The sequence below is a fragment of the Suillus fuscotomentosus genome, assembly GCF_016647785.1.
Source record: "Suillus fuscotomentosus strain FC203 chromosome Unknown F5891scaffold_141, whole genome shotgun sequence".
Classification (NCBI taxonomy): Eukaryota; Fungi; Basidiomycota; class Agaricomycetes; order Boletales; family Suillaceae; genus Suillus; species Suillus fuscotomentosus.
In genome coordinates this window covers 1-64,806 of record NW_024539653.1, presented here as the reverse complement: position 1 = coordinate 64,806, position 64,806 = coordinate 1, and the positions used below count along the sequence as shown (strand labels likewise).

Genomic DNA, 64,806 nt, shown 5'->3' with positions numbered 1-64,806 from the left:
GCATATATGCGCCTTTCCTCGTGGTGATTCACCTGAAAATCGTTCAATTACTGACTCCGCTTCCCAGTCCGTGGAATACATACGTTATCTCCAACAGCTCGTCAGCGTCCAAGCTTCACGCGGCCGAGATCTCGAAGAGCGCAACCGCACCCTCGAGCGCGAATTGGCAGCAATCCGCGGAACCCCCATCCCCTCCTCCCGCTCTGCCTCAAACTCGAACTCTGCAGAATCATCCAGACTTTCCCTCGTGTCGTCACAAACGTCCCTGCCACCACCCTCATGGGAAGCTGAGAGGAAGTGGGAGATGGACGTTGAGGATCGGGGCGAGGATGAGGAGCGTGGTCGGGGACGCGTGCGTGCGAGGAAAGAGGACGTTGGTTCAAAAACCCGAGAGGATGATGTGGTTAGCGGGGAAGAGCGCAATATGGAGATATGACTGTCTCAGCTGGCAACATCGCAGACGCTTCGCAGATCTACACCCATCCGCTCTGGCACATCCACTTCATCATGCTCATGCTCACGTCCCTTCATGCCTGCACGATCTTCTTTCATGTGTTTTTCTCGCGTTTTATCTCTCTTTTATCACCTGCCTCCCATGCACACTGTATCATTCATAGCCATGCTTTGGTTTCCTGTGTTATTTCTCCTTATTGGGTCTTTTCGTCGTTCTTGACTACATAACGCCTCCACCTCTTGAACTTTGCCCTATGCGAGCGCAGGGGTCTCATGAAATTTCTACCCCAAACAGTGCCTTTTAGCTTTACCCACCCGCCGCCGCCGCAATCGGGCAGCATGGTCCGATGACGCTGTTTTTGTATCTGCATTGCAACACCATTGAAGCCGATGCCTTTGCGTCTACCCACTGCCTCCCTCCAATATCCATCATCTATTGGAAGTTCTCTTCATTTCAGTTCCTCCGTCCACCAATCCACCCACAATTTTATTCCTTCGCCCGCCATTCCACTCATCCGCCCGCCATTTCGATTCAATTGGTGAACGCTTTCCTTCCTCCTTCCAGGTGCTCATATCATATCATAGCACTTACCATTTACCCATACATCCTCCACCGAAAATGTACCAATATATTTCTCTTCGAAACCAAGGCCAAGTCGGAGTCAGTATCTATCTATCGTCGTATCTACTGGCATTATCTGCGTCGTATCAATATCGATAAAAAGGGATTTGTGGAGCTTGAGATCGTGGTGAGGCATACTCTGCGGTGTGAGGCCTAGAGCGCTGTCGAGTATGCGCGCCAGTGACCGATCAGAATGTAAAGACCAAAGTGGGGAATGCGATAGAATATATCAAGAGCACTCGCTCGACAGCCGAGCACCGATACTCGGAAAGATACATGCCAATCAATGACGAACAAGCCCTTATATACGTTCATCTGAGACCCAGCCAGTGTGGGCGTGACTTGAACACGTTTATACGTCCTCACCCACCTGACATGGGGGTGATGGTCACCTGGCGCAGTGCTAACGCAATCTGGCGAGCACGAGGAGTCCGAGGATCGCTTGAACATGCGAGCACAGGTTACAGGTTATAGTCTTGGCAGTGCGCAGGCTAGGCTCGATTGGTCGTTGTTTGTTCTTATCCTGGAATCTAGACGCATCGACTGATCATGATGTTGGTTGCATCTCATGCTCATCTTGAACAAAGATCGGTGCACTCGACACTCAAGGTCTAAAATACAAGTGGTATTATCAGTTGGGTACCAGACGTATCGATATCGTCAGCAATACAGCTTGTATTGCTAGGCCATCAACAAATACCATCGGATCGTGAATCGTGATCAATCAACAGTACGCACGATTCATCTCAGCGACTCCGATCTCACCAGCGATCATTATGAAGCAAAAAGCAACAGCCAGTGGCTTGAGAGAACTATAATGTGGCTCACTTGAAGGACGCACCTGGGTACTTCGATATCCCCTTGGAGTAGTAGACCAATAAAAGAAAGACAATACTGCCCGAGTCGTTCCTTCCATGTGGACGCCTGATATAGCGTGCGCTCAATCGATGGAACGCCTCTTCTCCGACGCTCATCAAGTCCGTCCTCGGGCTATGACAGCGCGAGGCAAGGCTGTGAGCGGAGCAGAAGAGTGAAGCGGTATATGTAGCTCCGCCGAATCTGGCACCCAGGGGCGAGAAAGTGCCATGGCCGCTGGCAGGTCTTCCCACTCCATCAGATTACCGAAACTGTTGGCGCTTGCATTCAGGAGCTCCGGCTAGTTACCAGCGGCACAAGAATTCACCATCGATAATGAGGGAGTTTTCCCGTCAGAAGTTGATAGAACGGCTCCAGAAGACGAAGACACCTCGGAAGTTCGGAACTTCTCCAGCTACTCTATGAATAGCGTGGTTGAAACTTTTGGACCGTCTCAGAGCCGCGGTCTGGGTGGTGTTTGACAAGAATAGTGCTCAGCCAAAACGCTAAGTCTAGCGTCGTAAGTCGCCGGGCGAACGATAGTTGAGGCGTTGCTTCGTGGCACTGCTCCGATTGGTGTGGTGTCCGTGCTGTTTTGAGGTCGAAAGGAAGTTTAAGTTATTCTCAGCCAGGCTAATGTTAACCACGAGAGTCCTAAGTCCAACTGCGGATAAGACAAGATCGAAGGTAAGATTGATGCTTATTGATCTAGGGGTTGATTCAACATCGTGTTATATAAGTAGACCATGGGCATCTATGTCCGCACACGTTCTCAATACATCTATCACATATCGCAAGATAGTCAGTGCTTATAAGTACATACCGGCCCCGACCAAAGTCCTCACTCGTGAAACAAATAGTTCGCCTTGTTCCGCGCCAGGTTATGGGTTATCTTTCCCGGTGTATTATCAAGCGCATTACCACTAACACCAAACTTCCAACAAGACATATGATCTTATCGCCACAAGACACTCAGCAGGAGAAAGGCGAGAACGATAACGACTACTCACCCCACTGAAGAGCGACGGTATCAGCCATCTATATTGAGATGAAAGTAAAGCGCCTGCTAATGGGCCACCTGAAAACATTGATATAATGGGAAATAAAGACGGCAAAAAATTACTCACTGAGTAATGCACCAAATGCTAAAATTCACAGTCTGTCAGCAATTACGAAACAGAGCTGACGGATACACACCGGTGAAAGTAAAACATATGCCCATCCGCGCCCTGTATAGGAGGGTCGACATGATTGGCCAGACAATAATGTGTGTAATAATACAACTAACCCTAGCTCCGACAAGTCGGGCGTCAAAATAGCCACCAGTGGGACCAACAGCGAGATGTCTTGGATCGTTAGCGCCAGAAATTACACTAGCGGCAATGTGAAACATACAAGTTCCAGCAACGTAGCCATATGCAATGCCTATCGCAACCGCACCGAATATGTTATTCAGAGCTATCATAGACAAGATGATGACGCTGCATGCAGTAACAGATGCGATTGTCAAGTTCAACAATCCCGTGTACCCTGCAATTATTCCTGCTGTGCAACGTCCAACGGCACTGGCAGCGTTCAAGATCGCAATCTAAATCGGGTTAAGAGTCCACAGAGAATAAGGAATTATTGAACATACCAAGTAGAACGAGAATTGTATGTCGATCCCATGTTTGATAGAGTCCAGTTGTAAGTAGTATGTAGGGAAGAAAAAACCTATCTGAGACAGCGTGGTACTAGGCGTAATCAGCTCCAAAGACTTTATGCGGATGCCAAAGGGAACTTACCCAGCGGTCATGAGGATGAAGGGGACTTCGCGAGAGCATTTTCGGGCCACTTTACTAAAACTGGTAGTCGGGGTCGACAGTGCCCTCGTACGCATGGACAAGCAGGCGATCAATAACAGGGCACTAACCAAACCTGCACTGGCACGGACACCTCCCGCAAATCCAACAGTACCATTCAAAAGGCAATTCAACATGATCGAATGATTAATGCCACCCAGCGGTGAACCGGCCGCGACAAGAGCCATCACCAACGTGCGTCTTTTCGAGAAGTGCTGAGAGATGACCGCCATGGAGGGACCAAACGTTAGACCCACCCCCAGCCCGCTAAGGACACCCTGAAGTACAAAGATCTAGTTACAAATATAGGTAGCCCACCGATGAGATCGGCAGGGTTGCTCACCATGTAGAATTGACCAGGCTTAGCGAAGGATAACGCAAACAGGGACAGAGATTGGAGCAACGAGCCCACGATCACCAAATGGTAGCTATCAGCAATCAGCGTGATAAACAACTGACTATGAATGTATGGAACTCACAAGCACCCTCTGTCGTATAGTCGACCAGAGATCAAGGTGACACTGGCGGTTAGGAAGAAGCCCAATGCGCCAATCCATCTAACGCTGACTGAGATAATAAACATCAGAGTAAAAGTACATTCACTTACGATATTGTAGACGGTGGTTGGTCGGTTAGATAAATTCGTGTGTAAAAATCTTCCAAGTTTGTTTGTCCACCACGTACACAGCTGATTCCACTGCTGTGTACTTACCTTGGTAGACTCCAAAAGAGTTTAAGTATCTGTTTGAGAGCTATCAGCTGATGCCTCGATCGGACAGATTTAGGACCGACCCGTAGCCACAAAATTGTATCAAAAAACTAGGAAACATAGCGAATGTCAGACGCACAACTTGTGAATACCATTCGAGAACATCTTACGATCCAAAAGCAGTTGCCCATGCTTGACGCCCGCCATCCGGAGGGCCAGAATCTGAATACAGTGTTGGGCAATCAGGAGACTGTCTGCGTCCCAGCTCTTCCAGAACGTCTGACTTCTCGTCCGTCATGACATCATTGCGGAATTCGTCCTGCACCATAGTCGCTATCGAAGAAAATGGTGGATAAGTAATGTGTTATGCACAGGAGATGCAGGTATTCAGATTTATAAGGACAATGTTGATTATGACCCTGCAAGAGTGCTGTGCAACCTCCTTCTAAAGGGGTTACTTGGTAAGAGATACGACAGGTCGTGGCCAAGTCATTGACGGCGGTCTAAATGTAGGCATAGAGCCATCCACAGTCTTGCAGGGTCCATCATTGTGATCATAGACACCTGACGGCATTATAACAGCTGTCTTGTCTGGAATATTTGAAGTAAGATTACCAATTGTCCGGCTTGTGTGGCCGACAGCGGACCCGAAGGAAATAAAATCCAATATTTGCCCTGAGTGACCTAATGATCAGTTGTACTAGGAATGAATGCGACAACATACCGAAGAAAAATAATGAAGAGAACAATAGAGAATATATGCCGAAACCAGGAAATATACTCATTGAATACCGCAAGGAGGGATACACAAACATGCAGTAAGAAACTATATAGAAATCGAATCGAAACTACGCCCTTGATAAGATTTCCCTGGAGTGAGGTCACCATCATCGCTTGAGCCACAGTATGCTAGCATTGGCATATTTCCTGCTCTTGAATCATTTGTGAGCAATTCGTACTCATAAGGGAATGAACTCACCTGAGGGGAAGCGCAAGGTAATGCTACAACTTGCTCGAATGTTATTACTCAACTCAGAGATGAGGAGTCGGGAGAAGGGTAGATACGAAGATATCCAATCACCCGGCCGGTAGGGTGAAGGTCGGCGTTACTAGAGATAGTAAGTATTCATTGATCAAGAAATTCTGCATTCTCACAATGCGAAGTAACACGAATCTTATTCTGCCTACGTGCGACCGCTGTTTTCAAACTTACAGACTAATGCTTTAACCTGCAGCTATAAAATGCATCAGCATACAACTGACAAACAAATAACACTGGTCTTGAACACCTTGCGCTTTCGACGGCAAGGTTCACCTTATGAACAAGATCCGACTTACGACGGTGATGGTCCGGATGAATCTCTTGACAACTATTATCCTAGCATTTACAGTTTGACGGTCCTCTTTGTGAATGAAGTATGTCCAGTTCCGAGACCACTGACGCCCCATGCGTTTGGCAAATGTGTGGGATAGACATGAAAATGGCAGTTCTGTTCACGCGTTGCAAAATTGCGGTAACGCACCCCCCAAATATTCTCGTAGATTGTCTATGGTAGTATAAACAAGCACCCAATGTCTCGTAGAGTCAATGTGGGTTGTGGGTGGTGCAAAATATAATGTCCCTTATACAAAGCCTTGGATCCGTTCGCCGGAGGTCGAGTACACTGCGGGCTAGTCGTAGAACTTCGAGACCGCCGGATCGTGGATTACCTTTGCCCAAGTTGGCTTAACCTCATCTTACTGTGACGGGTACTGCCAAATAGTGTATCTGGCGCGTGGGCTTGTCAGTTGTTGTAGGCATGAGGTGAGTGGAAATGGCGGTGAATCGTGATTGGTCGCTAAGTTGCAACTGCGTCACGCGTGGTCTACAACAAAAAATTATAAGTAGCATAGAATCTGGAATAAGAACTTACCTGCTGGGAATGGATAGTAGACTCATCTGCGTTTGCCACGCGATGAATCTGATGATGGCTCACTTATGCATGGGTGACGTCGAAGTGCAATTGCAATTGTTGCTATAGGATATACAACAATAAATATAGCGGACTATGAAAAATCGCACTCGGCATGACGGCAAATAGCTTATACAGTGGCAAATACGTATACAACCCATGTATCAAAAATGCGCGTAGGTGTACACTATAACATCCTGGTGCCACCGACAGCACAAGGGCGAGTATGTTGAACAAACAAACACATATATCGACCCGAAAGAAAAGTGCTCATAGAACACGTAGTTCACCTCATTTCAGCGCGTTGTGGGTGGCAAGTGTCTCTTCCGTTTTTCGTCTGCGGTATATCATCAAGCGCATCACCACAAACATGGAGCTTCCGACAAAACAGATGAGCTTATCACGGTAGATGAAAATTTTAGCATGGTGCAGGAGCAATGCAAAACTACTCACCCCACTGAAGAGCGATGCTATCCACCACCTGTATTGAGAGGAAAGCAAAGCGCCTGATATTGGGCCGCCTGAAAATATTAGCTCAATGGCAAATAAAGACCGGAAAGCAACTACTCACCGAGTAATCCACCAAAGGCTAACCATTCGCGCATTGTTAGCAGTTCCGAGGCACAGCTGGGTGCTACATACCAGTGAAAGCAAAACATATCCCGAATCGCGCTCTGCATATGAGGATCAACACCACCAGACTGTACACGTAGAAGACGCTAACCCTAGCTCGGACAAGTCGTGCGTAAACACAGTCACCAACGGTACCATCAACGCAACATCTTGGAAAGTCAGTGACAGGAGTTACACAAGCTGTGGCGCAGCACATACAAACTCCAGAAAAGTAACCATATCCAAGCCCTAATACAACCACACCTGCTACGTCGCTCAGCGCTATCATGCAAATGATCAGGGCACTGCATGCGAGAGTGGATACCATCGTGAAGTTTAATGCCCCTGTGTACGCTGCAATTATTCCTGCTGTGCAGCGGCCCACGACACAAGCAGCATTCATGATCACAAGCTAAAACGTGTTAGAAGTCAGCTACGAAGAAGACAATATCAGACATACAGAATAGAACGAGAAATGGACGTCGATCCCATGTTTGATAGAGTCAAGTTGCAAATAAAATATAGGGAAGTAATACCCGATCTGAAATATTGTTGACCTAAACACTCAGCGGTGAATACTAAACTCGCGCAAGTGCCAAAAGCGACCTACCCGGCGGTTATGAGGATGAAGAAAACATCTCGAGAGCATTTTCGCACAGCTGCATTATAGCTTGTGGTCGGTTTTGGCATGGAGAGTGCTCTCGTGCGCATGGATAGGCAAGATATCAACAATAGGGCACTAACAAAACCTGCACTGGCACGGACACCTCGCTCAAAGCCAACAGTACCGTTTAAAAGATGGTTCAGCATGATCGGATGAACAACGGCACCCATTGGTGAACCGGACGCGACAAGAGACATCACCAACGTGCGTCTCTTGGAGAAGTGCTGAGAGATAACCGCCATGCAGGGACCATATGTTAGACCCATCCCAATCCCCGAAAGGATACCTTGGACAATGAAAATCTAGTCGCCACATATAAACAGCCCGTTCACAGAATCACCATAGCTGCTCACAAGGTAGAACTGACCAGGCTTTGCGAGAGATAACGCGAACAAGGATATTGACTGGAGGGCCGAGCCCACAATCATCAATTGATAGCTATCAGAAGTTAGTGCCAAAAAAAAACTACCAACGTGTGGCAACTTACAACCATCCTCTGTCGTACAGCGGTCCTGAGATCAAGGTGACACTATCTGCCAGGAACGAGGTCAATGCACCAATCCATCTGACAGTGACTGAGACAACAGACAACAGAGTGTAAGTGCATTCACTTACGATATTGCGGACGGTGGTTGATTGGCCAGGTAAATCCGCGTGTAAAAATCTTAGTTCTTTTGTCAACCATGTGTATGATCAATCATGCCACCGCTGCACACCTTGATACACTCCAAATGATGATACATATCTGTCAAAGTGCTGTGAAATATCGTCTCGAAGGAATGGTGCCAGAACGAACCCAAAACCACAAAACTGTATCAAAAAACTGAGTGTCGTGAATGTGATATACGCAACTCACGAGCATCATTTGAGACAACTTACCACCCGAAAACAGTTGCCCACGCCCAAAACCCGCCATCTGGAGGGTCAGACTCTGGAGGAAGTGGCGAGGAATTAGATGGATGCACATGTTCCAGCTCTTCCAGAGCATTCGACTTCTCGTGTGCCACGAGCGTATCACAAATTCTGGGCTGAGCCATAGACATCGAAGGAACTGGTGGGCAAGTAAAACATTATGACGACAACCGCTGAGTTTGGGGATTATAAGCCAAGCTCGTCTTGCTGTCAACGAAATCTCGAGCCGGAATGAAAGAACCAGACGGAACCAATGTTTAGCTGTCTGCGTGTTTCAGGTGTGCTAAGGGCCCTAGCCCTCAGGTAAATACTGATTCGTGGCTAACACTCTCCATGAGTCTTGGCTCTCTTTACCAGGGATACTGACAGATATATGAAAAAATCGACGTGTCCGAGTCCGATGCTCTGTATGCGCCAAATAACTTATGTGGTCATCGTGGCGCTGGTGCAACCTAAATTGATTGGCCAGGGAGGCAGAAGGACCATTGAACTTCTGAGGCCGTCTTCGTTGTTTAGGGTGTGCTGGCGCAGCCAGTCTGTCCAGAGCGATCTACGAGTATAGGACACCGCCATTCACAGAGACCACAGCTGCGAAATTTCGACAAAATCTAGAAGAAGTAGAACATATTGGAAAACGAGGTTTACAAGATCGGTAAACCGATATCGATGAGTCGTGGTAAGGGTGTGGCGGGAAAAAGCTACGTAAGATATTGCTGCCGTCTTAAATTTGGGGTCGTCACCCACGACCGTCCGACGGGTCAGATTGGCTTGTTGCCGGTGCATGTAGTAACTATGACTGGAAGTTGGTTGAACTTGAACTTCTGGGCCAGTTCCCTTCATAAAGGATCCCCATATGTCCTGCATCAACGCAGATGAAAACGCTAAATCACGCCAACTGGAGTCACATCTGAATCAGAAACGTACTAGACGACGAGTTGATCGCACCGCAGCAATGGTTCGAATCGGAGCTCCGTTGTGGAGCTCTGGTCATGATATAGCTAAGTTCACTTCATTCAAAATCAGGCTTCGGATTTTACCGCCAATTGATTCAGCGTATTGGATAGCTCTACGTCGCAAGAAAGAGAATGAGGGAAGACCTGGGAAGACTGAACGGGAAATCATTAACCGTGTCGTGACTCGTCCGGGTCTACTTTGAGAAGGAATATTGCCATTGTCGGCGGTATCGACACCTCTCTCACTCTCGTGAACCGGAGTTCTGCTGCACTTAAGGCCCCCATGCCTCCAATTATTACTTCATTGCGTATCCCTCCTGCATTTTTACCTGTACCACCGGTGATCGCCTCACGCCTATATGCACATAACGAATCACTTCACAGCATGGCGGCACCCCGAGGATAACGACGCCGCGTTTTGATCCTATAGGTTCACAATTGGAGCATATGCATTCCTCGATTGACGTCCTCGCAAGCACGCCAATTACATATTATTTCAAGTCTGTAACTGACGGAACGATTTTTAGCGGCTATACACAATAAATTCATCCCCATAATCTGGGGTGCAACTAGCCACCTCTGGATGGAACGAACCGTGGTTCGGCTCCACCGGATGGCAGCAACATTAGTCTAGACTCGCCTAAAGTTAGTTATCCACGTATCATTTATCTACTCTTTCCAAATATAGGCGAAGGTAGAAGAATACTGGCAAGACGAGCAATCTTGGACTAGCTCGGTAGCGATATCCCCCTAAAGCTTTCGTCTGCTCGTTAAAACCGCCGCCAACCTGTCTCCCTATAGTGCTTATAGGAATATATTCTCAGAGATGCGGCTGGATGTAGCTTGCAGTGAGTCACAAGCATGTGGTCTAGTCAGTGATGCCGCGCTTGGACGCTGACAGCGCTGACACCTTGACCCTGCCAGGATGCCCTGCAACCTCATACTAAAGGGACTGCTTGGCATTACATCGCTGACAGGTGTTAGCGAGTCATCTCGATGGATACCATATACTTATAAGAATCTTGGGCTGCAGGGTCTCATAGGGCTCACGCCCTTGTGATCGGAGGATGGATACCTAATGACATGATAAAAGTCGCCTCGTCAGGGAAATTTAGTCAACTATTTGGCTTGCGTGATTGACACCGGGGTTGACCTTGGCTGGATGACTTTCCGCAGGGAAAAAACGTTGAACGGATTCCTATTTTGCCACATTAGGGGGACGTGCCGCGATGACATTGTTCATTTCCGGTGAATTTTTGGTTTTACGCCCCCGAAAACAAGCTTTCCAGATAACATTCTTTCCGTTTTAGGCCACTACGCCAGCGATATTCAAAACCTTGCTCGACGTGCGTGGCGTCGTGCCACATGATGGCGGCTCACCTCTGTTCCACTGATTATTACGCATACGGAATGAATCGGATGATAAGCCGCACTAGAAGTAAACACCAACGACTTACCTAATGACGCGAAAAGTTGAGTAATATTCGGCGTTGGTGCTCACCGGTCATTTCCTTTGAGATAACCCATCTGACCCTGTCATAAGGTTTTTCGTCTGAGGATAAAGGACTGTTGGAGATAAGAAGTAAGCGATGCTTGATGATCGTTTACACTATGGAGATGAACTCAATCTAGTCCTGTTTCTTTATGTTGGCATGAAAGCGGAGCACGTCGGTTATCAATGAGTTCATCACCATGGAAGCATTTGCGAATCAGAGACTTGACGTTGTCCGCTGTTGTCCGTTCAACCTACAGCCGGGGGTTGGTGATAGATCAGTCCAATAATATTCGTGCTTCTGCACACGCGTTCAATACACTAACATTTCATACACACATCTCCAATAACAGCACAAGCGAACGCCGGCCTCGACAGAAATCCAAACGAAACAACTATTTCACGTATCCCCGCTAGCTATGGGCTCCCGTTTATTCCTCGGCGGTATATAATCAGACGCATTACCACGAAGATCAAACTTCCCATGAAGGAGATCAACTAGATGCACATTTCAGCACAGGGCTCGCACAAGTGCAGAAACAACGTGAACTACTGACCCCACTGAAGAGCGACGCTATCCACCACTTATATTGAGAACCGAGAAAATCGCCCGATATTGGGCCACCTGAAAACATTGGTTCAAAGGCAGGCGAAGACCGGAAAGTAACTACTCACCAAGTAATGCACCAAAGGCTGGCCATTCGCGCATTGTCAAAAGTTCCGAGACAGAGCTAGATGATACGTACAAGTGAAGGTAAAACATATGCCTATTCGCGCTCTGCATATGAGGGTCAACATCACTGGAATGAAAATGTAAGAGAAGCCAACCCTAGCTCAGACAAATCAGGCGTCAGTACAGTCATCAATGGGACTAACAGCGCGATGTCTTGAAAAGTCAGTGCCAAGAATTACACGAGCTGCAGAGTGACACATACAGACTCCAGAGAAGTAGCCAAATGCAAGTCCTAAGACGACCACACTAGCCATGTCACTCAGAGCTATCATGGATATTATGATGACACTGCATGCGACAGTGGATGTGATCGTGAAGTTTAACACTCCCGCATACGCCGCAATGATTCCTGCCGTGCAACGTCCGATAAATGAAGCAGCACTTAAGATCGAAAGCTAAAGCGAGTTGAGAATTGACAATAAAGAGAATGATGCTGGGCGTACGGAGTAGAATGAGAAATTGACGTCAATTCCATGTTTGGTAGAATCCAGTTGCAAGTAAAACAGAGGGAAGTAAAACCCGATCTGGAACAGTGTTCCCCTATGCATGATCAGCTGTGCATCCCTTTGGGGTATACCAGATACAACATACCCAGCCGCCATGAGGATGAAGAGAACATCGCGAGAGCATTTTCGCGCTACTACAGTATGACTAACAGTCGATACCGGCAGTTCTCTTGTACGCATGGATAAACAGGCGATCAATAACAGAGCACTGACAAAACCTGCACTGGCACGAACGCCTTTTGCAAAGCCAACAGTACCATTCAAAAGGTGATTGAGCATGATCGGATGAATAATTCCACCCAGTGGTGAACCAGACGTGACGAGAGACATCACCAATGTGCGTTTTCTGGAGGAGAAGTGTTGAGAGACGACCGCGACACTGGGAGCATACGTTAAGCCTATCCCAAACCCATAAATGACGCCTTGAACCATAAAAGCCTGGTCGCAATGTATAGGTAGACCATCGACAAGATTGGTGGGGCTACTCACGAAGTAAAACTGACCAGGCTTCGTGAAGGACAAGGTGAACAAGGACAGTGACTGGAGCAGCGATCCCACGATCATCAATCGATAACTATTCGTAATTTGTGCAGGAATTAACGACTGACTCTGATTAAAGATATAGCAACTCACAACCACCCTCGGTCGTACAGCGGACCTGAGATCGACGCGACAATGACTGCGAGGAACGAGGTCAATGCACCAATCCATCTGACACCGAGTGAGACCAAAAACTGCAGAGCAAACGCACATTCACTTACGATATTGCAGATGGTGAATAGTTGGTCATATAAACTCGTGTGTAATAATCTTCCGAGGTCGTTTATCAACTTTGGATAGAGTATCATGCGACTGGTGGGTACCTTGGTAAACTCCGAAAGACGATATGTATCTGTTGAAGTGCTGTTGAATGATGTGTCTCGAACGAATGGAGCTAGAACCAACCCAAAGCCACAAAATTGCATGAGGAAACTAGGCATCGTCGTGATTGTTAGACACAGCATGCGGGTATCATTTGAGACACGACTTACCACCCAAAAACAGTCCTCCAGGCCCGAAACCCGCCATTCGGAGGGCCTGATTCTTGTTCTAGCTCTTCTGGATCATCTTCTTTCTTGTCCTTCGTAAACATATCATGGATTGCGGACTTCTTTGACATGGAAGTGAATGGGGCCAAACTCTATGCACCAGCAAATGTGAGGCTTACAGATTAAGACCAGTATTTAATCCTAACCCTGCAAGGACGCCTCGTGATAAAGGGGCTACGAGGTAGGGGGCGCATTACACCACTGACGGGACGTCGGCAAAACCTTGACGGCGATCGAATGTGCCCATAGACGAACACGTAGGGTTTGTCAGGGCCTATCCCCGTGGTGGTAGACACACGGTGACATGATGTCAACTGTCTTATTAGGACAGCAAATTGTTCGGATTGTGTGGTTGACAGCGGAGGCGATTGAGCATCCACTTTGTCACATGGACAGTGGCTACGCATGCAAATGACTACTTAGAGCTACACTAAGAACAAACACGGAAAGAAAACTTACTTATTGCAGAGATTGTTTGAGGAAGGATTTACAGAATATCCGAAGAGAGACAGCGTGCAACATGAAAGAGGTGATGGAATATGGCGGGAGATGTCGACAAAAGTAAAGAAACCACCTTTGGCACTCGACGGAACCTCCTGCGGATATCCGAGTCTGTGGGGTCTGCGCAGACTTGACACTGGCTGATCATTTCTTTTTATCAGAGTCGAAGTACTGTTCGATATCACACGATGGAACTTTGAAGCCGCTCGATGCGCGTCGACATCTCTGCATCCACAGGGATTTGGCCCTGGAAATGTCATCGGGTGGTAGCATGCTCCCCTAGCAGATGTAAATCTGTTCACAAAAACTGCCACGGGATACAGAGGCAGGTATGGTGTACGTCCGTTCTTGAAAGGAAAAGGGACTCGGATGATGCTCAGATTATGATGACCTTCGAGACGGTTTGCTAGTCGAATTCTGGTATCCTTGACTGTAGGCCATTACTTCAAGGGCTACGAACGATAGAAGTAAACGGTACGGTCTGGTCACGGAGACCCCTCCCAATTGGTCACCTATCAGCTGTCGCAACCCGCAATGGCACCCTAACGCTGCAAGTTACAGTTGCTGCTTGGTCAGAGACGTAAACGACGGCTTCACGCAAGGATCCCAGACTCACTGACATGTCAACTCGGGTCACGGCACACACTTGATTGCCGGTCCGACGACCTTTTTTGGACTGGAAATTTGTCGACGAATCGAGCTTTTCCTGTCTTCGTCGACTCAACTTGCATTGCAAAGTGCTCGTCTGCCCGGAAGACCCATACCACAAGACCATCTCTTATACGCTAGTATCAGCTTAGTAAAACATATACAAGACAATATGTGACACGATTTCGAGACCGAGACCGATACAATTCGAAATTCTAGAGGTACTGTCAAGGTGTGGAATGAAAACGTCTGATTCTTCGAAGCTACAATATCTCCACCATCCTGACGTCCATCATGTCATCAACAGAAGCCATGTCTCTGACTTGTGCAATGATATTGTTATCCGAAGCGATTCTCTTATACTCCCCACCCCACTGCTGCGCTAGCAAAAGTGCGCCAAAAGGCTGTCCAAGGCGAACAATCAGCCTCAACTCTTGCGTAGTCGACTCGTTGTATCCAGGAAACCCAGGCTCGGGCCAATCTTCTATGGTCTGCGTCTCGTCTGAAAAGTTAATCAGCCCGAGATCATACCGATTCCACGGACGGACGAGCATGAATGTCTGCCGAGTACGCCTTGCAGGCCAGAATTCAACTAGTTTGTCTTTCGTCGTGACCAGCAGGTCTTGTAGGCCGTTTGCCTTGATGTCATAAGCGAAACATCTAGCCCCATCTTGACCAGGCCTCCGCCTGACTTCTGTGAGAGTAAATGCGATGCAAGGCAATTGCAGTCTGGCATTTGCGAAACGAGGAACGCTGAGATTCTCCAGAGTGGCATACAGTTTTGAAGCCGACTCCACAACCACAATGTCGTTTCGCAGCGCGAAGACTGACTCCTGTATGTCATGTTCAGATAGAGATGATAGCATGCATGGCAGAGCCTTGTATGAGGAAATATCGGCCGGGAGACAACTGTTGAAGTTGGACGATTGTCCCACCCAGTCCAGGGCCGTGATGTCGCCCGAATGGGCTATAATCTCCTGTAAGAGTCGTCCAAGCGCCTTTTGTCTTTTTTCTCCATAGATAACAGGAAGGTTGACATCAAAGATGCCAAACAAAGAGTAGGCGATGTCTTCCTCCCTCGTGGTGTCTCGGTTCGACGCCCATCGGAGTTTCTCTCGGGCATCTTTTGTCCCAGGATGGAAGTGGATGAGCGCCCGCGCATCTATGCCAGTTGAACGCTCCAACTCATCCATGATTCTGAAAGATTGCTTGTGATTGCGTGAGAGGATGCCGAGATATAGGCTCCAATCTGCTTGGTAGAAGAGAACAATTTTAGGAGCGAGAAACTCCTGAACAGTCCATCCTCGCGTGTTCCAAATGCTGTTTGCAAGGGCGCCTGACTTTGACGAAGGAGGAACATCTGATAGGTAGATGATAGTGAGCGCTGAGTGATGATACCAGACGAACATGGAGTTGACTGATTGCTGGAGCTCAACATTGTTGTCCTGGTCGATGCAGCATGTGTCGCTCCATGCCCAGCGATAGCCCGCCTCGCGAGCGACTTTGCAGAACTTCTGCAACTTCACCATGGTTCCGACCGGATCCAACTCATATATGACCTTGTCCTGAATGTCGTGCAGTAGTGGCTCCTTCCTTTCCCACCTATGGGATAACATGACCCAACTGAAGTACTTCGTGACCGCTTCTTCGACGGGCTCCGTTTTGAGGGGCGCATGCATGTCAGATGAATGTAAAAGTTTTTTGTACCCTGTACTTTCAATGAATATGTTGGTTTGCACATCTCGATTGCACAAACGTCCAGTAGAAGTGTCGATTAGCCGAAGGGGGGCGTTTTCCAGTTGGGCGTGAATGGCTCGTCGAATAGCATCCTCTACTTCAGATGGACTGACGTATTTTTGGCGGAGCTCTGCAAATATATATATCATCTTTATGTTGGCACCTGAGTTGTTTTGAGCTTACGTCGTATATGCGGGTCGGGTGCATCATCCAACATGGAAAGCATTATCTTGAAGGCCTTAAACGCATCATCATAGTGTCGTGCTCCACGAAGAGCCGCGTACTTCAGTTCGTACCCGAGATAAGACGAAGGGTTGAGCTCAATAACCTACAAACATCGTCACAAATGTTCAAACAAAGATAGATATCGTCCGCACCTTGTTCGCGTCTGAAAGGGCCTCCACATAGAGCTGTCGTCCAAGCTTCCTCTTACTGCGATGTGCAAAATAGGAATGGTGTAAGGAATCCAGCCCGAATGTTGCAGAAAGTATGTTCTCGATCGACCAGAGCCAAATATTCCCATCACAGTCTCCACTCGCAAGTAGTTCTCCACTAGGAGAAATTGTGACGCAGTCAACATATGTAGTGTGTTTGAAGGCCTGTCCTATCTGGAGGTGTGACTTTGTACTCCATAAGCGTACAGTCGTATCGTGCGAGGCAGTGGCAATGAATGAATCATCAGAAGAGATGGCCAGGGAGTAAATTATCCCAGTGTGACCAGTACAAGGTAGACCGATCTGGAAACCATTCGAGGAGTCCCAAAACTTGATTGTTTTGTCATCTGATGCGGAGACAAGTTGCTGGCCGTCAGGCGACCACACAACGCTGTTAACCCAATCCCCATGAGCGTCGATTTTGAACAGAAGCTCGGCGTTATCGGTGCACCAAACCCAAATGTTACCACGGGATCCGCCGCATGCTAATTTTAGCCCGTCCGGGCTGAAGGCGACACACAAAACGTGCGAACCCTGACCCTTGAGTGTTGAGAGGACAGCGCCAGTCTCTGCATCCCTTATAATAACTCTATCATCCCATGACCCACTTGCAAGTCTCTCTCCATCAGGGGAGAAACACACCGAGGACACACGGCGTGTATGCTCCACCAGCGGTTTGAATACCATTTGCTTGCTTTCGACATCCCAAATGATGATGGTATTATCTTCTCCACTGCTGGCGATTCGCCTATCGTCTGGCGATACAGTAACTGACATCACAATGTCCCTGTGTCCCTTGAATGGCCATCCTATAAATGCTCTTTTCTCCACGTCCCAGATTCGCAATGTTTTATCCATTGAAGCAGTGACGATCCGTCGGCCGTCTTTGAAGAACGCGAGTGCCTCCACTGAGCTCGTGTGCGCTCGCACCGTTTCTATTAGTTCAGGCTGGGTTGTCTGTGCCGGAGGCTGGCGCCTTCTCGCAGTAAGATACACTTTTTTTGCTACATCGCGCAATCCTAGCATATCGCTAAACACGGGGATGAACGGTCAGTAGCCGCATATGAAGTTGATGAAGAGCGTTACCGTAGTCATCGATCCTGTATGTCGTGAGTAGAGTTGCATTTCCACCCATTTATAACAGACACTCAGGCTGTCACGGTTCCGGTTACACACTTACCACGCTGCCACTGCGCATCGTCACGCTACTCTTCGACTGCCCATTATATACTAATTCCTTCATTCTGTTTACAGTAAATCCCTGATTATACTTGGTACCTAGATGCATTTTGAATACTAACCAATTCATGAAAAGTACATGTTGTCGCCATACAGTGCTGGAAGGGAAGGAAGAGTGAGAAGTGGCTTAGCGGACCTTCAACGCTGCAACCTTGAATCATAACAACAAGCTGCAGCACCTCCTTAAGGTACGGACAAATCCGCTGCACAAGCCAAAGCATATCAGGTCCATAGCAGATTCTCCTGGCTTGATGGAGCCCCAAGTCCAACAAGCCATTTGCGTGCCCTCCTCTCCCTTCCTTTTCACCTGTCACAGTTGCTCTTTCAAAAAATCCGTCGAGGTATCGATATCAGAGTAAACATAATCAATATAACGGTTCCATTACCCTGCCCGAAGGCAACTTAGCTGTTGGCGGTTTTACCTCTGGCGCTAATACAGCTTCCGTGAGGATCACACCTATTTTAGCGCACCTGAGAAAACACCAAACTACTTCAGTGATGCTTACTGTGCCAGAAATTCCTCGTCGACTGGACATCAAAATAAATTGTATATGCGCCATACAACACAACTTCTAGGTTGAAAGGGGATTGTGCACGGATAACAGCTCTACATCTTCGATTTGTTGAAGTCCAACTGCTCAGTCCAACAATCTTGAGAACCACTGTATTCCGTGTATCACGCTTTCTCTTCATCCCTGCTGCTCGAGTTCGACGGTCGATTGCAAACGATTTCCTTTGAGACTAGTTTACACAACTACCTTCAAATGGCTGCCAAGGTCTTCACGTTCTTTCGCACAGTTCTAGATCTCGGAAGTGGTTTTTTCGCTCATTGTCGTGTGTATACTGTATTGTCCCATGTGTGCTTATCTTCAGGAGTAAATAAGGAGAAAGATAGCGGTACGAATATCTGCTTTTGTAATGGAATGACATAAGTGTGCCAATAAAAAGAAACGACCGAAGGTCATAGCAAGTTTCCAATCATCTAGCACGAGTGAATAACGGCCACGATAGAATCCAATGGGAAAACTAGTTCACGTATCCCCGCCAGCCATGGACGGGCTCCCGTTTATTCCTCGGTGGTATATAATCAGGCGCATCACTACAAATATCAAACTTCCGACGAGGGAGACCAACTGGATGTAAATTTTAGCATAGGGCTCGCGCAAGTGCAGAAACAATGTGAACTACTGACCCCACTGAAGAGTGACGCTATCCACCACTTATATTGAGAACCGACCAAAGCACCTGATATTGGGCCGCCTGAAAAGATTGGTTCAATGGCAGGTAAAGACCGGAAGGCAACTTACTCACCAAGTAATCCACCAAAGGCTGACCATTCACGCTCTGTCAGGAGTTTCGAGACAGAGCTAGATGATACGTACAAGTGAAGGCAAAACATATGCCCATTCGCGCTCTGCATTTATGAGGGTCAGCATCACCAGAATGCAAATGTAAGAGAAGCCAACCCTAGCTCAGATAAATCAGGCGTCAATACAGCCACCAATGGGACTATCAGCGCGATGACTTGGAAAGTCAGCGCCAGGAATTACACAAGCTGCAGCGTGACAACATACAAACTCCAGAAAAGTAACCATATGCAAGTCCTAAGACGACCACACTGGCCATATCACTCAGAGCTATCATGGATATTATGATGGCACTGCATGCGACAGTGGATGCGATCGTGGAGTTCAACACCCCCGCATATGGCGCAACCATTCCTGTCATGCAGCGTCCGATAAAACAGGCTGCGTTCATTATCACAAGCTAAAGCGAGTCAAGGATTGATAACAAAGAGGATATTCCTGGGCGTACGGAGTAGAACGAGAAATTGATGTCAAGTCCATGTTTGGTAGAATCCAGTTGCAAGTAAAACAGAGGGAAGTAAAACCCAATCTGAAATAGTGTTGACCTAGGCGTGATCAGTTGTCAAGACTGTGAATTTTTTGGGGTATGCCAGACACATACCCAACAGTCATGAGGATGAAGAGAACCTCGCGAGAGCATTTTCGCGCCACTACATTATAACCGACAGTCGGTGCTGACAGTTCCCTTGTACGCACGGATAAACAAGCGATCAACAACAAAGCACTGACAAAACCCGCACTAGCGCGAACGCCTTTTGCAAAGCCAACAGTACCATTCAAAAGGTTATTGAGCATGATCGGATGAATCATGGAACCAAGTGGTGTACCAGATGTGACGAGAGACATCACTAATGTACGTTTTCTAGAAGAGAAGTGTTGAGAAACGACCGCAATGCTGGGAGCATACGTTAGGCCCATCCCAAACCCAGAAATGACGCCTTGAACCATAAAAGCCTGGTCGCAACGTATAGGTAGCCCATCACAAAATTGGTGGGGCTGCTCACCAAGTAGAATTGACCAGGCTTCGTGAAGGACAAAGCGAACAAGGACAGTGATTGGAGCAGCGACCCCACGATCATCAATCGATAGCTATCCGTGATTTGTGCAGGAATTAACGATTGACTATGTATAAAGATATAGCAACTCACAACCACCCTCGGTCATAAAGTGGACCTGAGATCAACGTGACATTGACTGTGAGGAACGAGGTCAATGCACCAATCCATCTGATACTAAGTGAGACTAAGAACCGCAGAGCAAACACATTCACTTACGATATTGCAGATGGTGGATAATTGGTCATATAAACTCGTGTGTAATAATCTTCCGAGGTCGTTCATCAACTTTGTATGTAAAGTATCATGCGACTGATGGGTACCTTGATAAACTCCAAAAGATGATATGTATCTGTTCAAATGCTGTTGACTGATACGTGTCTTGAAACGAACGGAATTCGAACCAACCCAAAGCCACAAAATTGCATGAGGAAACTAGGCATATCGTGATTGTTAGACGCAATATGCGGGAATCATTCGAAACACGGCTTACCACCCAAAGACAGTCCCCCAGGCCTGAAACCCACCATCCGGAGGGCTTGCTTCTGTTTGGGAATTAGATGCCGGCATATGTTCTAGCTCTTCCAGATCATCTTCTTTCTTGTTCGTCGAGAACGTATTATGGATTGCGGACTTCATCGAGATTGAAGTAAATGGGAGTAAAACGCTATGCACCAGCAAGTGTTGGGCTTACAGGTTAAGACCAATACTTGAACTTGACCCTGCAAAAGCGCCTCATGCTAAAGGGGCTACGTGTCCACAGGAGGTGTATTCCATCACCGATGCCGGGCTCATCAACAACACGTTGACAGCCTATGGCCTGAGAAGAGCCCGTATGGTCTCTCAGGGTCTATCCCGTGATGGTACAGTAGACATCTGATGACATGATAACAATTGTCTTATCAAGGATATACAGGACAATGGATTGTTCGGATTATGTGGTTGACAACGGAGACGATTGAATATCCGCCTGGTCACAGGGACACTGGCTAGTGGTTACGCATACAGATAACTACTTATGTCACATTAAGAATGAACACTGATAGACGACTTACTTGATACAGGCTGTTCAAATCCATTCATCAAATAATGGAGGTCATTACTCCAAGGTACGGACAAAAACTTGAGGTGGAAGTAAATTAGTACTTGATGTTTGGTCAGTAGTCGACATCTCCGAGTCTATCAGCGGCCAGTCGCAACCTGCAACACAGCTGCAAATTAGTTGCTATGTGATTAGAAACAACGGCTGCACGCAGACAGACTCACTAAAGTGTCAACTAGTGCGTCGATCTCTCATGAAAGAACACTGGCAGAAGCAGTACTGTGTAGTAGTAATTTAGTGAAGTTGCAAGTATTATGTAATAAAGCATGAATTAGACCTGTCACCTGGTGACCTGTGACGCCATATGTCGTGATCGTTAACTACCCAACTGCTCAGGCAATGCATAAGCCTGAAAATGACCAGCAGGACCATGTGTTCCACAATTTCGAGTTCTTTACTCACCAACGCTGATTTGGATACCCATGTTTGTAGTACCAGCCAGCCAACATGGCCAACATGGTGTCCACAGCCCTTCCAAGTTCGTGGTCGACGTATGGCTCGTGATTATGAAGTATCTTTCCGTCCTGGACATCGTGAGACTTGGAAGTGTAAGTCTGCGACAGATTACTACTCTTTCTTGAACCCCCCTAAAATTTATACCTCATTCACAGACATGCCAAACATTACACGAATTTGCTTCATTACGACATGTCTGGCGTGACGTCCTCTTTCAGCATCGTTTTCTTGACCAGTGTTACCCCCATCTGCGTTCATGTACTGCGGAAGACATTCGTCACCAGCTGAAAACCGCTGCCCGACTGGACCACCTATGGACACAGTCTAGCATCGTCCCTAAGCGTCTTTACACGTTTCCGCTGGATTTCCCTGGTGTATTTCAAGGTCTCAAATTTCTTCCGGGTGGGACATGGCTAGTGTTACTTTTCCATTGTCGAAATCTCAACCCTTCTCGACACTCCAACTTATGCTTAGTGAAACCAAGCACGGGAGCTGGATTCCCTGCTGTATCCACGACCTTTCAGAGCGAGATGTGCTGGCTCCCCTTCCTTGACCAAGACGGTCCGTATAGATCATCTCGTGGTGACAATCTCATATTACTACGAACCAAGTGTAATGACGGGTGCGGTGTATCCTTCGGGTCCTAATTCGCCGTATTCACGAATTCCAACTAGATCTAATGCCTTCGGAATTGTGCATTTAAATACAAAGATACCCTCAATCACGATACCTCTCATTTTTCGCACAAATGTGTTTGTGCGGAACTATGCAGCGTCAGGAGACTATATCGTTTATGGCTGGATTACTGCCGACAGGAGGCATTTCCTTCGTATCATGCAGCTAAACGATAATTATGACGGTTTTCGAAAGGATATGACTGTTGAAATTGACTGTCCTAAGGGACACGACGGCAAACTCCGCGTAAGTGCAAAGATGAAAATATTATAGTTGGAGAATACCGATGATTATGTACAGATACGGTACGACTTGCGCCTGTCCGGTCGGGTTCCGTGCATCTTGCTCATCAGCACGCGATTGATGGCTGCGTACAACATTCCCTCCAATGTACCCAACAACGTCGACGCAAACCTACCACCATTGCTTACGCCATTCTGGCAGCTTCGCCCTGCTGCTGTGACCTTTGGACGCTTCGTCAAATTGTTTCATGAAGGAGCTATAGTATCTTTGTACGAAGGCCAGATTCGATTCATACGACCTCACCTCGATGCCTCAGAACCCAACACCTACGCCATTGAGAAGTACAATGTAAGCTTTGCTCTGCACTGCCGCATCGAGAGAGTGACTCACTCACCATTGCAGTTTGATCCCCCACATCCACAGAACTTACAGCGGCCGTGCTTGTTCTCAGCCCAGCGGATATTCTGGCGTTCTTCCCTGAAAAACCAGAAAGGGACGACATCTCCTTGGCAAATGACCATCGAGACGAGCGGAGTCTCAGAAAATGTCCATCGTGAAGGCCGTGTACTTATTGACTTACAGGAAACTCAGACCTCCGCTCCATCTGCGAGCACTCGAATAGTGCAGGATTGGGATGAGCTTTCGGGAAGACTTTGTATCAGAAGCATACAAAGCCGCTTTGCGCAGGATCCGAGATGTCGAAAGACTACTTGGCGGGTCACATTGGTAGATTTTGTGTGAGAGTTATACGAACCTACTGTGCTATGGTATCGTGAGACCAAGGTGCGAGGACACATTGCACATTAGTTAGCTAGTTTTTTGTATCCACTTACGTTCATTAGAGCAGTGCTCTATGTTGAACGTTCAACCGTTCAGCTAGATTTGCATGCGTAAGCACAACGTTATAAATACTGGCAGCTGCGAGGTCACCAGGTAGCAGCAAAGAAATCTGCAATCAACCCCATGCACGTGCTCCACCTGAGCTCCGATTGCACCGACGTGCGATCGCTCTGTTATCTCCTTACTATGCTCCTGTTCTTGAAGCACCATGGTTTCGGCGTGCTGTTTTCACGGTGTTATCGGTACCCAGAACGCTACATCTCCGAGTCATGCTTTGGAACCGAGAAAGAGGTTTTGGAAGGTGGATGCGTTTGTGCCGGTCTCTGTTGATCCAAAAGATAGCGTTGGAAGCAGAGCAGGCTCCTTCAGACGCACCCGAGCAAACTCCAAACTACCTCGCGATGTTGGCTCATCCAAGCAAGCCTCCCCGTCGATGGGATCTGAAAGTTGGTGCTGTGTCGAAAACGGATCAGTATGAAACGCTCGATTCGCGTCGTCGCCATGTGCACACTTCACTACAACCTCTTCGATGCCCCACTTTGGCTCAGGTGTATACTCCACTTGAGCTTGTGTTCTGAAACGATTTCGCACGCTTGGCGCTGGAGTTTCACCGTTTCAGGCAGATGATCAAGCACTTAACGTTGAACGTTAAAAAGTTAAAGCCGAAATTGAGTGTACATATCGTGTAGTATAGTCTCAAAGTCTGGAATATCAAAGTCCTCGGAAACAGGCTGTGCGTGGCCATGGCTGGATGCTGTATGCGATGTCATCAGATTGTGTCAAGAATGCTTTGAGAAAATGTCGCGCAAAAGAAAGGCTGACTCGGACTCATGTAAGCAATATCTACCGATGATTTAAGGTTTAAGCCACTCAAATGAGGTTTCGGCCATTTCCGAGTTGAGCTCAAGTCCTCCATGGAACTGGCAGTAACAAGGCAGTAAGGTCATCTGCTTCTAGTCAGGATGCCAAGAACCGGCAGAATTATATACACTGTATATGTTGAGATTTGAAAGAAGAAGAATTTTGGAGTCATTCGCACGAAAGCATAATGCGAATACCGGTAGATAGCTAATTCCAGTAGTGATACAGTACATTGAGTATTTGTTTATTGTCCGTTGGGGCGATGCCCGATGGTAGACATTAAGTATTGGCTACATACACCTATCACTTCCAACTTCGGGAACCAAACCAGCACCATTTACGAGTCCACGAGCAGAGTACCCGATTTTCGTGCTACACACTGCTAGTGCTAGTCGACACGCTTACGAGCCCTGACTCCTCCTGGAAAGCAATTGAACTCATACAAGTTGCTAGTTCGGCGTTACACGTGAGCTTGGCGTGATAGTCTCGAACACTAAGGATGAGACGTGGTCCCAGCACGAACAATTGCACGAATATGGCGATTTGAAGTATAGCATAATAAATTTGAGCTCCCACGGAATATGAGTCCTATAGACAAAACAGTGGTCAGACGTAAGATGCCAGTTACAAATCGGCACACATACTATTATGTTAGGAGACAGACAGCCAAGGTTGAAACAAGAAACGGCAGCAAACCTAGCACACGTGGAACTTCAGCGAAATAAAATCAATCGCGTCAAGATTGGGAGCTCACGTTGCAAAGTAAAGCACATGACTTTCTATCAACACCGTGAAACAGTCCCCTTTGGGCCATCTTGGAAATTGACACCCCATGTCATGGAAATGTTTTACAGCAATCCAGGCCGCAAGACAGAGTACAATGCCCTCCCACACAATGCGGAGTATCCAAACCCCGGCCAACAGAAGTTCAAGTTGTTGGCTTCTCTGAACCTCGTAAACACACTGATGAGTGCCGGAGAGGACGAGGTCATCTGAAATCCGTCGTATCAGCTTGATGGTTCAAGGTCTTTCGTGATAATCGAAGCATACCCCAAGGCAAAGTGCGGATTGCTAATACAAACAGTACTCCACAGGCGGCTGTGATAGTTGGAAAGACTGCAATGAGAAAGACGAGGATTTTTTTTGATCCCTGATACATGGCATATAATCGAGCAACCATGATGACTTGCAAGATATTTTAGTCGAATCTTAGCGGAGTGCGCAGTAACTCACTGCCGAGTATGGTATTTATAACGAAATATGTCCCTGCTTGTACCAAGAAAAATAGGGTACCTAGAAAACATAGTTACTGAAGAGTCTCGGAGTTAAATAATTTGGTCAAACTTACAGCTATCTCAGATGTTATATAGAATCCCTAAAACAGGTATTTCACTCACCCCTAAGTAGAAGTGTAGTCAGTTGGACAGGCATGGCAGGCAGACGCTGGCACGAGATAATTACCACATCTGTCATCGTAATTCCTGGGAGGCTCGCTGCTTACTGTTGGTCAGAAGAAATGGCAACAGAGTAAGGAGACATACGCAGTAGGTTGTTGCTGATAGTAAGATGACTTGTTAGTACAGTGCTAACTGTTGACCTTGTGAACATACATAGAGTATAGTATTCCAACGTAGCGCACCTAGAATATTCTCAAATCAGTATATATAACTTGTCAAGTGCACCACAGCGCATAATATTGGCTACATACGATGACATATAGAAGGGTCATGAAAGACCAGCGTCGCGTCTGTCTCGAATTAGTTCGTTTGGCGTCAATATGCGATAAGAGTTCTACTCACCCAGATCAGTTCAACCTATAGATACATTGTCAGTACTGCTGTTCTGGTAATGACATCAACTCATCAACCTACCTCTTGTCGGAATGTCAGTGCTAAATGATACCGGGACATCAACAATCGCCTCGATAAATACTGTGTTGCTTACCCCAATCATAGAGTATTGCAGTCGAAGATGCCACTGCAAAACCAGTCATAAATAGAGTCAAGTGACAGCATCGGGCTTGCTCTTCACGAACCTAAAACATAGGTGGCAACCTGATGTGTATCGTTGTCCGGCCAACCACTGGGATCAATTGAGAGTAGGATCATATCCAAGAAATATGGGTCAAAGAGTAGCGATTTTGGTGGAGCATAACGGTGATGTTGGTGCTACATATACACCATCCAGCGCCTGTGCCGCCGAAATAGGCAGATGCATCCTTGACCGACTGCCAGTGTTTTACGTATAATCGTATGAAATTAAGTACAGAAACTTGAAGTCACAGTGGAAGCAACAAGGAAGTAGTACTGCAGGGGCAGTGCTACAAAGCAGTGCATCACGCTTACCTGACACCCTGAACTATATACTACAGCTATGCATGTAGGTCAGCTGCGAGGCTAGCTACCAGGATACTAGGAATCCAGACACCTTGAATTCGGATCACCGGGTTTTGTGGCACTATGATAGATGTTAAGGTCCGATACTTCTGAGAAACAAAACAAAAAGACTTCCCATTAGCCGACTTGAACGACTGACCTCGTCATTACTAGTGACGCGCTCTACCAACTGAGCTAAACGGGACGTGCAGATTACTAAGACCAGCACATGTTGAAGCTTGAACGTTGCGTGGGAACTACGGGTCGGATCAGAACTTTCAACAGACTGACTATCGTAGTCACTGCTACTACTACACGGTATTGATGCATAATGCCGTGCCTCGTGATGTTCTTCTGAGTCTTCGGCTTCCTACAGCCATATATACTTCGGCCCCAAGTATTTTCACATTCCACTATTCCCGCATAATACCCGGCGCAGTTTCATCACAGCATCTCCTTCGCTATTCAACGTTCAACTGGTATCATATTATCTATACCTGTAAAATCATTTTTGCAATTCACTGCTTTTTTGTCGTTTGCTGCATTGGCAACTCTCACGAGCTTATGTACCATAGGCAAGCTTGGCCGGTGTGTCTGATGGTTAGCACTCGTGATGCGCTACGATTCGTACTCAGGAGTATCATTGGCACATTGCTAAACCTTTTTCACCAGCAGAGTTAATGCATTATTGCGCCATAACCTCTCTCCTAGGCTTATGCTATAGAGAAGAGATACAGCGATGGTTGCACATCTGCCAGTAGCTCAGATGAGTCTCGACTAAGATTCTACAGCAACTTGCAGGTCGTTATTAAACTAAATGGATCCAGGTCAGTGTCAGTCCCATCAACTACTTTCAGGGTGTATTTATTTTTATACTTCTATAGGTTGATTCCGATGTGTCTATCCGCTGGCCCCTGGCCCGGGGCTTCTACCGGGTGATGGCTACGTTCTCGTTGCGAAGTTCTGTCATTCACGCTGTATCATCCACCCTGATAAACTATTTGGCCAAACCAATCAGTAGAGTCGCTGATCCGGTCCGTCGCTAGGTAAACTAGAGGTTGATCCTGGTGGAGCAGCCTGATTTGCTCTTGTGATCCTCAGTGGTGCGGTCAATATAGATTCAGGACATTTGCAGGCGATCCATAGCTTCCAGCTGTAATCATTTGCAGTATTCTCTCAACTGTGTGTCGCCAAGAATATATCCAAGCCTACATGTTAGTTTGTTTTCCCACCCTTAACGATGCTCACTCTCTGTGATCCAACGGCAATTAACGTTATCAACGACTTACCTACCGTGTCATACTCGTAATGACCTGAGAGGGATTACTGAGGAAGCTTGATTTACGTATGTCCATAACACTGATCTTATATGCTTTGAATCTGGTGGGTCAGGGTCTTTGCGAACTCTATTCCGACACTTGCTGTGCATCCTAGGTTGACAGAACTAATATTAGGTGTGTCAAATAGTACCGTTGTACTCGTATGAATCTAATGACCCCTACAGCAACGTTCGGTTACAAGGTTTCAAGAAAGACCTGTACTTGCATAAGGAACAATACGCCACAATTTTGTCCGTTCTATTTGGATACATTATCATGCGAGTGCCAGGGTGAGTTTCATCCTCGATTGAGAAACAGCTGAACGTAACTTTTCTTCAGGAACATGTTCCTGCACTGGCTGGAGAGGCCTTCTGTCATCATTCTGTGCTATATGTTTACGATATCAGTATTGTCAGGTTCATCGACACTGAGTACTGACCGTTCATGAAGATGACTACTAATCGTGCCCAAGAATCACTACGAAGTACACTTCCTTGTCTTGCATTACTCAGATCCAGTCTCTGATAGTTTGACCCAAGTGATACTGGCATTATCGTCGCCCGCTTGTTTCTCGGCTTTGCCGAAGCTCCCTTCTTCCCCCGAATTGTATTTCTTGTATCTAAACGGTACAGGCGAGACGAGGTCGCCTTGAGACTAGCTCTCGTTTCTTGCCGAAGTTTTCTCAACTTTGCATTCGGATCCATGTTTGCATCCGCTATACTCCACGGCATGCAGGACAAATTTAGGCAAGCTGCATGGAGGCAGGTGACGAGCATTTCTATAACTGAATGATTTGTAGATGATTATTTATATTGAAAGCGGTGTCACCATCTTGGTCGCCGTTTGCGCGATGTTCATGCTTCCTGATGTCCCGCACGACACCAGGTGGTTCACCCCAGAGAAAAGCGCAATTCTTATATCTCGCCTTGTAGAAGATGGCTATGGTAAGGCTGACAAGCTTGGGAAGCAGACGACCATGAAAGGACTGCGGGATCCGATGTCTGATTGGGAGACGTGGTTGCGGTCATGTTCCAGGTAGTAGGGCAGTGTTTCTTGGCCTACTTCCCGACGCTGTGCGCGACACTGGGATATGACACGACTGTAACGCATCTCGTGGAGATCAGGTACTCCGACAAGAAGCAGAGGCGTTACAAATGCTTTATTGTCTCCAATGCACTTGGCGCCCTTGCATCCATCATGTCAATCTTTACGATGGACAAGGCTGCACACTATATTTCACTGTGAGTGGTATCGCCGGTCGTGAGTCGTCACTCTTGTGCTCAGAAACATACAGGTTCCTGATGCGGCTCGAGTTACCGCTGGATACTTGGTGCTCTTAGGTTGGATCAGCAGTACTTTCTTCAGAGAACCTGCGAAGCGCGCCGTTGCTATTACTCTGATGAACGTACTGGGGCAGACAGCCAATATTGTTGGATCGTCAGTGACATTGTCATCGATCTCTTGCTCTCGCTAACTATTCACAACTGCACTTGTCTCACCCATTGTGATATCCGTATCATCCGAGTAGTGGCTCTGTTGACTCGGTTGCGACTGGTCCATCGAGGTAGTTTGAGCCCTTTTTCGGCGTCCAATATGTCTCGTGTCTGTATTCTCGCGCGCTCGTTTGGCAAGTGTCTGTATTGGGGCTGCGCGACGAGAACTGGGAGGCGGGGAGGAGCCAGAAGCTGCACTTTGATCGTCTTGCTGTTCTGGAGGGAAGAGATCCTGGATAGTGTTGTCTATGATATGATCCTAGTCAGTATATGAGGCAAAACTGAAACTATCAAATACCATATGTATGGTGCTTCAGCAGCACGTACTCTCGCCCCCTCCTCCTCTGTACCAGCCTGCTGAAGGTGTTGATACCATGTCAACTTTGATACTGAGTGTGGTCTTCCCCAACCCATACTTCTCGCATACACACACGAATTTATTCGAAATCGGTAGTATTTATAATAGATTGGCCTAAGATTTAACAAATAACAGAAGTACTACGCATGTCTATGATACGAGACGTTGCACGTTGCGAGCGATACGTACGATCGATACGAGTGCGAATGTTGCGATGCGCAGTGCGTAATGTGTCGTTTCTGCGAGTATCGATTTCAACCGAAAGAAGCATAATTAGCGATAGCGGTGTTCCCGGTCCCGCAGAAGCTATGGCCGTATGTGGTAATTTTTTAATATTTAAGCATTAGAAACTTTTCGTTAGTTCGTTCGAACAGGGTTCCCTAAAATTTCATTGACTATTGATCAAAAAAAAAAAGCTGTGCCAAGTATCTGTCCCATCACAGAACGAAACACTGCCAGTGCTTGTTTGTACTCGTCGTCGTCATATTGATGACTTCTCATGATTTCTTGCAAAATGACCAGATACATATCGTACAACAGGTTCTTCTGCTTTCCAGCCCTGCGGTTGACGAGAGCATACAAGCGACGCATTTGGCATACGCCTGGAGGCGCGTCTTTGATGTGGTCGCAAGCAAGACGCGCCCACTCGAAAGATCCATCGGCTTTCGCAGCTAGACTTGTAAGCTCTTTGTCGCGAAAATCTGGTAGCCCCTTCAGCTCCTCAGATACGGACGTGTGGATGTCGCGCTCTGCCACTGCTGCTGGAATCTCGTCCATCGACAACCGTAGAATATGCTCAGCACCGTAAAATGCATCTTCGATATCATAAAGCGGGCGAGAGGTAACGAGAATCTGAAAGCTAGATGGAAGTTCTGTGATTTGGGGAAGTGAAGCAAGTATTCGCCAAGAAGAATCGCGCACCATATCCTCCTGGTCCTCGGGGCCTGCCTCTGGTTGGGAACCTTCGAGACATGCCTCATGTCAAGCCCTGGCTCACATTCACTGTATGGGGCAAGAAGTATGGTAAAACCTTCCCGTTTTTTCAAAATCATGCATTTCAACGTCGCGCTGTGCCTGCGCGATTATGATCTTCATGAAATTAGAACTTCTGAGGAGGAAACTGGACTCCAGGAGAAACCAAACATACCTTGGATGCAGCAGATAGCACGCCCAGCGCCATCTTTGCGTACGGATGTACCTATACAACTTGATGAGTTCCCTTTCAAACGACCGGAATGGCCCATACGTCTGTAATCTTCTCAAGGACAGCATCAATAATCTTGAGGGGTTGGAGATACATCGTCTCAAAATCATCTGCGGCAGTAAGATCCGCTGGGGCATTGTCGACGGCGGATGCCATAGCAGTCGCATGTTTCCCGAATGATCGCATGCTTTGTGCACCATCACATGCACCCTGAAGTTCGGCGTCAACTAATTTGGGATCAGGTCTCACTTCCTCGCCGGAAGAAGCAGCCTGAACCTGTGGTACCGCCAAAATTAGAGAAGAAAATCAGAGTATTTGATGGAAATACCTGTGGAGCAGGCTCTCCGGACAGCCCTTTATTCACGGAGTCACTGGGAATCTCAGATGTGGTTGGATGCTTGTTGTCGTTGGAAGGATCGAGATGCAACGTGTCCTGAGGGCCACTAAGAAAACCAAAGGACTGGAATAGCGAGTCCGAGCACTTACCTCTACTTGCTGACTCGATGAAGCCCCTTCATTTCTGACGTCGTGGACCGCAGTGGGGGGTTTGCATGTTCGCTTGGAGCGTTTCTGTACAATCTTAGCCGTATGCAGAACAACAGTATTCACGTCTACGCACAGGAAGCTTTTTGGTTAACCCATTCTTCAATTTCTGCAGGAACTGAGCAGATCCTCTACGAGGTTGGTCCTGGACGAATAATGCGTAAGGACGACGATGAATTCAAGAGACCACGTACCGAGCTTTCAGTAACATTTACCTGATTGGATCTAAGAGTTCCTGAAGAAGGATCGATATCTGGCCTATGATATTCAGTCATGACGAGTGGTTGTAGATTTAGATGGTTATGAAAGAAACGGCGGGGTACACTGAGAAGTGGTGTGAGAAGGGAATGGGCGTCCCACTCTTTGGCGGAACTCCAAACAACGTTCGAAGCATGATGGCCAGCACGCTGACTTCAAGGGCTATGCATTCAGCCACACAATTTCCATCGGTTCCGGCGGAGCGAGCCCATAGCTGTAGCAGACACAGCTCAGGGACAGACGAAGTCAACTACAGTCGACTCCCTCCTAACGCATACCAGGTATAACCCATACTCCCTCATAGGACATACATTTTTGGATTTCCAAAGTTAGGTTTCAGGGCTTTTGCTCTCTTGAATACCCCATACTCCCTAATAGGCCATACATCTGGGGCTATCCCAAGAGGTATGCGGAGGGAGTCGACTGTATATATATTAGGTATACCTGTAGAAGACCCAGCTACCGAGGTTGTCAGTTACATAATAGGTGGTATATACGAGAATGATACTAACCTCAGCGACAGAGGACCTACGGCAAATAGGAATGGTGGTGAATTCATCCAACTTGATCTGGAAGTCGAATGTAGAACATATAGGAATATTTGGCGCGTCAGTGGCCGCGTCTGACTGCCGCGTCACATGCGCGTCATGCGGCGTCACAGCTATGTCACAACCACGGCAGGCGCGCGTCGAAACTTGAATATGTACTAGCTATGTTTTAACAGGGTTAAGTATAGCAGTCGTATGCACCACACACACCACCTACTAAGTTACGTCGAACCACCTTCACAGACACGTCTGTTACTTCCGGATGTCCATGAACGTCAGCGCGTCAGCTCTCACTAGCACTCGCCATTGCAAGATCGTGTTCGCCATGGACTACGCAAATTCTATGTTGACGTTGCAGCATCAGTTGTCCGACTCGGCGGACATAGAATCGCGGTGGTCAGGTGTGTGTATATATATACCCAAGTACTAGTACTTACTGTCATTGTCAGTTCTCCCAGCCCAGCATGGCAGCTGACTCCGAACTTCGAATGATTCATGCAGAAGGGGCTTCTCTGCAAGAGGACAAAGAGGACCCAGAGATATTGGAAGCATGTCGAGTCTCCAAGCATTGGGACCCTCCCTCAAGCCCGCACGAGTTTTCCGAAGGTGGTTCGGCAGGTTGGGCCACCGCTTTTGGAGCGTAAGAAGGCAAAATATTTGAGCTGGCTCCTACTCAGTCCACACAGGTTTCTGGTACAGTTTTGCGGATTCGGGTGAGTCTGTTGCAGGTGTTGGCAGGAAATGGCTCTGTGACTGACTTGATTTAATAGTTATATCACTTCGTTTGGTGTCTATCAAGGTATTGCTGCAAACGAAAGCGAGCATGGACCATTTGACATATTGCCCTCCAGACTTTTATACCCAGCATTACCTGACAAATGAGACTTCGTCTGCTATATCGTGAGTTTCTATTTACGTTTTCATGGCAGATATCCTCAAGACTTGTAGATGGATCGGGAGCGCTAGCGCTTCTTTACTCATGCTCGTGGGCCTCGTGTCAGGTTCACTGCACGACCGAGGGTATTTGTGAGTGTAGATCTATTGGAAGTTCTCGACGATACTCAGCAAGCTGCGCGAGTTACCATCTCATAATTGCCGGATCGTTTCTGGAGTGTTTATCTCTGTTCATGTTATCTTTGTCGAAACCGGATCAGTACTACCAGGTAATGTTCCCCAATTTTTAAATCTCGGTTTCTGACTCAGTCAGATATTTCTCTCTCAAGGATTAGGGTTGGGTATCGCGACGGGGCTCTTGTATATTCCTAGCGTGGCTGTTAGCTCGCATCACTTCCGACAGAGGCGCACACTGGTCATGACGTTCGTCGTTACAGGCTCATCGCTAGGTGCTATCATCCATCCGATCGTGCTCAATAACCTCCTCAACGGCCCTCTTGGTTTTTCCAACGGCGTCCGTATAAGCGCAGGGTTGATCAGCTTATTTCTCTTAACTGCGTGTTTGTGCATGCGAACTCGCCTTGATCCGCCGGCGATACCGGTGAACTATATCGTGGCGGCTAGAAAATGTATCCACGATGTACCGTTCATGCTCCTGATAATAGGGTGAGACCTGCAACGTACATTCTTGACTTTCTTCAAATAACCATCCTGCAGAGGCTTTCTTTTCCAGATCGGGTTCTACTACCCGTTATTCTTCTTTCAACTAGACTCTATCCAGCACGGTATCAGTGTTCATTTTTCGTTTTACTCTGTGAGTTCCAGCGATACACGAGTCATCCGCGGCGTCTGCTGACAGAGTCTCTAGTTAGTGATATTAAATGGATCCAATTGCTTAGGGCGATTCACGTCAGGGTTTATTGCGAGGTTCACGGGGGTTGTGAATTTAGCCACAGTGGCGGCAATTTTGTGCAGTGTGCTCATTTTTGGCATGATTGGGCTGAGTAGCTTGGCAAGCGTCGTTGTGCTTGGCGTGATTTATGGCTATCTTTCAGGGATGAGTAAGTAAAATTTTCAGCTATCATTAACATGGGTTCATCGCTGCATGTAGACGTTGCGATGTCGACTCCACTCATGGCTACTTTAACGCCCGACGTCTCTGAGCTTGGGCAAGTGATCATTTATGTTTGAACGTACGAGCCATCTGACCTGGATCATAGTGCACGGATGGGCATCTGTTTCTTCACTGCTGGTGAATATTATTATCATTACTATTGCTTCCATGTTATTCAAACTTGTCGCGATCACTGATAGGAATCGGAGGTTTGATTGGTGGGTGCAATGGTGTCGGTTCTAGCTTCAAATGATAATTCTTTGTCCAGGAACACCCATATCTGGCGCTCTGCCAACATCTAATTATACCTGGTGGATACCCGGTCTGTTCTCCGGGGTGAGTCGACCGTTATTATCATTTTATCCAGAGTTCGCGCTGAGTGCAATTAAATCGACTACATAACAGATCGTTTCACTGGCTGGTGCCATGACATTTATCATAGTGCGATATATGTTTCTCAGAAGGCGCGCGTCCTAGGTAGGTCTTCATCCGGCTTCCGGAGATGAAGACTTATCTCTCTTCTCGCACTTGGCCAACAACACTGGGACTGGCAGCAGGTCGTTTCGTCGCAGGATATTTCTCTCGGGACGATAAAGAGGCGTGTTGTGCAATTTCTTCCGATCGGATTCCGATACGCGAGAAGAGGGAGCCTGAAGTGACTTGCCGGATATGGTTTTTGGCTGTGATGGATGGTCTCTTCGATCTGGTATGAAGTTTCACACTCGCATCAACTTTCTTCAGTTGTAGATCCCGGATTGGTATGAAATATTCTAGAAGCTTTTCTTGCTTATTGACACTAGATATGCGCTGGAACACCACCATCACAATGGTATAACATAGCCTGACCAAAATGACATCGCATTTTCCAGTACTCGGATCCCTAAAGGAATGATGCGCAATCCCCTCAGCAAGTCTGATCCCTAGAGACGTTTACGATTCAGTACGTCACGTAGATCTTTTTAAGTGAAATGTTGGCATTCTATGGCACATAAAATTACAATACTGATGCATCATGCATGTACGTCGTTTACTATCAAAGGTCGTGTCCTACATTTCGCGTGCTTTCCTCCCACATTACTCTTCCCTAACCTTCGTGCATTGAAATCCGCGTGTCCGATCCGCCGGAGTTTAGTTCAGCCTTCTTTCACGCTTTAACAGTTCTTTCCCTGAATCAGAAGGGTTGGTGCTCTTCCCACAGAAGCCGATGGCATGCACCAACTGTCGATATCGCCGGGTCAATGTACTGCAGCTTTTACAGTACCTCCGAGCCTCGGAAACCCCGATGCTTTGCGTGCTGCACCGGCACTCGCAATCGACGGTAACCATTTGAAGTTGGTCGCTGAGAGCGTGCAAGATGCATGGACTTCCCACACAGATCCCAATGTCCATAGATATCGCATGCATGGCTATGACCGCCCGTATGAGTTTAGCTTAGGAGTGAACTGGCTGAAAAGATGTAAACGTTTACTTACTCACATGTCTGGATGGAAAGTCACTACAGCGAGTAAATCCCGTGCAGGACAGAAAGCGAACTTGAAGTCCGCCGAGAGTCCATCGCTGACTGAGCGAGTCTGGGCGTATAAATCAACAGAACTAGACACAAATGCCATTCAAGTTCGTGCAAAATAGATGTAGTCCGAGTCCCTCCTAGCCGAACTAAACATCCCACTGGACCACAATGCCGTCGAAATTCGAAATATTGTTGAAGGCAGCGTGTGCTTGCTGGGATTCAACATGTCGCCAGGCAGCGTTGCGCTGTCCAAGTCATTTGTGATGTGTTGGTACGGTCGTTTGGGAGAATGGGAAATTACTGAGGTCGATGATGCATTGCGACCCAAGTATCTCCGAAGGTGTCGACCATTACTTTCTGAATGAGCGCTCGTATGTCTGGTGTGAGGCACTTAGCAAAATGAGATGAATACGACGAGTCAAAAATACAAACAGAAGCAAAACACCGGACTTCGAAGTCTTAGCTGAATGTTGGACGTTGAGTCCTACTAGTACATTTCTCAACTTCACACCACCATGCCCAGTACACCAACACATAGTTCCCTTGACCTGATACTGATAATTAGTACTCCAGCTTGAAAGCAATTACAAATTTTGGATGTTCGCATCCGCAACACGGCCAATGGCACTGTAATTCCTCCCAGTGGCCCTCAGCCGCATGGGAGTACCGGCAGCCTGCTTCCGACTCGTTTCGATAATCATTGAAGTGAGAGGATCCTTGTTAAAACGATAGTCAGTATTCGAAGATCCTCGGACTTCCGCTCGTATGTAATACTAAATGCTAGTGTCTATATGGCTTGTCTGATCTGAATCTGTAAATACTGCAGAAAACCAACAAGAGGATTGAAGCGATCATATGCACAACATAACATACCACTAAGCCACGCCCGTCGCCCGCGGTATGGCTCCAACTCCAACTCCAACTCCAAAATACCAATACCTCGAACCACCTTCACGGACACATGTGTCTGTTCCTTCCAGATGTTAGCTCCCACTCATCACCGCAGGATCAGGGTTGCTTTCGCACATGGGCTATGCTTCACCTTGGCCGCCCTTGGAATCAGCTAACTGTTCTTCTTTTTTTCCAGAGTTGACCATCGGTTTGGTCCGAAAGAATGTCCGTTTGCAAATTCGTCCATATTGCCACATCAGTCGGCCGACTTGACGGACATAGAATCACGATCAGGTGTGTGCATATAAATACCCAAGTTTTGTACTTACTGTGATTGTCAGTTCTCCCAGCCCAGGATGGCAGCCGAATCTGAACATCGAACGGTTCATACTACAGAAGGGGTTGTCCCTCAAGAGAACAAGGAGTGCTCAGAGACATTGGAAGTATGTCATATTTCCAATAATTGGGACCTTCCCTCAAGCCTGCACGAGTTTTCCGAAGGTGGTTTAGCAGGTTGGGCAACTGCTTTTGGATCGTAAGAAGACTCATACTCTTGGACAGGGACCTGGTTCTAACTTGATCTACCTAGTTTTCTCGTGCAGTTTTGTGCGTTTGGGTGAGTCTCATGCAGGTGTTGGCGGGAAATTGCTCTGTGACTGACTCAACTTAATAGGTATATTACTTCGTTTGGTGTTTATCAAGGTATTGCTGCAGACGAACGTGAGCATGGACCATTCAACATATTGCCCTCCAGACTTTTATACTCAACATTACCTAACAAATGAGACGTCGTCTGCTATATCGTGAGTTTATATTTGCTTTTTCATGGCAGATATCCTCAAGACTTGTAGATGGATCGGGAGCACGACTGCGTTTTTACTCATGACCGTGAGCCTCGTGTCAGGTTCACTGCATGACCGAGGATACTTGTGAGTGTAGATATGTTGGAAGTTCTCGACGATACTCAGCGAGCTTCATTAGTTACCATCTCATAATTGCCGGATCGTTCCTGCACAGTTTATCTCTGTTCATGTTGTCTATGTCGAAACCCAATCACTACTACCAAGTAACGTCACCTGGCTTTATAGTCTTGTTTTTTCTTGACTCAGAAAGATCTTTCTTTCTCAAGGCTTAGGCTTGGGTATTGCGTCGGGGCTTGTGTATATTCCTACCATGGCTGTCATCTCCCATCACTTCCGACGGAGACGCACACTGGTTATGACGTTCGTCGCTACGGGTTCACCGCTGGGTGCTATCATCCATCCGATCATGCTCAATAACCTCCTCAACGGTCCTCTTGGTTTTGCTAATGGCGTCCGTGTAAGCGCAGGGTTTACCAGCTTATTTCTCTTGACTGCATGTCTATCCATGCGAACTCGCCTTGATCCGCCGGCGACACCAGTGAACTATATTGCGGTAGCTAGAAAATGCATTTATGATGTACCGTTCATGCTCCTGATAGCAGGGTGAGACCTGCTGCGTACCTTCTCTCGAATTCCTTCAACTAGCCATCCTGTAGGACCTTTCTTCTCCAAACGGGCTTCTACTATCCGTTATTCTTCTTCCAGCTCGACTCCATCAAGCACGGTATCAGCGTTAAATTTTCGTTTTACTCTGTGGGTTCCACTACGCAGGTCATGCATCTACTTACAAAATCTCTAGTTAGTGATTTTAAATGGGTCCAATTGCTTGGGACGATTCACGTCAGGGTTGATTGCGTCATTCACGGGGGTTCTGAATTTAACCATAGTGGCGTCAACCTCGTGCGGTGTGCTCATTTTGGGCATGATTGGGCTGAGTAACTTGGCCAGCGTCGTTGTGCTTGGCATGCTTTATGGTTATTTTTCAGGGCTGAGTAAGTCAAATTTTTCAGCTATCATCGGTATGGAAGTTGCAGATGAGTTTATCGTTACATGTAGACGTTGCGATGGCGCCTCCACTCGTAGCTACTCTAACGCCCGACCTCTCTGAGCTTGGGTAAGTGATCATTACGTTTGAACGTACAAACCATCTCACATGGATCATAGCGCACGGATGGGCATCTGTCTCTTTGCTGCTGGTGAATATTATCATTACTATTACTTCCATGTTAGTCAAACTTGTCGCGATCACTATAGGATTCGGAGGTTTGATCGGTGAGTCCAATGGTATCGGTTCTTTCTTCGGATTCTGATTCTTTATCCAGGAGCACCTATATCTGGCGCCCTGCTAACATCTAATTATACCTGGTGGATACCCGGTCTGTTCTCCGGGGTGAGTCGACCGTTATTATCATTTGCTCTAGAGTTCACGTTGAGTAAATTAAATCAATTACATGACAGACTGTTTCACTGGCTGCCGCCATAATGTTTATCGTCATGCGATATGTGTTTCTCAAAAGGCAGCGCGTCCTAGGTAAGTCTTGATCCGGTTCATGGCTACCAGATCGAAGACTTAATTCTCTTGTAGTCGGCCAACGACACTGGGTGTAATAGGTCCTTTTCACTAGATACGTTACAGTATGCATTCTTCAAATATATTCTGTGTCGCTGGATTGCCATCGGGATGATAAAAAACCAGGTCTTGCAACTTCTTTCCATCGGATTCCGATACGCGAGAAGAGGAGGAACCTGAAGTGATTTGCCGGACGTGGTTTTTTTGTAGCTCTGATCGACAGTCTCTTCAATCTAGTATAAGATTCCCCTATGCAGGACTTCAACAATGAGGCAAAAATATGTGCGCCCAGAGTAAGCTGCAGCGCAAATTAGATGGGGAATGGACATCCCGATTTCAATGTCATGTCTATTGAAGATAACAGCAGGCCGTTCCTTTGCAGAGTCTCAAGGTCACCATTGATGGCGAACGCAGACTCCAAGCGCAAGCGCAAAAGCAAAAGTAAAGCAGGTTCTCGATTTAACTTTGTAGCTATACTTGTTGATATGGCAAAAGTTCAAAAAGTGTGTCGTATATCGTTTCGAAGTAAGCCTTGCACGTCAAAGACGATCGATCAAAACATGAAAACAAAGAACGCTCACGACTCAAAGCACAAACGATCTAAATATATATATCTCACTCCAATTTCACAGCAACAGTCCAATCATCCACCGTGCGCACCGCAGGACCTTTAACGACCGATATCCCCACCTCCGAGGTAAATTCCCACTCAAGCTCCCTCGTACCATCCAAAACAACACTCGAAAGGCTTCCTATCAAGTGCGGGATAAACGCTGACGGCTAGCATTTTGTATTCGCGAATACTAGATAAGCAAGCCACTCTAGCATCGAAAAAAAAAAACACCTAGTTCATATCATGCCAAATACTAACATTATCAGTGCTCTCCATCCAACTCCACCGTGACTGATCATCGATAGTCCTCGTCTTGAAGTGCGAGATCCCAAAGTCCCAAGAAGCAGGGTGGAAAAAGTGAACCCATGAGCTGGAGCTGGTCGCCCTTGCCGCTCTTGGGTTGAACGAGGACTCCAAGTTCGGATGCGCGCTTAGATACTAGGTAGTCGTTTGAGCGTTGTAAGTGGGGGTCCACGATGGTTACCACCTGGGAGGTATATACATGAGCGCAAGACAACAAAGAATAAAATAAAGAACGAAATAAAACAAAACAGACCATCCGCTCAACATCCTCCGTACACTCAATATCCAAACAAACAGCATCCACCAGAAAACCCTCCTCGTCGAACCTATGCTGTACACTACGCACGTCGTCTGAACTGACATAGTTCTAGCGGCACTCGAACCACTTCTATCATAGACGCGGGCATATCAGGTATGGAATGATAGTCTTCGGGAAAGAAAAACCATGTGGAGTCATCGCTGATCACGGTGATGTCATCAGAACGCCAATATCAATGGCGTGCATGAACCTTGCATGAACCACTAGAGGAGAATTAGGACTTTACTTACGCCACAGGACATGAGGACCGGAAGTCCGGAGGTAACCGGATCAATCCGAGGGTGATTTCTGTTCGACCGTAAAGCCCTTTTCCATCGCTCGACGCTAACGCAGTGAGAGTCGGGGATCGTATGTAAGGGCGCCAGCCAACTCGGGTAATCTTTGTGCCCTCAGATGCCCCACAAACTTGTCTCAATAGTTTCCTATGTCTTATGCAGCATGCTGACTCTTGCTCTGGTTCTCTGGTGTCCCAACCGTCTCTGTGACCAGCCTAGTCCCGCTTTCTCAGTGCGTCACAGTAAGCGTTGACCACAACTTTCGAGTACAATGCTTTATGGCAGCATGTCTATGGCGGGTGTAATGGTGAGCACAATGAGATGGATATGTTGTTCACTTACCTTTCACACCTGCGTTAGGTTGTACGTGTCTAGAAGCCGTACTCCATATGTACCACCACGCACAAACCGTGCATCAACTCGCTCCCGTGGCCTGGCGACAGTCACTCCAGCCAGAAAACAGGTTATTTTCCCATCCACAACCAACGGCACTGTATCTCCTCCGCCTTGGCTCAAAACACGTTTCTCCTGGCCAAATGATGCGACTGCGGAGAAGATCTCGGAATCTGCGCTTTTGCATGTCTTCGTCGTATCATGATGTATACATGCTTGCTGCCTCCATCAGAGCTGCACAGGAGCACGGCCTCCGAGTCCTATACGATAATTGTTGAAGTGCAAGGATTTTCGAACAACGTCACTTTAAATATCTTTGGCACAAATTTTTCTCAGTGTTTCAAATGTGTCAATTGAGAGATTACACCATTGCACTGATTGTGTTGTGCCGAGATCATAGAATGCGTGCTCTATGCCCTATAATCGAGAGCATCGTCAGGGCAAAGACCTTGAGTAGATGATTTTTGGAATTGCTTGGAACAATGACGCGAGCGGGCGTTCTCCAGCATACCACACCACCTGACGTGAGTTGATTTTTATGTTCTATGGAATTCAAAATTAAATGTGTTATCAGACCCACATGACATCTCCGCGAGTCTTGAATACGTTGGAATTCTGCCAGACTGATATCTTCAAGCTTTAGAAGCTTCAAGACTCACCTGTTCTTGAGCTCAGCTTTTCACGTACCATACTATGCTTCCGCAGAGATAATCAATGTATGTAACACGTCACCCTCCTTCGCATAGGGAGTTCAAGCTGCCTACGAAAAACTGACAGCAACGCACAGATTTGTATTTCGAAATTTGGGCTTACGCAACAGTTACCAAACGAGCTCAAAGTTTGCGTGAGTTCTGCCATAGACCAAGCACAACTTGAACAGTTTTTCCAGACCGGTTCCGGGTTCTGCCAACAACCTTAGTCTTGCTGTATCCTTGTTTCAAGAGTCGACTAGGCCCGAAGAAATGTCTATTTGCAGATTCTAATCATATAAACCCCGTCAAAGTCGATATCTTGACGTTACCACCGCGTCAGTTGTCCGACTTGACGGTCATATGGTCATGTGCATACAAATACCCAAGATACTGTACTTATTGTTATTGTCAGTTCTCCCAGCCCTGGATGGCAGCCGAATCTGAATCTCGAACAGTTCATACAAAAGAGACAAGCCTCCAAGAGGAAAAAGGGTGCCCAGTGACATCGGACGTATGTCAAGTCACCAAAGATTGGCCCTCAAACCCTCATGAGTTTGTCGAAGGGGGTCTGACAGGTTGGGCCACTGCTTTTGGAGCGTAAGAAGACTCATACTCTTTTGGACGCGAGGCTTGGTTCTAACTTGACCTACTTAGCTTTCTTGTGCAGTTTTGCGGGGTGGGGTGAGTTCGGTGCTGGGAGGGAATAGCTCTGTAACTAACTCGAGTTGACAGGTATGCTGCTTCATTTGGTGTCTATCAAGGTATTGTTGCAGACTAAAGCGAACATGGGACATTTAACGCATTGCCCTCCAGACTTTTATACTCAACACTACCTAACAAATGAGACATCGTCTGCTATATCGTGAGTTTCTACTTGCATTTTCATAGCGGAAACCTTCAAGACTTGTAGATGGATCGGGAGCACGAGCGCTTTTTTACTCCTGACCGTTGGCCTCGTGTCAGGTTCGCTACATGACCGAGGATATTTGTGAGTATAGATTTGTTGGGGGTTCTCCATAACACTCAGCAAGCTTCGCTAGTTACCATCTCATGATTACCGGATCACTTCTGCAGAGTTTATCTCTGTTCTTGTTGTCTTTTTCAAAGCCTAATCAATACTACCAGGTAACTTCCTCAATTTCAAAATCTCATTTTTTGACGCAGTTCTAGATATTCTTCTCGCAAGGCTTAGGTTTGGGTATCGCATTTGGGCTCACATACATCCCTAGCATGGCTATTATTTCCCATCACTTCCGACGCAGGCGCACACTGGTTATGACATTTATAGCTATAGGCACATCGCTAGGTGCTATCATCCATCCGATCGTGCTAAATAACCTCCTCAACGGCCCTCTGAGTTTCGCCAATGGCGTCCGTGTAAGCGCAGGGTTGGTCAGCTTGTTTCTCTTAACTGCATGTCTATGCATGCGAACTCGCCTTGATCCGCCGGCGACACCGGTGAATTATATCGTGGCGTCTAGAAAATGTATTCATGATCTACCATTTGTACTCATGATGACAGCGTGAGACCTGCTACGCACATTCTCTCTGATTCCTCCAAATAACCATCCCGCAGGGGCTTTATTTTCCAGATCAGCTTCTACTACCCATTATTCTTCTTTCAACTGGACTCCATCAAGCACGGTATCAGCATCAATTTTTCGTTTTACTCTGTGGGTTTTTAGCACTACGCAAGTCATTCGCGTTCTGACAGAATTTCTAGTTAGTGATCTTAAATGGGTCCAGTTGCTTAGGGCGATTTACATCAGGGTTCATTGCGGCATTCACGGGAGTCCCGGACTTGATGATAATGTCGTCATTCTCATGTGGTGTGCTCATTTTTGGCATGATTGGGTTGAGTAGCTTGGCCAGCGTCGTTGTGCTCGGCGTGGTGTATGGCTATGTTTCTGGGGTGTGTAAGTAATTTTTCCCCATACGATGCCCAAGTTTCAAATAAGTTCATCATTTCACGCAGGCAATGCGATGGGGCCTCCACTTATGGCTCTTTTGACGCCTGACCTCTCTGAGCTTGGGTGAGTGACCATTTGAAATGGGAGGTACAAACTAATCCGGATTGTAGTGCACGCATGGGCATTTGTTTATTCGCTCTTGGTGGGTATCATAATTACTTCGATGGTGTTCTAACTTGTTGTGCGATCGCCTGTGCAGGAGTCGCAAGTTTGATAGGTGGGTTCAGTGGTGTCGTTTTTTGCTTCATATGCTAACCCGTTATCCAGGAACACCCATATGCGGCGCTCTGCTAACAGCCAGTTATATCTGGTGGATACCGGCTGTGTTCTCTGGGGTGAGTCGCTGCTATTTTCTCCAGAATTCACGTCAGCTCTCGACTACATAACAGATCGTTTCACTTGCTGGTAGCATGGTGTTCACTATCATGCGATACAAGTTTCTAAGAAAGCAGCGCGTGGATGTATTACCATTAGATACTCAGGCTGTTGAAGTTGAGCCATGAGTGAAGCTGTTATTACATCTGTGTTGCCTGCGTTATTGTTGTTCCAATCGTTAAATGATTCGATGAGTATACGGATACTGGCAAGTCGTGGTCCTAAAAACCGTAAGGCTAGTTCGTCCAAGCTTTCGCCTCGAGATTAAACAGTGCCGCTCTGCTGACAATAGGCCGCCATATACCCTCCGTAACAGAACTCATCAACCCATACATTACAAGTTTTAAGTGGGGTCCACGATGGTCACCACCTAGAAGGCATATACGTGAGTGCGAGATTCATAACAAAAAGAAATAACGAAACAACACAAGACAGGCCTTCCGCTCAACAGCCTCCACATCTCTCGTCATCTTCACCAGGAAACCTTCCTTGTCAAACCTATTCTACACACTACATGCGTCGTTTTGGACCTCCTCCATCGCTAACGCAGTGTGTCGGGGATGGTATGTAAGGGCGCCGAGGGCATGTAGGAAATATTTTGGCCGGTCTGTGTTAAGTCTGCGCAGACTCCGCCCCAAAGTCTGAGGGACATGTCTGGGTGTGTTTTGTCGGGCGTAGCTATTTTGACGCGATCCTGCCGCGCCTGCCGCGGCCGTGACGCGGCACTGACGAGCCTTGACGCGCCATTATATTCGACTTCCAGATCAAGTTGGACGAATTCACGACCATTCCTTTGTGATTTTATTTGCCATAGGGCCATGTACAACTAGGTATACATAAGCCAATGACTATTTTCTTTTCCTCCCTCTCTGGACCCTTCGAGCCTGTGGAGCACATCGACGTTTAACGGGCGGACATTCTTCGGCCGGCAGAGAAGGAACTACAGCTTCGGATAGCTCGTCTGCAGACTCCAAAGATGTAGCATCAGAGTTATCACTGAATAAAGGGCCGCGCTGTCAATCACATAAGTTAGAGATCTATCGAACGAAGCAGGTAATGTCTTCCTCACTTCAAGTTCACTCTCACTATAATCTCTTGCAGAAACCTATTCATCAGGAATTCCGAGATACACATTTTATCGCCTGTGATGTTGGCCAGCATCCAAACCCCACTGCTGATTGCCTGCAGGTCCTGCTTCTTCGGAATCCTCGAACATCCTTGCTTCTAGTGCGGTCAGACACTCGAGGTCGACGTCAGCCACGAAGCTATTGGTAGGATAGCTTATCATGAGATCAGCCCAAGCCATCTGCGCGATAATAAGGGTTTCTTCTCTAGGCCAGAGGAGACAAAACGAAAGAATGCTCAGTAAAATAAATCTATCACTGCCTATAGACAATTACAGTGTACGACGTCTAATTCTGTCAGGATGAAAAGGAACACTATTAGAATATCAATCATTATGACAGATTGAAAATAAAATATACCTAAGTTATACGGACAGCGTGACAAATGAGGTGGTGAGGTTTGACGCGGCATGTGGAGATGGTGAGGCCTAGGGAGGTCTGACGCGGCATGAATGAAGTTTGACGCGGCAGTGACGAGGTTTGACGCGGCGTGACGCGCATGTGACGCGGCATGTGCTATGGTTGACGCGGCACTGTAGTAGGCCTTGAAAGCTTGACGCGGCATAGAGTGTGGATGTTGGTATTAGTACAGAGACTGCGAGGATATTTGGGAGAACTTGTCGTGGTGTGAGTGATGCTTGACCCAGCCTAAACGAGGCTTCTGACATGCCATGGTTGGGGCTTGACGTGGTGGTGCAGGGTATAGAGAGTGGATCGAGCTTGGCAGGGTGAGGTCGAGGCTTGACGCAGTGAGACAACACTTGACCCTGCGTCTGAAAACCAACATAGATGAACGAATTGAAGGTAATGCAACAATATAGGACTGACACACAATATGCATACTAGGGTAGTATGAACGCAGAGGACAAGCACTGTAAATTTGGTGAGAGGTAAATATAGCACTATAGAGCCTGTAAGCAGGCAGACACTCATATGTTGATCATCAACAATGATTCAAAGTGTTTGGAATGCGATATGAAGTTGTGTGAACATGATCTGTACATAGGAATTTGTTACAGTGCCGCGTCACAGGCGTCACGACCGCGGCAGGCGCGGCAGGGCCGCGTCAATTTCACCTGGCCCTGTTTTGTCGGCAAGTTCCGGGTTGTCTGTTCTAAGGGCCCTTATAAGGTTCGTGGCACGTTTGATACTCTGCGTTTTATCATGCTGGGGTGTCTTGAAGCAGTCAAAGATCTTTGACCAGTCGACCCTTGATTGGCATGTTGCTCTATCATGGCGCTGTTGCTGAAGGCCTGATGAGTCATGTTGACCCTGATTGTAATTGTTATATATTCTGCCTACCAGGCGCAGCGCCGTGCTCGATACTAGTGCCTCCATACGACTCTCTCTTAAACATGGATTCACCAACCTTTGTTCATCTCTCAACCATGCTCCAGTTCCAGAACGTAAGTGACTGATATTTGTTGACATCTTCGTTTCACTCATATCTATAATCTTGGCACTGGCAGTATTCTTTCGGTGCCATCATTTCGGCCATAATAATATCTCATAGCTAACAGGGTTCGCGCTAGCATCACTAGTGGCTTCTTGGGTGCGCGCTCTTGCTGTTTGTCCAGTCGTCATTCATAAACATTTCGTCATAGGTCTACGATTGTTTCCTAATCTTGGACCAGGAGGTAATTTCATCTTTGCGAGATATGACAGTATGTTGATCGACAGGCTGATTGTTGTGTATAGGTATCTTTGATTCATCGGCCACGGTGGAGCAAAGGAAGTATTCTTTATATCGTGACGAGATACATGCCAGCCTTGATGCTCTCTGTACACTTATGCAGTGAGTCCAAATGGCATGCTCTGTCGTCAACTTGCAGCTAATCAGGATACTGAAGTGAACTATCTCCCGAATGAAAACTTTGTGGTGAGCATTAGTCGGAAAGAATGTCGCCTGCGATTCTGAGGAATCGCCGATATAGACTTGTAAACTTCTACAGTCAATGTGGTATTGTAAGTATTGTAACAACAAAATCTTCCAGTTCCGCTTCAAGTTCGTCCCTCAGGTACTGCTGCATTGTGCATGACTGGTGCAGAAGGTATTACGATGTTTATAGTGTATTCACGCAGAATACTCACAGGATCTCCAGGTATCTTCATCCTTCGTACCTATGCATTATGGGGACAAAAGAAATCCATTATGGGCCTTATGTTGTCAACTGCACTCGTGCGCATACAGTTGCATTCCCGCATTCTGCACTCTGACATACCTCACTTTAGTCCCTAATAATCTTGAACATGGTAATAGCGTTGAAGGTTTGGAAGGAGTCGAAACGTAAGTGTTTTGAAGAGTCACATGTAAATCGCTCAGTGTAGACAACAGCCTACCTATCAGACATAGGTGGCGGTTGTTACTCACTATCTCACAACACGAAGGCTGCATATAATTGGTCACTTATGGCAGCATTCGAGCTTGGTGAGATTACGAAGCCATGAATGTAGTCGAGTGCTGACTTTTTGCCTCAGAGATCATAGTACTCACCATGATTCGTGTATATTTGGCATACCGCGAAAGAAGGTGTCGGCTGCTCAATATCCTTCTACAACACAACATCTTTTACTTCGGAACTGGGCTAAGCAAGTAGTACCTTCATGACTGTCAAAATGGAATTAATTTTTCAATCCTAGCACTATCTGTGCTCAATCTTCTAGCCATTGAATGGCTACCGGTGTGTAGAAACCCGAATCCAACTCGATGTAGCCTGAGCTTCCTAATACTTTTTTTACGCAGTTCAACTCCTCAAATACGTTTGTAACATTTCAAATCGTCATGCATACGATCCTCGTGACTCGGATGCACCTACGGTTTTGCAAGACTGTTCGCGACTCCCCTGAGCTCGGAACCACATCACACTCTCAATTGACAGATATTGAACTTCAGACGCGTTCGCATTCGAATACATGATGATTCGATGCAATCTGTACATTTCATTTCCATTCTGACATTTTTTTCTGTTGTGTTGCAACGAATCCAAGCTGTTGTTGGGCCATCAGGAAAAAGTGACGGATGCAGGGTGGTATAGTGCTTGCTAGGCTAACAAGTAAGAGGTCCATAACATTGCTGGAGTTTACGAACGAGGTTTCTCAGTTGAAAATTATCAGACATCTCAGAATTGAGGCGCGACTCAAACAACCTAAGAGTTGACCACGATGTTAGAGAAGAAGCAGGAGAATTTCAAACCAAACAAGGGGCAACTCGTCCGACCCACTGACATACTTATATTATTTTGCCTCTTACTATGTACGACTATACAGCACCCTCGTCAGTGTCTGTTCCTTCCCAGCCTGCACGGGCTTCGGCTCCTTCACGCTGTTCACAGAATCAAGATTCCACTCGTCCGCTTTCGCCTTCATAATCCACCGCTCCCGCCTCGCTTCCTCCCGTCCAGAGGTCACTAAATCCGCCTTGGACGGGATCCGCCACAAAAAGTCTTCCCGATACGAAAAACAAGCGGTACGTCCGGACTCCGGACGCATATTTTCGTTTCTAGTGTGCTACATGCAAGCACCGCAAGGGTACTGGCAGTAGCCGAGGGAGGGACGTTCCTTCGTTGTGCTTGGCATGGCGTACGGCTTAGTATATCTCAGGGCTGAGTAAGTAATTTTTTTCAATATGGTGTCTAAGTTTCAGATGGGTTCATTATTTCATGCGGGCAATGCGATGCGACTCCACCTATGGCTCTTTTGACACCTGACCTCTCTGAGCTTGGGTGACCGTGAGTGACCGTTTGAAATGGAAGGTTTGAATTAATTTGGATTATAGCGCGCAGATGGGGATCTGTTTCTTTGCTCTTGATGGGTATTATGATTATTTCGACAGTGTTCTAACTTGTCACGGGATCGCTTGTGTAGGATTCGCAAGTTTGATAGGTGGGTTCAGTTGTGTCGTTTCTTTTTAAAATTCTAACTCTGTATCCAGGAACACCCATATGCGGCGCTCTGCTCACATCCAGTTATACCTGGTGGGTACCGACTCTGTTCTCTGGGGTGACTCGCTACTATATTCTCCAAAATTCACGTCGACTTTAACTGCCTAACAGATCGTTCCACTGACCGGTAGCATGATGTTCATCTTCATGCGATGACATTTAATTGACGTACGATTGCTGGACTTGGACAAATCGGAAGCTCCAGGAGAGAGCGCAATGTATCAACAATGATCGTAAACGACTGGCGAAAAGTCCTTCAAGAATTTAACATATTCATTCCTAAATACTCATCTTGTTTGCTTTTCTGCCTCGTGTCATACAACTAGTGACCAGAGTAGCATCTTGAATCCGACAGAAAGTCGCAAGTGCATGGTATTTGATATCACAGCGTTAACAAATTCACCTTGAACGATCAGGTACAGATGCGTCTTTGAGACATGATTCTGCGAGGCCTGATGAGATCCAGGGCGTGAAATGGTTCAGAATTCTGCATTATTGGTTCACTTTTAGATCATACACCACCTGGTGTGTCCAGAGCTACAGTGCGAATTAGATGAGGAACGGACAACCCAATTACTGGGTAGTCGTTTGAGCGTTTTAACTGGGGTCCACGAAGGTTACCATCTGAGAGGTATATACATGACTCATGAGCGCAAAATTAACCACAAAGGATAAAAGAAAGAACGAAATAAAACAAAACAGACCTTCCGCTCAACAGCCTCCACATCCCTCGTCATCTCCACTGGATCTATAAACGTCTTATCAACACTCGTGATCCGCTGTACACTCGATATTCAACCAGACAGCATCCACCGGAAAACCCTCCTCGTCGAACCTATTCTGTACACTGCGCACGTCGTCTGAACTTCCTAACGTAGTTCTAGCGGCACTCGAGCCGCTTTTATAATGACAGACGCGGGCATATTAGGAACGGATGTGGAATGATAATTTTCGGGAAAGAAAAACCATGTAGAGTCATCAGAACGCTCAAGATGTTGAAGGTATGCATGAACCCACTAGGACTTTACTTACATAAGAAATAGACGCAGGGACATGGGGACCGGGAGACCGGAGGTAATCGGATCATTCCGTGTGTGATTTTTGTTTCTCCTCCATCGCCAACGTTAAACGTAGTGAGTGTCGGGGATCGCACGTAAGGGCACCAGCCAACTCAGGTAATTTTTGTGTCCTCAGATGCCCCACAAACTTGTCTTTGCTCAATTCAATGGTTTCCTGACTCGTTGGATGGGTGGACCGAGCAGCTCATCAGTAAACTGAAGGAGTCCCAGCTTTGGAAACTAGGGGTCGGCGTTGCCGACGTGGACCTTGCTCACATTCCGTCTTTTTCTAGCTCTATCGTACTCGTTTAGTCTGGCTTCGTCCCAGGATTTCTTCTGACATCACTATATAGCTACTACTACATTGTTTCTTTCAGTGTACTGCACTATGGTACCTTGTTTTCTGTCAGACTGTCTGTCCTCGAGAAACGCTTTTTCGTTTCCTCCGCGAGTCGCTCAATCCTGTTATCTTCTATCCGAAGGTCTTCGTTTGGATGTTGAAGGAATAGATCATTGTCAAAGTCTCTGAGAAGACGTATGCATTCTCGGCCGTGACTTCTGGATAGTGCGACGTATGCATTGAAGGGAGATAGGCGAAAACATGTCGTTCTTCCAATGTCCACTAAAACATGATCAATCGTCTGTCCTTGTGCTTTAAAGTCGGTAAATGCGTAAGCTGGTGTTACAGGGAGTTGACGCCGCGTGGTTCTTGTAGAAGGACCTGTGCCCATGGAAAATTTAATTTCGCAAGGTAACACTGGTATGTGCTGAGGCAGAAGTCCGTGCAATGGCGGCAAATCGCAGAAGTCGAGGTGAATGATAACAAATGCAGGGGGATAACGCAAGAATGCTCTCTTTGCTTCCACAGCGTTGCTCCCAATCTTTGGCTCTCTGGGATCCAGAACGATATCAGTAATTCTCAGTCTATACTCACTGAAAATGAAAGCACATTGATTGTCTGAGGTACTTAGCAGTTCAAATACGCTAGGTTGCATGGTGTTTCGATAGATAGATAGTAAATACGATGTTTAGGGTCGCGGCGTGAAATTATAGGATTAATTTTTATTTATTCATCACATTATTACCAACATATTAACAAAAAAGGGAGTTGTCCGAAAACGACGAATATTGGAAGGGAAGCGCGCTAGCTTCGCCCTGTGGGCAGAGCTCTGGGCGCGAGGGAGTTGCACGGTCTAAGTTATTACTTTGTTATTCAGAAAACGACAAGTATTGGAAGGGAAATCGGAGGTAGGTGATAAGTTCGCATCATCGTATCACGTTGTATGGCGTCACTGTATTTACTATTATTTGGAAATCACATAAAATGATCCATGTGAACCTGACCTTGCTTCGCAAGGTAACAACGCTCCCAGGCTCAGGCTCAGACCAGACATGACAGGGTCTGTACCTTAAGTCGTCTCATTCACCTCCTCACCACAAAATCAGGACTCCGCTCCCCCGTCTTCGCATTCATAATCCAACGCTTCCTCCCGTCCAGAAGTCATCTTTTATTCTACTTGTAAGAAACATCATTTCTAGGTGCTCTGCATACGCTTGGACTTTTTCAATGTCAGGTGAGCATGCCGTTCGATTGTTGTGAACTTTCTGCTTATTAGCAATCGTAGACATTGCATGGAATAATAGGAAATCGACCCGCAGGATTTGAGATTTATGGTATCATTACGAGGGGCGGCGCCCGGGTGCTGAGGGCCCCGAGTACTTATGAAGTCCGTGGCACATCTGATACTCTGCGTTCTATCGTGCTGAGGTGCCTTGAAGCAGTCAAAGATATTTGACCGGTCGACCCTTGCTTGGCATGTTGCTTTATCATGGTGCTGTTGGCTGAAGGCCTGGTGAGTCACGCTTGACCCTGATCAGAATTGTTATATATTCTGCCTACCAGGCTCTATACTAGCGCCTCCATCCTACTCTCTCTTATACATGGACTCACAAACCTTCATTAATCTCTCAACCATCATCCAGTCCCAGAATGTAAGTGACTGATATTTGTTGACATCTTCGTTTCACTCATATCTATAATCTTGGCACTGGCAGTATTTTTTCGGTGCCATCGTTTCGACCATAACAATATCTCATAGCTAACAGGGTTCGCGCTAGCATCACTGGTGGCTTCTTGGGTGCGCGATCTTGCCGTTCGTCCAGCCGTCATTCATCAATATCTTGTCACAGGTCTACGATTGTTTCCTAATCTTGGACCAGGAGGTGATTTCATCTTTGCGAGATATGATAGCATGTCTATAGACAGGCTGATTGTTGTGTATAGGTATCTTTGATTCATCGGCCACGGTGGAGCAAAGGAAGTATTCTTTATATCGTGACGAGATACATGCCAGCCTTGATGCTCTCTGTACACTTATGCAGTGAGTCCAAATGGCATGCTCTGTCGTCAACTTGCAGCTAATCAGGATACTGAAGTGAACTATCTCCCGAATGAAAATATTGTGGTGAGCATTAGTTGGGAACAATGTCATCTGCCATCCTGAGGATTCACCGATATAGACTTGTAAAATTCTACAGTCAATGTGGTATTGTAAGTATTGCAACAACAGAATTTCCCAGTCCCGCTTTAAAGTTCGTCCCTCAGGTACTGCTGCATTGTGCATCACCGGTGCAGAAAGTATTATGATGTTTATAGTGTATTCACGCAGAATACTCACAGGATCTCCAGGTATCTTCATCCTTCGTACCTATGCATTATGGGGACAAAAGAAATCCATTCTGGGCCTTTTGTTGTTAACGGGACTGGTGCGCATACAGTTGCGTTCCCACATTCTGTACTCTGACATACCTCACTTCAGTGCCTGACGATATTGAACATGGTAATAATACTGAAGGTTTGGGGCCAGTCGGAACGTGAGTGTCTTGAAGAAGAACCACATGTAAATCGCTCAGTGTAGGTCGACGACAGTCCAACTATCAGACATAGGTGGCGGTTGTTACTCACTATCCCACGACACAAAGGCTGCATATAATTGGTCACTTATAGCAGCATTCGAGCTTGGTGAGATCACGAAGCCATAAATGTAGTCGAGTCCTCACTTTTTGCCAGAGGTCATGGTACTCACCATGATTCGTGTATATTGGGCATACCGCGAAAGAGGGTATCGGCTGCTCAATATCCTTCTACAACACAACATCTTTTACTTCGGAACTGGGCTAAGCAAGTAGTACCTTCATGACTGTCAAAACGGAATTAATCTTTCAATTCTAGCGCTATCTGTGCTCAATCTTTTAGCCTTTGAACTGCTATCGGTGTGTAGAAACCCGAATCCAACTCGACGTCGGCTGGGGATCCTGATACTTGTTTTACGCAGTTCAACTCCTCAAATATGTTTGCAACATTTCAAATCGTCATGCATACGATCCTCGTGACTCGGATGCACCTACGGTTTTGCAACACCATTTGCGACTCCCCTGAGCCCGGAACCACATCACACTCTCAATTGACAGATATTGAACTTCAGGCGCGTTCGCATTCGAATGCATGATGATTCGATGGAATCTGTACATCTCATTTTCATTCCGGCATTTTTTTCTGTTGTGTTGCGACGAATCCAAGGTGTTGTTGGGCCATCCGGAAAAGTGACAGATACAGGGTATATAGTACTCGCTAGGCTAACAAGTAAGAGGTGCTGAAGTTTACATTAGAACGAGGTTTCTCGAATTGGAGCGCGACTCGAACAATGACGACAAAAACTTGAATACTGAAAGAGTTGACCACGACGTTAGAGAAAAAGGAGAATCTCAGACCAAATAAGCAAGTAAGGACACTAGGAGCAACTCGTCCGACCCGCTGTGTCACCAACATAGCAATCTTTGCCTCTTACTATACTATGTACTATACAGCCCCTTCGCCACTCAGCCACAGATCCTCCATAGACCCATATATACTCGCTGCGCGCCTCTCCCCACCTCAGCATTGTTTTATTAACAGTCCTGAGTCTTCACTAAGCCGAGCCGCACAGGCCCGAGCATCGACCTCCTAGTCATATCCGATGTGCCGAAGTGGAAGGTATCTATGGTACCAGACTCAAGATCAGATGTTGGCCATGGTACCAGAGATCTCTTTCACTTCAACCATCCACGTACTAGCGTAGCACATCTGATCTGAATCTCTACAACACTCGAGCATATGTAGTTCAAAAAATTCAATAACAAAGATTAAAATAATCATATGTACAATGGTCACGCGCGTCCGCCTCCAACACCAGCACCAGCACCTCACCTCATACCGCCCTCGCAGGCTCAGGCTCAGACACAGTTACAGACACAGGGATCTGTTCCTTCCCAGCCTGCACGGGCGTCGGCTCCTTCACGCTCTTCGTAAGATCAGGATTCCACTCGCCCGCCTTCGCCTTCATAATCCACCGCTCCCGCCTCGCTTCCTCTCGTCCGCAGGTCACTAAATCCGCCTTGGACGGGATCCGCCACAAAAAGTCTTCCGTACCCGATACGAAAAACAAGCGATAGGTCCGGACGCATACTTTCGTTTCTAGTGCGCTACGCGCGAGCACCGCTGGGGTACTAGCAGTAGCCGAGGGAGGGATGTTCCTGCAAAACAAGTATTAGCATTCGTATGCGTGTGAGCGAGCGAAAAGTGAAGAGTAGCATATACGCACTTGCGAAGAAATGGACGTCCAACGCGGGACTGTGATATGCCCTCTGTGATAGGACTCTGTAAAGTATCAAACCCATCAACCCACGCGATAAGACTTTTATAAGGAACACGCACCGACACGAACGAATCCACATACGCCTGCCACCTCTCCGCCAACATCTCTGAATCATCAATCCTCGAATCATCTTTTCCGAGCAATTGAATCGTCATCGTTTTTGTGTCTGGAAGCTGTTCCAGTTCCAACCGCGCATGAATACTCGAAAGGACCTGAAAATAGAAAAGACGCACCCAATCTATACGGAAAATGTTCTCATCAGGTCCAAGCAGATTTTCCGCAAATCGTCGACTATTAAGCTGATCTTGGATCGTCGGCACTTGTAATGCCCGATCGCGCTTCAAAAGCTCAAAGAGCTCTTGACTCCTAGAATCAGCCAACACAATCTGGACCTACGCCCACATCATCAGATAATGATCTCAACTTAAATAGGAGGACGACGCACCTGCTTGATTAACGACCCAATAACTTTATCGATCGTAAATATTCGATATGCATCCTTCACCCCAAACATATACCGCATCTGCTCCTCGAACACATATTGTTCGATCTCATTGTCAAATAGCCTCTCGCACGACTCGAGCATCAGATCATAGAAATGATCTGCATGAGCAGCACGGTCGTCTAGCTGAGCGAGTTCGACGAGGGACGGCATCCCTAGCGGTGGAACGACCGACTTCGCTTTAGACGCTGATTTGGGCGTTTCGATAGCGATGCGCGCACTGAGCTTTTTGAAGAATAAGAGTCTGGAGTATAATACCTGTAGTCAAACGAACGCACGTTAGTGATGGAAAAGTGGAGAATCAATAGAAAAACCACGTACCTCTAAAAGTCGCAAAAGCACATAAAACACAGTATTCCCAAAGAACACATTCTTCCTCGATGCCTTGCGCAATGGCACGACAGGCTCCCGTTCCCCCTCCTCGACGGCATCTACCTGCATCGCATCAGGTATCGCAGGAGACGCAGGTCTTGAGGTAGGTCTCGAGGAAGACGGGGATGCTGCTTCCTGCGCACGCGTCTTCCTCCCCGTCAACTTCGCCTGCTCGCTTTTCAGTAACTTCTTCCTCAGATCTCCACCCGAACCGAGCCCACCCTTCCTCTTCTTCCCCCCATTCCCACCCGCAACACTCCCTGTCTCCCCATCATCCCCATCGTCCCCCATCTCAACTTCCCCCGCTTCTCCAAGCACAAACGCTCTATGAAACACCTCTTGATCCAAAACGAAAAACAGCGGAATGAACGTCCGCAGAAACCCTTCGATGCGTCTTCGCTCAGGAGCCCCGATCTGCCCTTGCGTCCTGTCCAAAAACGACAACGCCATCTTCACAGCATCCTGCAAGACACCCGTATCCGCAACCTCGTACGCCAGCTGATGCCGCACCCTTGCACGCGCAAACAACGGATCTACAAGCGCAGCCCGCTGGCTCACCTGCGCATCGCGCGCAGCTTCGATCTGAGCCACTAGCGCTTTTGCTGAAAGAGCTTTTTTGTCTGCGGCTTTACATGCGATCCCCGCGTGGTCCAAAGCACGAGAAGCGTTCCGGGCGTCTACTTCCCTCCATACTTTATTCCACTCCCTCTGTGCGCGTTTCCATTCCTCTTCTTTCTCTTTGAGGCGCATGAGGACGACGGGGATAGCGAGGGCTGGTGCATCTTGCATCGCTTGCAAAACGTCCAGTCCAGCTTCGCGTCCGTATATCTTCTTGATGACGCGTGCATGCACCGCTTTGCCCGAGCCTCCAAGGTTGGGCTTCAGCTTAAACGCAGATCGCTCTTCGAGCGGAAGTTGGGCAATTTTGGCAGCGAGAGGCTCGAGGATAGCGATGGTGCGCGTGGCTGCTTCGACGTGGAAATCGTACTCGTGGCGTTCTTCTTCGGAGCGGTGGAGAGCTTCTTCATAGATGTTTTTCTTGTGTGCTATGAAGCCTGCGTCTTCGGACGACCAGGTGGGGTGCGAGACCCATTCGTCGTTGAGGACTGCGCGGCACATCTCGTCACGCCCTGCGCAGGTGACGTTGGCTTCCTGTGTGGTGGTCAGTATGAGATGAGTAGAGGGGTAAGGACGTACACTAGCTGGCATTCGACGGTAGCTTCCTAGTTGAAGCCCTGCACTAACTCTGCCCGGGCGGATCGGGACGACCATAGAGCCTCCCTGACCTTGTGCCCTCGCCCAAGTCTGCTGCTGCTGACTCTCCTCCAGCACCCACCGCTCCCTCTCACGCCTATCATCCCAGCCAAGAATCTCCCTAAACTGGCGCATTAACTCGGCGTCTCCCAGGAAATTCCGTGCTTCACGGACGAGACGTGCAGTATCTATAAGCTCCTGGGTGAAGAGATTTACGAGCTTCAAAAACTCGTTGTAAGTGTCTCGATTCCCCAGCGCACGCTTGACGCGGTCGAAGAAGTGTGTGTCGTCTGGTGGGAGGAGAGAGGGTGGGAGGGGTGGCTGTTTGAGCTTGGATATGTCAGTGAGTTATTTGTATTTCGGGAGTCAGGGTGTCACCTTGGAGGGAGCTTTAGGTGCGGCGGAGACAGTGTCCCGTTCGTTGGCCTTACGCTTGCGTTTTTGAGGGACAGAGGGCTCGATGAGAGGTTGGGGGTCTGTGCGACGGCGGACAGGCTTGCCATCTAAGGGCGTATTTGATCGCGTTCGACGTCCTGTTGGGGCCGTGATATAGCTTTCTTCCGCTTCGTCAAAAAGAGCCTGGCTCTTCTCTGGCATGAAAATCCTGAAGTCGGCGCGCAAATCGGGATCGTCCTTGAAAAGACGGGCAATTTCAGCTGACACTTCGCGCTGTGAAACATGAATTAGGATTTGATTTGAATGCGAAAGGCAGAAAGCTCACCTCGTCGACGGCGTCGGTAGTGTTATGGTACTTGCCGAGAATCTCTAGAAACCGGCGGTAGGTAGCCTCGTCGCAGCGTTGCTTTATCTTTTGGACATACTGAACGGCTGGTTCTATAGATGAGCTATCGAGACTGCCGTACATGTTTGCGTCGGGTTCAGCCAATACGGCAGGTGGAGGAGCTATCGGAGCAGAAGGCCAAGAATCGTCACGAGTGGACTGGAGCATCGTGCCAGTAGGGGTTGTGACGGTAATGAAAGAAGACTGTTGTGGGTCAGAAGAGCACTCGATGCGATAACCGACAGGGAGGAAAGTGTTGAAGCCTTGGATAAGGTCGGGATGGCCATTAAAAAGGTGGGAGACGCGTTTTATGACGCCTGGTGTATCGATACTGTAGAAATATGAGGAATGAATTTAGGAAGAAGAGATAAAACGCACAGTCCACTCTTAAAGTCCTTCATGATGTCAAGGAAGTGGTTGTAAACATCTGGCTGGTCGTGGAACTGTACCTTGACAGCATCAAGGTAGCCCAAAGCATCTGTGACATTGAGGGGACGCTCTAGCAAAGGCTGAGAAGGGACTTGGAAAGAACCCATTGGTGGTAGACGTGAAGCAGGACGTGATGGAGGTGGCATTGCTGGAGATTGTGGCCGTGATACTGGTGGGATACTAATATCTCTAGTAATGATGGATTCTTGAGGTCTATTGACGTCAGGAAGGGGGTCCGAGTTAGATTTTTGTACTTCCTTGCCGTTGTCCGGGGCGATTATGGTCATTGGAACCTCTTCGCTTGTACAGGGTCCATCTGGGTTCGGGGTTGTTTCACGACCTTGCTCACCAGCGCCCGATTCACCGGTTTCGGTTAACTGGACATTCTCAGCGGCCTTGTCCTCTACGGTAGTCTCGTCTTTCATCTGCACGTCTGCAGTTGACATGTCCGTTGACAGCACCGGTACAACTAGAGTCGTGGGTACAGCGTCCATCAAGACAGGAATACAGTGTGACGAAACTTCGCAAAGTACACGATCAAGGTCCACCCGGGATTCGCCGAGAGAACGATAACTTAAACCAAATATCAAATCAAGGTGCATCTTACGCTATAAAATACGGCAGTCAAAGTACTGATCACCAGAGTACACCGCCCAAAAATCAACGCTTGAGAAATGCATGAGAACCACGACGACTACACCTCCTGCTTCAATCATGGATATAGGATCCATAAACAGGTGTCTTTCCGTGGGGCATATGGTGTAGCTGGTTATCACATCCGCTTAGCATGCGGGGGGTCTCCGGTTCGAGTCCGGATTTGTCCACATTTTTTTCCTACGTAACCCAAGTACTGCGTGAATTCGTCCCCATTACCTGCATCATCAAGATACCGATAGCTCGCACACTATTTGGCACATCATCTGGTATTCAGATCTTCATAATTGGATCTCGATCGAACGCGGAAATTCACGGCTCCCGAGCGCCTTCACTCACGATAATGATCTAGTGTCGCGTCTGTCAATACAGCCCAGCGAGAGGACTGGATTCCTTCGAATTAAATCAATCGATCAGTGCACTGTCGCTCAACTTGGCTCTCGCGCACCCATCCGCCCAAGCAATCGCATGAATGGTTGCCATCACAGAGAAAGGACCCACAGTCGGTGCAAGTGTCTAGTGCCAGTAGGGGTAACGATTTGAACTTTGTCAACACATATATCAAATCACTGAACTATGTACCACGATGAAACATCGTCCAGACCTATGTCATCTTGAAACATACTTCGGAACACCAATCAATACCATCACGAAAGTATGAAAGCAGATTCTCCTGCTCTTTGTATAGCACCAGACATCCGCTGACTTCACTGAGCATTACACACCATTGTCAGTCGATATATGCACACGCTCCTGGAAAACGATCGAGGTCATCCCAGTTGCTGCGTCGGAATCGGCCACGAGCCTAGCGTGATACTCTCGAATGCTAAGGATCAGACGTGGTCCCAGCACAAACATCTGCACGACCTCCAAGATCTCAAGCAAGCCATAAAAAGTCTGAGTTTCGACAGGATTTTGGCCCTATAGCAATGATGAATCGTGGTCACATGCAGAGCTAAGTGAAAGATTGACATACGCTTGAGAGTGTTGGAGAGTAATCAGCAATGAGCTGCAAACAAGAAATAACAACAAAGCTACCACGTCCGATCTTTTAGTGTGAAAAGGGAAAAACGATCACAATATGAGCTCACCTGGCAAAGTAAACTACGTGAGTTTTCATCAACACCGTGAAAAAGTCCTCCATAATCCCTCCTTGTCGCGGTCCATGGAAGTGCTTTACCGTAATCCACACTGCGAGACATAGTGCGAGGACCTCCCACACAGTTCCAAGTATCCAAGTGATTGGAGGCAGAAGCAGGGTATCTTCCGTATAGTCAAATGCACACTGATAGGTGCCGGACAGAATGAGTTCCTCTGGTATCCATCAATGACCCTCATGCACGTGTATTTTCATCCACAATTAAGCGTACCTCCTGAAACATACATCGTCAATAGTATGACAACCACTCCGTCGAAGATGTTGACCACCAGGAAGGTGAAAATAAGAAATATCAGGATTTTTCTGGATTGTTCATACATAGCATGTAACCGAGTGATGATGATGACTTGCAGCGCAGCAGCATGTTTCAGTAAAGTTAACATCACTGGGATCTCGCAATTGCCAAACTCACCCCACAGCATCGCAGATACCAAAATATTCGTCCAATTCCGTACGGCGAACGTAGTAAAGCCTGACAAACCCAGTCAGCGAGCCTCGAGTAGCATACACCAAACAGACTCACATCTATGGCAGTACAACGTGGCAGTCATTAGTGAACCAAGAAAATGTTAAGAAGTTACACCCACTCCTACATGGAACCACGGTCAATTGGAGAGGAATAGTAGGCATCTGTGCAGAAGACTCACTGTATCTGTCAACGAGATGGTCGTAACACTGCCTGTATGCCGTTGATCAGAAGAAGCAAAGACAGTGAATGCAATAACGAGACATCCCAAGCATGTTCAGGCTGATTATGAGACGGACAATTAGCACAGCGCCGATTATTCAACCTTCCGAACATACGCAGCATATACGATTCCAAGGTAGCGCACCTAGGATACTTACAAGTCAGCACCACATGGCAACCATGACAGGCGAGCCACATACACTAAGATACAGAACTGTCATTAGGGACCAGCGTTGCATCTGTAATCAAGTGTATTTTCATCGTGCTCCTCTGACATGAGAGTCTACTTACCCAGACCAGTTCAATCTATAAACCATTCTTAGAGAGATGGCTGCTCCGGTCATATCTTTGACATACCTCTTGTCCGAATGCAAGTGCTGAAAATACTTGTAAGATATCAGCAGCCCTTTAATATTATCATGCTCACCCCAATCATATGTTACTCCAACAACGGCGGCAACTGAGAGAACGCAGTCAAGGTTAGGTTGAGGCATTGGTAGCATCAAATCTGACTACTCTGTACGAACCTACAAAATAGCTTTGAATACGATTTGCATTAATGTTTGGCCACCAAGTGGGATCGTTTAAGACTATGGTCATATTGGTAGAGAATGGGTGCGGGTGCTTGGTGGACGTATGACGATAACCTTTGCGCTACTTATACCACCGTTCAGTGCTTGGATCATCAAAATGAGATCGGAGGATGACCGTTCCTGCTCTGATTGGCCGAAGTAGATATTTTCACATGAAGAAAGATGAACTCTATCCAGGCGCTCAGCGTAGGTCTTGGTTATGAAGCAGTTGTATGGGCGGAATACTTGAACACTGTAACTTTCGTATCAGAAATGCCAAAAATGGCGGGCGCAAAATCTTCAATCTGCAATGTAGATGCATCAATTTGCGCAGCTAGAGACATAGCAGCTGAGCTGCGCCGGTGACCTACATTAGTTTGCATAGCCAGATATACCCTGGTTGAGAATCCATGATTTGATGTATGGTGAAGATACAGTGCCATCCTCGGATTAAGACAGCGCTAAGATAGGACATAGAAAAAGAAAGCTCAGGCACACCGTTATGATCGCAAGAAGCCTGACTTGTTGTTCTTCAAACTGAACCGGCTAATGTTGTGAAACGTAGGCCTGATCGAGGAGCCTCAGCAGTGTCTATATCCCAGGGTTCCTAATTGTATGATGACTCACCCCGGTCACACAGCTGCCCAATGCACACCCCTCTACGCTGAATCAAATGAAACCCGGTGCATGATGTACGACTTGTCTGACAACGGCCTAGGTGTGATGTGACCTTGGGAAAAGCTTGCTATCTCAATGGCTCTCGATGGGCATCAGCAGTCTCCGTGTCGTAGGCCTGAATGTGATAGCACCTCCGAGGTCGTTCAACAAGGTGTGCTTTCGTTGGAATGTAAAACAAAGGAGGTTCAAATGAAGCAGACAGATGACTCATCTATACGACTTCTTCAAGCACACCTTTCAACGTCCCTGCTCCTCCGTGTCCTGAGTATGTGCAACCTTCTGCACACCTTCTAGTCCTCCACCTCGATCATCGGCTATTCGTATGATAAGGATGTCGTCAAACGGTAAGTACAGAACTGATACAAGGCGCATCATACTCGATTTGCATCAATTGTCACAGCCTGATTGAATATACATAGTTGATGTGGAGAGTACGACACATCCCTAGATTAAGTTGGCACGCCATCATACAAGTTAGAAAGGAAGTTAATGCCACAAATTACTAGTCAACTCACCTTGAGCTGCAAATGCACACCCCTCGACGTTCACTGTTTGATCCGATCAGTACTTTCTTCAATTCGCCCGAATCCTTGCTCCGGGGATTGGTCGCCGCATGCGCAGTTGCACACCCCACTGCGGAGTCCCATCCTTGGACAGCATCCTAGTAAGACCTCATCAATTGCACGATGGATTTAGCATAGCGCATATTTTCATCAAAATGGCACTAACAACTCACCTCATTGGTCTGATTCCTGTGATGCTACAGCCCAATATATTAATATCGATGGCGAGCCGCCCAGAAGATAATGAGCAGGACTTATAGTTTGTGCTAGTCGTGTGGGGCTGTCGATAGCAACGGAATTTGTAAACTGGTTTTTAGTCGGACCCAGCGGAGGGATGACCTTTTCTCGGCCATACATATTATCAGAGAGACCAAATAAAGGAAGAAGGTCGTCCCAAGACCTTGTTCATGATCTCAAAGATTAGAGCGCAGTACTCTACAGCACTATTACTGTACCCTGCACTGTGTAGACGCCTGTTATGCCCGTTTGAATCAAGCTTGATTCAAACGGTCAAAACAGGTGTGTCAACTTAAGCGTCTGCAGAAGTCCCACAATTCTCTTGCCTCCAACAGCCTCCAACTCGCGAGAAGGTCATTGAGCCCAAATTCAAATACATCTAAACGCAGCTTGCAGCTCTACAAATTCCAACTAAACAAAGTCAGAGTTAGTCAGTAGCGTATTCTAACCAGCTGGTTGCCAGCCGCGTTGTCATCAAACTGCCCCGTGCCACAAAATGACAGCCAGTAGTTCAGTCGTCGCAGAAAGGGATGAAACCGGACGTATATTCTACACCACCATTGGACATAGTACCGATATCCCAGCCAAGAAGGTACGCACGATAACAAGCCTCCCAGTCCTATCTCATCCCACAGCTTCTCAACAGACCGCACGTACCACCGATACTTCCCGAGATCGACTTCTCAATGAAAAACCCTTGCAAGCTCTAGGACGTAGCATCTCAGCGATATTCCTCCCAGCTGGATATCCAAACACTGTCACGCCTGGTAAGCACCTCAATATAGCATTCCATCCAAGCTCCCCCTCATCTAAACCCACGCAGATTACCTGCAGTCAGTAGCCTCTACTGCTGCGTGAGCGTCATGGTCTCAAACATGACCGTACCTTCGTCCCAGCTATCAAATGTACAATGACGTGCAGGAATTTTGCAGTTCTTTGTCAGGTTTACTGGCTTCCAGAGGCGCGCTCGAAGGTATACTCGCTCCTTAATGGAGATGCAAATTGAGCTCAGTTCGATGGTACAGGTTTTGGAGTGGGCAATGCATCAGCATCAGCAACTCAGGCGCTCCTTTTATCAGTCCTGAAAGATGTTTGTTCGCGGTTCACCAGTAAGTTTTCCCTATCTACTCCGCAACCACTGATGACGTCTCTCCAGCCATAATAGGCGCCTATTACTTTGGTACCTCGCTATACCCCGAAACCAAAACATTCCGCTTTCTCGCAGACGTCATCAATGACACCTCTATCGTTTTAGACACTATATCCCCATATTTCACCAGCATATCCCTATCCCCACATCTCCATATATCCCTTCAGGCTCGACTCTCCAAATCGCAGCGTTGTGTATGAGCGGAGCTATGAGATCTCTCTGCAGTCTCGTAGCAGGGGATCAAAAGCAGCACTCACAGACCACTTCGCTTCACCCGTGAATGGCAAAGGTGACGTAGGCGAATTGAACGCTAAAAAACGCGAGCAGATCAACTGTGGTTGCGTTGACAGGTGTCTTGGTAAATTAAACCCTTTGAGCTTGTGAGTAATGGTTATAGCTGACTCGGGCAATATCTACAGCTCGGAACGCTCATCGTTCCTTATACGACCCGCATCTCAATTTACACCGCCCTTTTCTTTCTCGTCTTTGGCCATCTTTTAGCCAATTACCTTGCGGTGCG

General features: G+C 47.2%; 19 protein-coding genes and 2 non-coding genes across 21 annotated transcripts in view; 10 read left to right on the top strand and 11 right to left on the bottom strand.

Moving 5' to 3' along the window:
- F5891DRAFT_121974 (uncharacterized protein) overlaps positions 1–178 on the top strand; it is a 1,943-nt gene extending 1,765 nt beyond the window's left edge. Inside the window, exon 3 of the mRNA XM_041369388.1 lies at positions 1–178. This exon is cut by the window's left edge and continues 251 nt beyond it. Coding sequence (XP_041217806.1) covers positions 1–27 — 27 coding nt within the window. The 3' untranslated portion in view covers positions 28–178.
- A 2,593-nt stretch (positions 179–2,771) lies between these two features.
- F5891DRAFT_1213573 (major facilitator superfamily domain-containing protein) lies at positions 2,772–5,197 on the bottom strand (the record flags this gene model as incomplete). Its single annotated transcript, XM_041369254.1, has 12 exons — positions 4,651–5,197; positions 4,484–4,512; positions 4,251–4,338; positions 4,115–4,199; positions 3,715–4,064; positions 3,567–3,663; positions 3,326–3,518; positions 3,219–3,276; positions 3,128–3,159; positions 3,058–3,075; positions 2,941–3,008; positions 2,772–2,864 (listed from the first exon to the last, which is right to left on the bottom strand). Exons 1-12 carry the CDS (start codon positions 4,806–4,808, stop codon positions 2,772–2,774), a joined length of 1,269 nt encoding a protein of 422 aa, XP_041217805.1. The 5' UTR covers positions 4,809–5,197.
- Positions 5,198–6,496: 1,299 nt separating this feature from the next.
- Positions 6,497–8,751, bottom strand: F5891DRAFT_1213565 (major facilitator superfamily domain-containing protein; the record flags this gene model as incomplete). Its single annotated transcript, XM_041369253.1, has 13 exons — positions 6,497–6,828; positions 6,886–6,953; positions 7,004–7,021; positions 7,075–7,106; positions 7,157–7,214; positions 7,264–7,456; positions 7,505–7,601; positions 7,655–8,010; positions 8,062–8,146; positions 8,196–8,273; positions 8,324–8,372; positions 8,425–8,531; positions 8,588–8,751. The coding sequence occupies 13 exons, from the start codon at positions 8,749–8,751 to the stop codon at positions 6,724–6,726; spliced, it is 1,410 nt and encodes a 469-aa protein (XP_041217804.1). The 3' UTR covers positions 6,497–6,723.
- A 2,353-nt stretch (positions 8,752–11,104) lies between these two features.
- On the bottom strand, positions 11,105–13,767 carry F5891DRAFT_121751 (MFS general substrate transporter). The gene is made up of 15 exons (XM_041369341.1): positions 13,512–13,767; positions 13,336–13,454; positions 13,250–13,276; positions 13,168–13,196; positions 13,066–13,114; positions 12,938–13,015; positions 12,794–12,878; positions 12,390–12,742; positions 12,242–12,338; positions 12,001–12,193; positions 11,894–11,951; positions 11,812–11,843; positions 11,741–11,758; positions 11,623–11,690; positions 11,105–11,563 (listed from the first exon to the last, which is right to left on the bottom strand). The coding sequence occupies exons 2-15, from the start codon at positions 13,434–13,436 to the stop codon at positions 11,483–11,485; spliced, it is 1,269 nt and encodes a 422-aa protein (XP_041217803.1). The 5' UTR covers positions 13,437–13,454; positions 13,512–13,767; the 3' UTR covers positions 11,105–11,482.
- A 2,683-nt stretch (positions 13,768–16,450) lies between these two features.
- On the bottom strand, positions 16,451–18,029 carry F5891DRAFT_121712 (WD40 repeat-like protein). The gene has a single exon (XM_041369330.1). It carries the CDS (start codon positions 17,736–17,738, stop codon positions 16,629–16,631), a length of 1,110 nt encoding a protein of 369 aa, XP_041217802.1. The 5' UTR covers positions 17,739–18,029; the 3' UTR covers positions 16,451–16,628.
- Positions 18,030–18,794: 765 nt separating this feature from the next.
- Positions 18,795–21,335, bottom strand: F5891DRAFT_121658 (MFS general substrate transporter). Its single transcript, XM_041369322.1, has 15 exons — positions 21,068–21,335; positions 20,867–21,006; positions 20,782–20,808; positions 20,697–20,725; positions 20,593–20,641; positions 20,467–20,544; positions 20,323–20,407; positions 19,920–20,272; positions 19,767–19,863; positions 19,526–19,718; positions 19,418–19,475; positions 19,334–19,365; positions 19,263–19,280; positions 19,144–19,211; positions 18,795–19,084 (listed from the first exon to the last, which is right to left on the bottom strand). Exons 2-15 carry the CDS (start codon positions 20,941–20,943, stop codon positions 18,983–18,985), a joined length of 1,266 nt encoding a protein of 421 aa, XP_041217801.1. The 5' UTR covers positions 20,944–21,006; positions 21,068–21,335; the 3' UTR covers positions 18,795–18,982.
- A 454-nt stretch (positions 21,336–21,789) lies between these two features.
- On the top strand, positions 21,790–23,774 carry F5891DRAFT_121619 (uncharacterized protein). Its single transcript, XM_041369314.1, has 5 exons — positions 21,790–22,023; positions 22,087–22,553; positions 22,606–22,852; positions 22,907–23,197; positions 23,252–23,774. The coding sequence occupies exons 1-5, from the start codon at positions 21,898–21,900 to the stop codon at positions 23,588–23,590; spliced, it is 1,470 nt and encodes a 489-aa protein (XP_041217800.1). The 5' UTR covers positions 21,790–21,897; the 3' UTR covers positions 23,591–23,774.
- Positions 23,775–27,057: 3,283 nt separating this feature from the next.
- On the bottom strand, positions 27,058–27,130 carry F5891DRAFT_t125. The gene has a single exon. It is a non-coding gene; the product is annotated as a tRNA-Thr (tRNA).
- Positions 27,131–29,714: 2,584 nt separating this feature from the next.
- F5891DRAFT_987024 (uncharacterized protein) lies at positions 29,715–30,151 on the bottom strand (the record flags this gene model as incomplete). Its single annotated transcript, XM_041377852.1, has 2 exons — positions 29,715–29,996; positions 30,065–30,151. 2 exons carry the CDS (start codon positions 30,149–30,151, stop codon positions 29,715–29,717), a joined length of 369 nt encoding a protein of 122 aa, XP_041217799.1.
- A 346-nt stretch (positions 30,152–30,497) lies between these two features.
- F5891DRAFT_1071606 (uncharacterized protein) lies at positions 30,498–31,387 on the bottom strand (the record flags this gene model as incomplete). Its single annotated transcript, XM_041363294.1, has 3 exons — positions 31,342–31,387; positions 31,243–31,293; positions 30,498–31,184 (listed from the first exon to the last, which is right to left on the bottom strand). The coding sequence occupies exon 3, from the start codon at positions 31,017–31,019 to the stop codon at positions 30,498–30,500; it is 522 nt and encodes a 173-aa protein (XP_041217798.1). The 5' UTR covers positions 31,020–31,184; positions 31,243–31,293; positions 31,342–31,387.
- F5891DRAFT_121485 (uncharacterized protein) lies at positions 30,999–32,276 on the bottom strand. The gene is made up of 7 exons (XM_041369290.1): positions 32,037–32,276; positions 31,919–31,987; positions 31,786–31,869; positions 31,628–31,732; positions 31,342–31,575; positions 31,243–31,293; positions 30,999–31,184 (listed from the first exon to the last, which is right to left on the bottom strand). The coding sequence occupies exons 1-7, from the start codon at positions 32,115–32,117 to the stop codon at positions 31,095–31,097; spliced, it is 714 nt and encodes a 237-aa protein (XP_041217797.1). The 5' UTR covers positions 32,118–32,276; the 3' UTR covers positions 30,999–31,094.
- Positions 32,277–33,103: 827 nt separating this feature from the next.
- On the top strand, positions 33,104–35,162 carry F5891DRAFT_1166669 (major facilitator superfamily domain-containing protein; the record flags this gene model as incomplete). The annotated part of the gene is made up of 13 exons (XM_041365437.1): positions 33,104–33,288; positions 33,335–33,361; positions 33,419–33,447; positions 33,500–33,548; positions 33,597–33,674; positions 33,727–33,811; positions 33,856–34,208; positions 34,260–34,356; positions 34,411–34,603; positions 34,654–34,711; positions 34,763–34,794; positions 34,925–34,992; positions 35,118–35,162. The coding sequence occupies exons 1-13, from the start codon at positions 33,113–33,115 to the stop codon at positions 35,160–35,162; spliced, it is 1,290 nt and encodes a 429-aa protein (XP_041217796.1). The 5' UTR covers positions 33,104–33,112.
- A 703-nt stretch (positions 35,163–35,865) lies between these two features.
- F5891DRAFT_987021 (uncharacterized protein) lies at positions 35,866–36,531 on the top strand (the record flags this gene model as incomplete). The annotated part of the gene is made up of 2 exons (XM_041377851.1): positions 35,866–36,270; positions 36,292–36,531. The coding sequence occupies 2 exons, from the start codon at positions 35,866–35,868 to the stop codon at positions 36,529–36,531; spliced, it is 645 nt and encodes a 214-aa protein (XP_041217795.1).
- An 882-nt stretch (positions 36,532–37,413) lies between these two features.
- Positions 37,414–40,274, top strand: F5891DRAFT_987020 (major facilitator superfamily domain-containing protein; the record flags this gene model as incomplete). Its single annotated transcript, XM_041377850.1, has 15 exons — positions 37,414–37,592; positions 37,647–37,673; positions 37,731–37,777; positions 37,890–37,986; positions 38,167–38,523; positions 38,577–38,673; positions 38,720–38,912; positions 38,977–39,034; positions 39,085–39,116; positions 39,151–39,192; positions 39,243–39,310; positions 39,379–39,451; positions 39,734–39,783; positions 39,805–40,015; positions 40,123–40,274. The coding sequence occupies 15 exons, from the start codon at positions 37,414–37,416 to the stop codon at positions 40,272–40,274; spliced, it is 1,683 nt and encodes a 560-aa protein (XP_041217794.1).
- Positions 40,275–42,512: 2,238 nt separating this feature from the next.
- Positions 42,513–44,643, top strand: F5891DRAFT_1213533 (major facilitator superfamily domain-containing protein; the record flags this gene model as incomplete). Its single annotated transcript, XM_041369252.1, has 14 exons — positions 42,513–42,682; positions 42,740–42,766; positions 42,818–42,846; positions 42,899–42,947; positions 42,996–43,073; positions 43,126–43,210; positions 43,256–43,608; positions 43,662–43,758; positions 43,809–44,001; positions 44,061–44,118; positions 44,166–44,197; positions 44,255–44,272; positions 44,323–44,390; positions 44,445–44,643. The coding sequence occupies 14 exons, from the start codon at positions 42,513–42,515 to the stop codon at positions 44,556–44,558; spliced, it is 1,371 nt and encodes a 456-aa protein (XP_041217793.1). The 3' UTR covers positions 44,559–44,643.
- Positions 44,644–46,676: 2,033 nt separating this feature from the next.
- On the top strand, positions 46,677–48,563 carry F5891DRAFT_120823 (uncharacterized protein). The gene is made up of 13 exons (XM_041369110.1): positions 46,677–46,960; positions 47,024–47,033; positions 47,087–47,106; positions 47,159–47,191; positions 47,253–47,349; positions 47,405–47,433; positions 47,489–47,519; positions 47,573–47,605; positions 47,657–47,733; positions 47,787–47,841; positions 48,033–48,143; positions 48,195–48,235; positions 48,298–48,563. The coding sequence occupies exons 1-13, from the start codon at positions 46,775–46,777 to the stop codon at positions 48,469–48,471; spliced, it is 897 nt and encodes a 298-aa protein (XP_041217792.1). The 5' UTR covers positions 46,677–46,774; the 3' UTR covers positions 48,472–48,563.
- A 2,228-nt stretch (positions 48,564–50,791) lies between these two features.
- On the bottom strand, positions 50,792–51,600 carry F5891DRAFT_1071506 (uncharacterized protein). The gene is made up of 2 exons (XM_041363293.1): positions 51,503–51,600; positions 50,792–51,444 (listed from the first exon to the last, which is right to left on the bottom strand). Exon 2 carries the CDS (start codon positions 51,282–51,284, stop codon positions 50,940–50,942), a length of 345 nt encoding a protein of 114 aa, XP_041217791.1. The 5' UTR covers positions 51,285–51,444; positions 51,503–51,600; the 3' UTR covers positions 50,792–50,939.
- Positions 51,601–52,287: 687 nt separating this feature from the next.
- Positions 52,288–54,123, top strand: F5891DRAFT_121001 (uncharacterized protein). The gene is made up of 15 exons (XM_041369160.1): positions 52,288–52,406; positions 52,457–52,545; positions 52,609–52,618; positions 52,672–52,691; positions 52,744–52,776; positions 52,838–52,934; positions 52,990–53,018; positions 53,074–53,104; positions 53,159–53,191; positions 53,243–53,319; positions 53,373–53,427; positions 53,483–53,575; positions 53,624–53,734; positions 53,786–53,826; positions 53,889–54,123. The coding sequence occupies exons 2-15, from the start codon at positions 52,495–52,497 to the stop codon at positions 54,060–54,062; spliced, it is 855 nt and encodes a 284-aa protein (XP_041217790.1). The 5' UTR covers positions 52,288–52,406; positions 52,457–52,494; the 3' UTR covers positions 54,063–54,123.
- A 677-nt stretch (positions 54,124–54,800) lies between these two features.
- Positions 54,801–58,731, bottom strand: F5891DRAFT_964831 (uncharacterized protein; the record flags this gene model as incomplete). The annotated part of the gene is made up of 11 exons (XM_041376120.1): positions 54,801–55,125; positions 55,194–55,249; positions 55,307–55,420; positions 55,481–55,639; positions 55,693–55,875; positions 55,921–56,007; positions 56,071–57,273; positions 57,319–57,696; positions 57,754–58,044; positions 58,097–58,487; positions 58,535–58,731. The coding sequence occupies 11 exons, from the start codon at positions 58,729–58,731 to the stop codon at positions 54,801–54,803; spliced, it is 3,384 nt and encodes a 1,127-aa protein (XP_041217789.1).
- Positions 58,732–59,335: 604 nt separating this feature from the next.
- Positions 59,336–59,409, top strand: F5891DRAFT_t126. The gene has a single exon. It is a non-coding gene; the product is annotated as a tRNA-Ala (tRNA).
- A 3,985-nt stretch (positions 59,410–63,394) lies between these two features.
- F5891DRAFT_1282626 (vitamin B6 photo-protection and homoeostasis-domain-containing protein) lies at positions 63,395–64,591 on the top strand. The gene is made up of 6 exons (XM_041370545.1): positions 63,395–63,728; positions 63,783–63,903; positions 63,960–63,969; positions 64,033–64,109; positions 64,162–64,245; positions 64,293–64,591. Exons 1-6 carry the CDS (start codon positions 63,633–63,635, stop codon positions 64,484–64,486), a joined length of 582 nt encoding a protein of 193 aa, XP_041217788.1. The 5' UTR covers positions 63,395–63,632; the 3' UTR covers positions 64,487–64,591.
- The last annotated feature ends 215 nt before the right edge of the window (positions 64,592–64,806 follow it).

Excerpts from the sequence above, each read along its gene's own strand:
- F5891DRAFT_121485 (XM_041369290.1), bottom strand. The coding sequence starts at position 32,117 with ATGACTGAATATCATAGGCCAGATATCGATCCTTCTTCAGGAACTCTT. Across the intron at positions 31,733-31,785 it reads CATCGAGTCAGCAAGTAGAG|GACACGTTGCATCTCGATCC; the intron begins GTAAGTGCTCGG and ends AGTGGCCCTCAG. Across the intron at positions 31,185-31,242 it reads TGCTATCTGCTGCATCCAAG|ATCATAATCGCGCAGGCACA; the intron begins GTATGTTTGGTT and ends AATTTCATGAAG.
- F5891DRAFT_120823 (XM_041369110.1), top strand. The coding sequence starts at position 46,775 with ATGTTGCTCTATCATGGCGCTGTTGCTGAAGGCCTGATGAGTCATGTT. Across the intron at positions 47,107-47,158 it reads CATCACTAGTGGCTTCTTGG|GTCTACGATTGTTTCCTAAT; the intron begins GTGCGCGCTCTT and ends ATTTCGTCATAG. Across the intron at positions 47,842-48,032 it reads GGTTTGGAAGGAGTCGAAAC|AGATCATAGTACTCACCATG; the intron begins GTAAGTGTTTTG and ends TTTTTGCCTCAG.
- F5891DRAFT_1071506 (XM_041363293.1), bottom strand. The coding sequence starts at position 51,284 with ATGGGCACAGGTCCTTCTACAAGAACCACGCGGCGTCAACTCCCTGTA.
- F5891DRAFT_121712 (XM_041369330.1), bottom strand. The coding sequence starts at position 17,738 with ATGCTAGGATTGCGCGATGTAGCAAAAAAAGTGTATCTTACTGCGAGA.
- F5891DRAFT_1282626 (XM_041370545.1), top strand. The coding sequence starts at position 63,633 with ATGACAGCCAGTAGTTCAGTCGTCGCAGAAAGGGATGAAACCGGACGT. Across the intron at positions 64,110-64,161 it reads TTCCAGAGGCGCGCTCGAAG|GTTTTGGAGTGGGCAATGCA; the intron begins GTATACTCGCTC and ends TCGATGGTACAG. Across the intron at positions 64,246-64,292 it reads TGTTTGTTCGCGGTTCACCA|CCATAATAGGCGCCTATTAC; the intron begins GTAAGTTTTCCC and ends ACGTCTCTCCAG.
- F5891DRAFT_121751 (XM_041369341.1), bottom strand. The coding sequence starts at position 13,436 with ATGTTTACGAAGGACAAGAAAGAAGATGATCCAGAAGAGCTAGAACAA. Across the intron at positions 12,339-12,389 it reads TTCATCCTCATGGCGGCTGG|GGGAACACTGTTCCAGATCG; the intron begins GTATGTTGTATC and ends GATCATGCATAG. Across the intron at positions 11,952-12,000 it reads TGGCTACTTCTCTGGAGTCT|ACATCGCGCTGTTAGTCCCA; the intron begins GTATGTGTCACT and ends TGACTTTTCAAG.
- F5891DRAFT_121619 (XM_041369314.1), top strand. The coding sequence starts at position 21,898 with ATGTTTGTAGTACCAGCCAGCCAACATGGCCAACATGGTGTCCACAGC. Across the intron at positions 22,024-22,086 it reads ACATCGTGAGACTTGGAAGT|ACATGCCAAACATTACACGA; the intron begins GTAAGTCTGCGA and ends CCTCATTCACAG. Across the intron at positions 22,554-22,605 it reads CGAACCAAGTGTAATGACGG|ATCTAATGCCTTCGGAATTG; the intron begins GTGCGGTGTATC and ends AATTCCAACTAG.
- F5891DRAFT_121001 (XM_041369160.1), top strand. The coding sequence starts at position 52,495 with ATGGACTCACAAACCTTCATTAATCTCTCAACCATCATCCAGTCCCAG. Across the intron at positions 52,692-52,743 it reads CATCACTGGTGGCTTCTTGG|GTCTACGATTGTTTCCTAAT; the intron begins GTGCGCGATCTT and ends ATCTTGTCACAG. Across the intron at positions 52,777-52,837 it reads TCCTAATCTTGGACCAGGAG|GTATCTTTGATTCATCGGCC; the intron begins GTGATTTCATCT and ends TGTTGTGTATAG.
- F5891DRAFT_121658 (XM_041369322.1), bottom strand. The coding sequence starts at position 20,943 with ATGCCGGCATCTAATTCCCAAACAGAAGCAAGCCCTCCGGATGGTGGG. Across the intron at positions 20,726-20,781 it reads ATGCAATTTTGTGGCTTTGG|ATACATATCATCTTTTGGAG; the intron begins GTTGGTTCGAAT and ends GCATTTGAACAG. Across the intron at positions 19,476-19,525 it reads TGGTTACTTTTCTGGAGTTT|TCATCGCGCTGATAGTCCCA; the intron begins GTATGTTGTCAC and ends TGACTTTCCAAG.